At 46.3% G+C, this 72,089-nt stretch overlaps 1 protein-coding gene across 1 annotated transcript; it reads left to right on the forward strand.

Moving 5' to 3' along the window:
• Nucleotides 1–21,193: 21,193 nt before the first annotated feature.
• On the forward strand, nt 21,194–57,229 carry LOC145349446 (kelch-like protein 24). The gene is made up of 7 exons (XM_080197985.1): nt 21,194–21,261; nt 28,992–30,302; nt 33,036–33,220; nt 38,286–38,404; nt 51,791–51,979; nt 52,845–53,033; nt 56,816–57,229. Exons 2-7 carry the CDS (start codon nt 29,431–29,433, stop codon nt 57,002–57,004), a joined length of 1,743 nt encoding a protein of 580 aa, XP_080054111.1. The 5' UTR covers nt 21,194–21,261; nt 28,992–29,430; the 3' UTR covers nt 57,005–57,229.
• The last annotated feature ends 14,860 nt before the right edge of the window (nt 57,230–72,089 follow it).

Below are 72,089 nucleotides of genomic sequence, written 5' to 3' on the forward strand. Positions count from 1 at the left end.
CCCACGCAGACACGGGGAGAGTGTGCAGACTCCACACAGACAGTGACCCAAGCCAGGAATCGAACCCTAGTCCCTGGCGCTGTGCGGCAGTAGTGCTAACCCACTGCACGTTGTCTGTCTCCACTCACTTTGTGATAAGATGCATAACAATGCTCTGAACACACCTAGCAAGGCACTCAGTTCAAGGACAATCAGGGATGGGCCATTAACGCTGACCCAGCCAGCAACATCCACTTCCCATTTGACACAGAGGGTAGGGAATGTCTGGAACGCGGTGCCCAGGGAGGTGGTGGGAGCAGGTTCTATGGCGGAATTTAAGGATTAACTCGACGAATAGAATCATAGAATTCCTACAATACAGAAAGAGGCCTTTCGGCCCATCGAGTCTGCACCGACCACAATCCCACCCAGGCCCTACCTCCACATATTTACCCACTACTCCCTCTAACCTACATACCTCAGGACACTAGGGGCAATTTTAGCATGGCCAATCAACCTAACCCACACATCTTTGGTCTGTAGGAGGAAACCGGAGCACCCGGAGGAAACTCATGCAGACACGAGGAGAATGTGCAAACTCCACACAGACACTGACCCAAGCCAGGAATCGAACCCGGGTCCCTGGAACTGTGAGGCAGCAGTGCTAACCACTGTACCACCCTGAATACATGAATAGGATGGGAATGGAAGGATATGGACTCTGTAAGTGCATACAGTTTTAGTTCAGGCAGGCCTCATGATTGGTGCAGGTTTGGAGGGCCGAAGGGCCTGTTCCTGTGCTGTATTGTCGTTTCTATCTTGTGGCAGGTGAGGTACACCTGATTCTTTTGAAGATTGCAATTAGCAAAAACAAAACACTTCCTTGAACGCTTCCAGTGAATTTTGGAAACTGCGGGTAAGACATTTGATTGATGAATGACATTCACAATGTTTGACAATTTGTAACTGAAAAATTAAAATGTTAATCTGGAATTAAAGATCATTGCCTCTGTCAAAGTATGTGAAAACATGTATCAGCTTATCGGACTGGCATCAGTACAGTCGCAATAAAGAATTATTATGGCTTTCCACTGAATCTGGTGAAACCAAGGCAGTGGCAATAAAGTCTCCAGTCAAACTTTATCTGTCAGAACATCAAGTACAGGAGTGGGACATCTTATTGAAGTTGTACAAGACATTGGTAAGGCCACACTTGGAATACTGTGTACAGTTCCGGTTGCACTATTATGGAAAGGATATTATTAAACTAGAAAGAGTGCAGAAGAGATTTACTAGGATGTTACCGGGACTTGATGGTTTGGGTTATAAGGAGAGGCTGGATAGACCTGGACTTTTTTCCTCTGGAGCGTAGAAAACTAAGGGGTGATCTTATAGAGGTCTATAAAATAATGAGGGGCATAGATCAGCTAGATAGTCAATATCGTTTCCCAGAGTTTAAGGTTTAAAGGCGTAGGTTTAAGGTGAGAGGAGAGAGATACAGAAGTGTCTAGAGAGGCAATTTTTTCACACAGAAGATGGTGAGTGTCAGGAACAAGCTGCCAGATGTAGTAGTAAAGGTGGGTATGATTTTGTTTATTAAAAAACATTTAGATGGTTACACGGGTAAGTTGAGTATAGAGGAATAGGGGCCAATTGCAGGCAATTGAGATTAGCTTAGGGATTTTAAAAAAAGGGCAGCATTGGATAAGTTGGGTTGAAGGATCTGTTTCCATGCCATAAACCTTTATGACTCTATAGTTGGGGGTGAGAGTGGTAGGGAAATCACGTGGATATTTCCTCTAATATAAAATTAAAAAAACAAAAGGTGCTGGAAATACTCAATAGGTCTGATAGAATCTCTGGAGAGAAGTACCAAGTTAATATTTAGAGTGGGGTATCTCTCTTCTTCAGATACCTTCTCTGACTGTCATACTAGCCCAGCCTGACAGAGAGTCATAGAATCCCTACAGTGCAGAAGTAGGCCATTCAGCCCATCAAGTCTGCACAGGCTCTCCGACAACAACGCCCCCCCTCTCTGTGATGTGTAAGCACAACAACTTACATTTTGTTCGGAGCCAGTGCTAGGGTGTTTCTGCCACGTTGAAGAAACATGGCAGAAAGGTCCTAACACTGGCTTCAAACATATTTAATCCAGAGAGGAGAAGTGGTCAAGGGGATAAGTTTTAGGGAGCATCTTTAAAGGAAGAGAGAGAGGTGAAGAGGTTTAAGGAGGGAATTCCAGAGCCTGAAACCCACATTGCTGGAAGTATGCTTGTCATGTAGTCATCACATTGGGTTCCATTTAAGGTAGAGATAGGGTAAGAGGAGGTGCTGGGGAGGTTAGTGGTGTAGTGATTATACCACTGGACTGGAAGCCCAGAGGCCCAGGCTAATGCTTTGAGGATATGGGTTCATATCCACGACACCTGGTAAAATTTAAGTGAGTAAAATTTGGAATTGAGCGCTTGTCCCAGTAATGGTGACCATGAAACCATCTATCGATTGTTGTCAAAACCTACAAAAGCCCCGTGGGGGAGGAAATCTGCCAGCCCTACCCAACCTGTCCTACATGTGACTCCAGACTGCCGCAATGTGATTCACATTGCCCTCTGAAATGGCCAATTTAAGGGCAAGTAGGGATGGGCATCAAATGCTGGCTCAGCCAGCAATGCCCACATCCCATGAAAGAATAAGAAACAACCACCTGTCAATAATGGAATTGAGACCCCAACCACTTCAGCCACAATCTTATCCAATGGCAAAGCAGGATCTGGAGCCACGTGGTTTATACCTGAGTCTGTCATTCCGATATGAATGCAAGCCATGGAGCAGTAATTAGTCACCAGTCTTCCGCACATCATATGTTTAAACCAACATGAGTGACTCGCTCCTCATGCACAGAATTTATCACTTCCATTATTGCGGAAGTGGAAATGTCCAGAGAGGAAGTAATTCTATGTCTCGATTTCTATGTTTAAAATTCCCAAGTATAACCTTTCTTGGAAGGGATTGTTGTGTTTGTAAAATCCCGTGTACATGCCAGAAAAATACTGCAAAGATGGAAATACCAATGACTGTTCTGGGGTAATCCACACCTCCACAAGATGTGTATGGTTTCCCACCAACAGGGAATCAGCCGTCAAACCAAATGGAAATTTAGCTGACCCATTGATGGGTAATGTGGTATATGAATTTCAATGCTAGGTATATCAAAAAACATGTCCCATCAGCGCTCTGCTATAGGGGAGTACTGATTACCCTACCAAGCCTGCGCTTGCAAAACTCAGAGCGTAATGTGACATTAGATATGATTCTGTGGTTGAACTCGCTGAATCATCCTATAGATTTCACTCAAAAACAATTTAACTGGCATGGCAATTTGGCTCAGTTATCTTGCTGGAAGCTGCCTTTATCAATGTGCAGGAACTTGTCCTCTGCAAGTGAAGGGAAGAGACAAAGGGTGAGTCGAGGGGAGGTGTAAATGGCAAGAACAGAATTATTACCCAGCATTCCTGTCTGAAACATGAGGACGTACATGCTGATCTGAAATTGGTGAAATCTAATGTGAACCTGAGAAGCTTGAAATTTTCCAATCAAAAGATGAGGTGACTGTAATAAGATAGAGGCAGAAGCCCCTTCACCAGAATCCCTTAATTTACAACTCCAACAACAGTACACAGAGTGCTAGCTGTCAGCAATCTACCCTCAGAAGTGCCAGACGAACTGACACTCCCGGATAAATGCAAGGCAAAAACTCCCTGATTGGCCCATCAATTGACTCCTTAATCACGCAGTTCATATTCCAATAGGACAACCTCGAGGGCCTGATTGAAGTGATTAAAGTGATATTCCTCAAGTTTGTATTGAGATTGATAAGAACAGTGTAGGAGACCAAGTACAGAGTGAGAGGTGACATCATTTTAACTCTAATCTGTCCTACATTTTTATTATCTGCTTACAGGATTCTTGGAACCTCCTTTGTATCTAGTACTCTGATCTATTTTCCAATCATCCAAAGTTGATGGCCCACACATTTCCGTGTTGTTATCTCAATATATTTATTCCTCCTAATAACTTTCCTGAAGCAGTCGTCCAGCTTGTGAGAAGATGGTTTGCACTGTGCCTGTCAGCTTGATGTGTTGAGAGTCGCCCACTGTGGCTCCGGCGCCACTCTCTGGTAAGGTGGTCTCCGCTTCACTTGCTGCAGAGCAGGGCAGTGACCGGAGAAGGTGCCCAGTTCGCTGGCTCCTGCCTTCTCCAGGCCTCCTGCAACCAGCTGCACTTCTCTCTTCTGCTTGCCCCCTCTGTGCCCTTCCAAACATTCAGCCTCCAGAGGTCAGAGCCCTCAGCGACTGTCTCCCAGTTGCCAGTGTCATTGTCCGTCATCATCATATATCACTAGCAGGTGTCCTTGTAGCGGGAGTATGGACGGCAGACGGTTGAGACCTAGTGGCCAGTTCATCGAACAGAAGAACTTTGGGTATGTAGTCATCATCCATTCAATAAATGTGGCCTAGCCAGTGCTACATTGTTGGTTCAGCAATGGGCGTATACTGATGGAATTAGCATGCTCCAGACTTTGATTTGGAGACTTTATCCTGCCAAGAGATATTGTGGATGTGTCTGAGACAGTGAAGGTGGAAACTGTTCTTTTCTCCTGCCTAGCATTTGTTGAGTGCCCTAAGGATGTCGGTTTGGTAGACACACAGTTTGATGTTTTCACTCAGGTTGCTGGTGTTTCTCACACATCTTACTCAGCTTGGACGTAATGCTTAAAGTTTATTTATTCGTGTCACAAGTAGGCTTACATTAACACTGCAATGAAGTTACTGTGAAAATCCCTCTAGTCGCCACACTCCGGCGCCTGTTTGGGTACACTGAGTGAGAATTTAGCATGGCCAATACACCTAACCAGCACGTCTTTGGACTGTGGGAGGAAATCGGAGCATCCGGAGGAAACCCATGCAGACACAGGGAGAATGTGCAGACTCCGCACCAGTGACCTAAGCCAGGAATCAAACCCGGATCCCTGGTGCTGTAAGGCTAACCACTGTGCCACCGTAATGGCTGTGGCTTTTCTGATGTGTGTGTTGATTTCCCCATCAAGTGACAGGTTGCTGGTTATTGTGAGTCTAGATGTACGAAACTTTCAAAAAACCTCCAGCGTCACGTTGTCCATGCTGGTAAGTTTTAAAATTTATTTCCTTGTAATTTTATTTCCTTTGTTTTCCTTGTAATTACTTCACTAAATTGTCAATTGTCGTTTCATTGGAACTTTTGGATGAATGACTCAGTATTCCTGTTTCAATAATTCTCAGAAAAATTTGCTCAGATTACCTTGTGTTTACAAATCCACATTGATGGATCTCATATTCAATCACTCAGTCTTTAATAATAAATTCCAGTAACGCCCCCACAACATAGGTTAGACTAACTGCTCCATAATTTTCCTGGTTTGTCTCCTTCACCTTCAATGTAAAGTTACTGAATACCACAAAACCACAGAATCCCTACAGTGCACAAAGAGGCCATTCAGACCATCGAGTCTGCCCTGACACTCCAAAAGGGCATCTCACCCAAACCCTCCCCTCTGCTCAATCCCCGACTTATTTCCCATGGCTAATCCACCTAACCTACATCACTTTGGACGCGAAAGGGCAATTTTAGCCTGTCCACCTAACCTGCACATCTTTGGACTGAACTTACATTGCATGGGCTACAGCTTGCTAACACCTTCTCAAGGGGCAATTAGGGATAGGCAATAAATGCTGGTTTAGCCAGCGATGTCCACACCCCACTCACGAATTTTAAAAAGTTTACAGTTACCAATTATTGTAGAAGTATTTAAAGATACATGAGGAAAACCAACCCATAGCTTTGGCCTCTCCCTTTCTCACGGTCTTTTATCTCCCAGCTCCGTTCTCATTCTCACAAATTACACTCACTCTCTCAACGAAATGTCTCACAGGCTGCAGTCAGAACGCTAGTGGACCGCAGGCAGCCCTTGGGTCTCAGATTGCCTGTCATTGCTTAACAATGACTCTTAACTCTGTCTCTGGAATCAGAGACTGGGGCATTGGACTGGGGTAGGCACAGTAAGGAGTCTCACAACACTGGTTAAAGTCCAACAGATTTATTTGGTGTAACAGGCTTTCAGAGTGCTGCTCCTTCATCAGGCGAGCGGAGAGGTAGGTTTCACAAACAGGGCATATATAGACAAAGTCACAATTGTAAGATAATGGTTGGAATGTGTCTGGAACAAGCTGCCAGAGGTAATAGTAGAAGCGGGTACAATTTTATCTTTTAAAAAGCATTTAGATAGTTACATGGGCATGATGGGTATAGAGGGATATGGGCCAAGTGCAGGCAATTGGGATTAGCTTGGGGGTTTTTAAAAAAAGGGTGCCATGGACAAGTTGGGCCGAAGGGCCTGTTTCCATGCTGTAAACCTCTATGATTCTAATGCGAGTCTTTACAGGTAATCAAGTCTTTACAGGTACAGACAGTGCAAGTGGAGAGAGGGATAATCACAGGTTAAAGAGATGTGAATTGTCTCAAACCCAGACAATTCGTAGGATTTTGCAAGCCCAGGCCAAATGGTAGGGGTTACATGTAGTGTGATACGAACTCAAGATCCCGGCTTAGTCTGTCTCCATGCATGTGGAACTTGGTTATCAGTTTCTGCTTGGCGATCCTCCAAATCTGGAATCAGCGTAATTTGCTATATACTTGTTCAACATCACCATTGATATGATTTCTGTATCAGAAGCTTTGGTTTTGAATGCAGAGAATAGATAAAAAAACCAACAACAAGGTTACTTTGTGTTCCTCAGAATGAGGGATGTTATTGCATGAAACTTACAACAGTCGATACCACCTTAACACTCATTGTTAGATGACCACTAAACTCACCCTCTACTCTGCTCCAACTGAGACTCGTAATCTAGAGGAGCATCCTCTACTGGACTAATCCAATGACCCCCATTACCCTCTGTACTCCTTGTCTGTCAGGATCTCACCTGAGCATTCAGAAGCTGTACATGGTTGCACAGACTAGGGCTATACAAGACTTGGAACATACAAGACTTGGAACTGACAAATCGCCATCTTCACCTCAGTACAATCCTGCCTTCTGAATTTACCACCATGAAGAAGGCTGGAATTAGGCTTTAAGCTCAGGGGGGTATCCTTCCCCTCTCTCCCTCTTCTGGCTGTCTTGTCTTTCAATGCTTTCTCTCTCCCTGGACCCCACCTACCTCCTTCCCCTCTTCCTCCCCACTCCTCTGCACTTCTTCCCATTCTCTCTAATATAACGGGGAAAATAGGAAGTTGAAGTGTGTTGCGCGTACCAGCTTGAGAAGATTACTACGTTTTGGGACAGCGGCTTTAACGTCAGGTGAAATGGCGAGATGAAGGGAGTCATGTGACTTGTTCTGAATCCTGGCCCACAACAAGGGTGGGTGGTTTGATTGATCAAGGTTAAATGTTGGTGGGGGGAGGGGTGGGGTTGAAGATTGTTTTATTTGGAAGAAAGTGTAAAATGTTCACATTTGTATACAATGGGAAGAACATCAGTGTTGACTTTGGCTGGACTGCCCATCTGCATATCCTACAGGGAATGTGAGCTTTTGTAAATCATTGTACTTTAACTTCAGCATCCATCCATCAAAGGAGATGACAGACTGCGCCTCGGCTGTACAAGAGTCCCGTCCGTAGAAACATAGAAACTAGAAGCAGGAGAGGCCATTCAGCCCTTCGAGCCTGCTCTGCCATTCATTTTGCTCATGGCTGATCATCAAACTCAATATCCTGATCCTGCCGTTGCCCCCATATGCCTTGACCCCTTTAGCCCCAAGAGATATATTTAATTTCTTCTTGAAATCAGACAATGTTTTCTCCTCAACTACTTTCTGTGGGAGTGAATTCCACACACTTATCACCCTCTGGGTGAAGAAATTTCTCCTTGGCTCAGTTCTAAAATATTTACTCCTTATCCTCAAACTATGACCCCCCACACCCCCACCCCAGTTCTGGACTCCCCCACCATCGGGGACATTTTTTTCTGAATCTACCCTGTCTAACCCTGTTAGAATTTTATAAGCGTCTTTGAGATCCCCTCTCACTCTTCTAAACTCCAGTGAATATAATCCTAACCGACTTAGTCTCTTCTCAAGTGACAGAGCTGCCATCCCAGGAATCAGCCTGGTAAATCTTCGCTGTACTCCCTCTACAGCAAGGAATCCTTTCTCAGATAAGGAGACCAAAACTGCATACAGTACTCCAACTGTGGCCTCACCAAGGATATATGGCAAGAGGATTTGGGTATAGGTATATGTTTTACTGCAGTTTTATAAGAACATAAGAAATAGGAGCAGGAGTAGGCCGTCTAGCCCTTCGAGCCTGCCCCGCCATTCAATAAGATCATGGATGATCTGTCGTGGCTCAGCTCCACATTCCCGCCCTCTCCCCATAACCCTTAATCCCCTCGCTTATCAAAAACCCATCAACCCGCGTCTTAAAAATATTTAGCGAGGCAGCCTCCACCACTTCAACGGGCAGAGAATTCCAGAGATTCACCACCCTTTGAGTGAAGAAGTTCCTCCTCAACTCCGTTCTAAACCGCCCCCCCTTTATCTTGAGGCTGTGCCCCCTAGTCCTACTGTCCTTTCTGAGCGGGAAGAGTCTCTCCACCTCTATCCTATCCATCCCATTCATCATCTTATATGTCTCAATGAGATCTCCCCTCATTCTTCTAAACTCTAACGAGTACAAGCCTAGTTTATTCAGCCTCTCCTCATAGCTCAACCCCCTCAACTCCGGCATCAGCCTAGTAAACCTCCTCTGCACTCCCTCCAAGGCCAAAATATCCTTGCGTAAGTACGGCGACCAAAACTGCACACAGTACTCCAGCTGCATTGGTTGGAGCTGAGCCACGACAGATCAGCCATGATCTTATTGAATGGCGGGGCAGGCTCAAAGGGCTAGACGGCCTACTCCTGCTCCTATTTCTTATGTTCTTATGTTCTTATAAAACTGCAGTAAAACATATACCTATACCCAAATCCTCTTGCCATATATCCTTCAACATACCCTTCTGCAGCTGATACAGATGAATAACATAATACTTTACAGTTAGACTTAAGATGACTTAATTTCAAGTTAGAAGGAGCTGAGGGTTTTGAAGGTAGACAATTATCATTTCTGCATGGTTACTAGGTCTGTTGCCATGGACTTGGACTTTGAAAAGTGAGGAGTCCATAGCAACCCATTGTAGGATTGGGTTGCAGGTTTCTTAAGATATCTCTAAACTTCTTGGGCACAGTCAGTCTGCAAGAATCTGAGAGCGTCAGGAAGGAGAGCAGAGAGATAGAGGCAGTCAGTCTCCATTGTATGCCAGGCAGAATGTGTGTGGGAACTTGCGCTCGATTGAAGAGACCAAATCTGTGAGGATTTGAAGGAGGCTGGAAGATTTACCTAGCTGTGATGAGAGGAGGGAATCTCTCGGGTAACCCTCATCATGAAAGTCCGTTTGGAATCAGACGTTATCTGGCGGGAAAAGGAAGTTGGTAGCAAACCAAACCAGGAGTACAGAGAAGGTTCACCAGGCTGATACCGGAGATGAGGGGGTTAGTTTATGAGGAGAGATTAAATAGACTGGGCTTGTACTCGTTAGAGTTTAGAAGGCTGAGGGGGGAGATCTTATAAAGACTTACAAGATAATGAAGGGGCTAGATAGGGTAGAGGTAGAGAGATTCTTTCCACTTAGAAAGGAAACCAGAACTAGAGGGCACAGCCTCAAAATAAGAGGGGGGAAGTTTAGAACAGAGTTGAGGAGGAACTTCTTCACTCAAAGGGTGGTGAATCTCTGGAATTCTCTGCCCATTGAAGTGGTGGAGGCTACCTCGTTGAATATGTTTAAGTCACGGGTAGATAGATTTCTGGTAGACAAGGGAATTAAGGGTTATGGGGAGAAAGCGGGAAAGTGGAACTGATCCACTTCAGATCAGCCATGATCTTATTGAATGGCGGGGCAGGCTCGAAGGGCTAGATGGCCTAACCCTGTTCATATTTCTTATGTTCTTATGTAACCATTGGGAACTGAGAATAGGTTTGGGAGTGAACCCTCGAGAACGAAGTATCTACTTAAGGGACGAAGTACAGTATTAACACGGAAGGGATTTTTGCACATGCTAAATGGGGTCTGTTTTTGTAGTTTTGAGCATACGTTGCCCACTAAATACTGTTTAGTTAATGTTGCATTTACTTTTATTTGTTACAGTAAAAGTTTTGAAACTTGAAATCTTGTGTGGTGTGTCCAGTCAGTCACTAGAAATCTATTTATTTTTTAAAAGTTATCTGTCATAGCAGGGATTGAAACAGGAATGGAAACAATGGGAGCTACTTTCTTGTCCCTGAAGAAAATGTTGAGTAGTAATCCAAAATCAGCTCGGGAAATGGGCTACCCAAACTAATTTGATTCATTAAATACATTGTAATTCATTTCACTGATACCTGTATACTCCACATACAAAGGTACACAGTGGCACAGTGGTCAGCACTGCTGCCTCGCAATGCCAGGGACTCAAGTTCAATTCTGGCCTCAGGTCACTGTCTGTACAGAGTTTGCACGTTCTCCCCATGTCTGTGTGGGTTTCTTCCAAGTGCTCCAGTTTCCTCCCACAGCCTAAAGCTGTGAAAGTTAGGTTGATTGGCCTCGCTAAGTTTACCCTTAGAATCAGGGAGACTAACTGGATAAATGCATGTGGTGATAGGGATGGGGCCTGGATGGGATTTTGCAGTCGGTGCAGGCTCAATGAGCCAAATTGCCTCCTTCTGTACTGTGTGGATTCTATGATCTGTATATTATACAATGCAAAGATACATGGTGGCACAGTGGTTAGTACTGCTGCCTCGCAGCACCAGGGACCTGGATTCGATTCCCAGTTTGGGTCACCATCTGTGTGGAGTCTGCATGTTCTCCCCATGTCTGCGTGGGTTTCCTCTGGGTGCTCTGATTTCCTTCCACAAGTCGAAAGACATGCTGGTTAGGGGGCATTGGCCGTGATAAGTTCTCCCCCGAACAGGTGCCTGAGTGTGGCAACTAGGGGATTTTCACAGTAACTATTGATTTGATTTGATTTATTATTGTCAGATGTATTAACATACAGTGAAAAGTGTTGTTTCTTGTGTTCTATACAGACAAAACATACTGTTCATAAAGAAAGAAATGAGAGGGTGCAGAATATAGTGTTACAGTCATAGCTAGGATGTAGAGAAAGGTCAACTTAATGCGGGGTAGATCCATTCAAAGGCCTGACGGCAACAGAGAAGAAGCTGTTCTTGAGTTGGTTGATACGTGGCAGAGTTCACATTGATGTTAATGTAAGCTACTTTGACACTAATAAATACATTTTAAACTTTAAGAATTATTGTCCTGGACCCGCAGGTGATTTACAGAGAAACTCTAATCACAGATAAATGCGATAAACTGTACAAACACTGGAGTAATGTTTAGCAATCAAACCGGACATGACAACCCACGTGACAGCGCGGAAAAGGATTTAGTGGAATGTGATCCATCAGGTTTACGCAGTGTCAATGATTAAAGTTTCAATCGACTGACAGTGGAAAATTTCACAAGAATGTTATTATGATTCGCACTTGTGGTTGCATATCTCACACATGTCAAATAATTTGGGTGCTGTACATTTCTTCATAAACGGTTTTCTGCCTGGCTCATCAGAGTGCTGCTAAACAATGTCAGGGTAGGGGGTAAGTGGGGGGGGGGGGGGGGGGGGGGGGGGAGGGGTCAGGCTGTGGGCAGGTAAAGTTGTAGCTTTCTAACACCTTGATAGGGAGTGGGATAGCTTCATTTTGCGACCAGAGTGGTAAGGAGTGGGATAGCTTGATCTTGGGTTCAGACATAGCTCGGCACAACATTGAGGGCCGAAGGGCCTGTACTGTGCTGTACTGTTCTATGTTTCTATCTTAACCCATGCTACATGCCAGTCAGCTGTGATTCAATGGGTGAGACTCTTGCTTCTGAGTTCAAAAGTTATGGGTTCAAGTCTCAACCGGGATCTTGGGTCCATGTCGCACTATCTGTAACTCCCGTGACTTGCCTGGGTTTGCTAAACCTCGCTTACTGTACTGTCTGGAGACAATACACATCTCTTTAAACATGGCTTAATGATCCTTCCACTCACGTTGTTGGCCACTTTAAGACTTGAATAGCAGATTAGGTGTAAAGATTCGCATTCTAATCAGTATTCTGTAAACTGTCTGTGCTGTTATATGCTCTGTCTGAGGCCAGAACTTTCCATTCGCCTGACAAAGGGGCAAACCCCAAAAGCTTGTGAGTTTACTATCAAATAAATCGGTTGGACTTAAACCTGGTGTTGTCAGACTTCTTACTGTGTTTACCCCAGTCCAACGCGGCATCTCCACATCACCACTTCAAGTCATGCGCCAGAGACTTAAGCACAAGATCGAGCCCAGTGTGATTCTAGGGGAGTGCTGTCTTTACATTTAAGTTAAAGTCCCATCTGCCCTTTTAGCTCAATGGAAAGTATGGTGTGCCTGTGCATTGAAGAGCAGGGGAGTTCTCACCGGTGCCTGGCCAATGATTATCCCTCGACCAACATCGCTGCAACAGATCACCTGCTCATAGTCACATTGCTGCTTGTGGGATCTTGCTGTGTGAAAGTTAGCTGCAGCATTTCCTGCAATACTGCGTTTTCCTTTAGTTCTGGAGAGGTTGTGTTGAGGAATGTTTATAACTGGGGTGCCGGTTAAGCGGACTGCTTTGTCCTGGACGGTGTTGAGCTTCTTGAGTGTTGTTGGAGTTGTATCCATTTTCTAGTTCTGCTATCCTTTCTAAGCGGGAATTTAATTGCGGTGTTAATGTAAGCCTGCTTGTGACACTAATAAATAAACTTTAGTTTGCATTAATGGAACTATTCAATATAAATTAATACAGACCAACTTTTCCTTGTATGACATCTTGGCCAGATAGCATTTAGAAACTACCTAACCACATCCAGATTTGGTAAGAGGAGCAAGCTGAGACCCAGGTAGTGATTTATGAATATATAGCGTAATGTCTCTGCTTTGGTTAAGAATTATTGTACTAAACCCACGACATTTGTGCAGCGTGATTATTTATTTCCCACCCCAAGCCTGGATATTGCCCGGGTCTTCCTGCATTTGGACATGGACTTCTTCAATATCTGAGCAGTTGTGAGTGGTGCTGAACATTGTGCAATCATCGGCGAACATCCCCACTTCCGACTTTATGGTGGAAGGAAGATCATTGATGAAGTGGCTGAAGGTGGTTGGGGTCTAGGACACTGCCCTGAGGAACTCCTGCTTGACATCCTGGACCTGAGACAACTGACCTCCAACCACCACAACTATCTTCCTTTGTGCCAGGTATGACTCCAACCAGCAGAGAGTTTCCCCTGATACCCATTGACTCCAATTTTGCAAGGGCTCCTTCTTGTCACACTCGGTCAAATGCAGTCTCGATGTCAAGAACCGTCACTCTCACCTCACCTCTGGAATTCAGCTCTTTTAGCTCTTTTGTCCATGCTTGAGGCTGTAATAAGGTTAGTAACCCCGGCAGAACCCCAACTGAGCATTGCTAAGTAAGTGCTGCTTGATATCAGTATCGATGACCCCTCCTATCACTTTACTGACAATCGAGAATAGGCTGATGGGGAGGAAATTAGCCAGGTTGGATTTGTTCTGCTTTTTGTGTAGGGCAATGGACCATATTACTGTGTAAATGCCAGTGTGTGACAGGAAGACAGGAGAATACTAACTTGTAAAGGGAACAACATTAGGTTAAATTAATATAAGTTATAAAGTATGAATTGTTGTTCCCTTTACTGTTTGGCATCCGTCTGAATTATCCTGATGAGTTCAAGACGAAAATCTTTGACAGTATATTTCTTTTGCATTCAATGCACAGTACGGCATAGAGAGTGTTAGCCTACATTTTGCGCTGCAGTATCCGGACTGGGATTTGAATGAGTAACCTTCTGACTCAGCGCTGAAAGTGCTATCCACAGGAGTGCCTCATGATTGAGATGAGCAAACAAGGCATGGGCTTGAAATCGAACTTGGATCCTTCTGGCTGAGTGGGAAGAACTCAGGCCGGTGCATTCGCCGTTGAAAACACCAACTGGGATTCAGTTTTATTTGCATGTGAGACACCACCAGTGAAGGAAGAAAATAGGAGGTAGAGGCATAGTTGTGAGATGACACCAAGCTTGTACATTCCACAAGGACAAAGAATCTTGTAGGTAATGTGTTCCACAATTTTGAGGTGAGGGAAGGAATGCATCTGACTGAGAGATGATGGAATGATGGAGGGAATTCTCCTCTCCCACTAGCCATGGGAATCATAGCGGGCGGGAGCGAACCACGCAAATGTCTATTGATCTCAGGTGGGATTCTCCGGTTCTGGGGTGAACGCAACCGGAGAATCCCACCCGATATCTTAATGAGCACACTGTGGATGAGCTGCAAGGCTTAAGAGGAACAAGGCAGCAAAGTTTAACAGAAAACTGGCAACGGTAACATTGGAACATAGGAATTGGGATTGGGTGTAGGTAATTCAGCTCTTTGAGCCCACTCTACCAATTAACATGGTCATGGCTAATCTTACCCTGGTCTCAACTCCACTTTCCTGCCTGCTCCCCATTACACTTTTCCCCATTTTCATTGGAAACATATCCATCTCTTTCTTGAATCTGTTGGTTGATTCTGCCTCCAGTGCACCCTGGGGCAGTGAGTTCCACAGATCCACAACCCGCTGAAAGAAAGTTGCTCTTCATCTCAGTTTTGAACCTACGCCCTCTCACTCTATATCTCTGACGTCTTGTTCTAGACTGTCCCACAAGGAGAAATGTCTGTTCAACGTCCACCTTATCAATCCCCTTTAGCATTTTATATACCTCGACCAGATTCCCCCCCTCATTCTTCTGAACTCCAGTCAGTCCAAGCCCAAGACATCAAACCGTTCCTCATAGGACAGCCCCTTCATCCCAGGAATCAATCTGGTGGACTTCCTTTGAACTGCCTCAAATGCCACCACATCCTTCCTCAAGTAAGGACACCAAAACTAAAAACATGTGGATAAGATGTGAACGGGAGGGGTTGGGTCTGGGAGGTTAGCAGTGACACAGTGGTCAATATTGCAGCAGATGGAGGTCAATGTGGGGACGTTTAAGGCCATTCAATTTTGCATCTCAGGAATGTAAAATCCAGATCTTTTCTAAATGTTGAGGGATGTGGCGGGCTAGAGGAGAAAAGAGATTTTTTTTATTCATTCACAGGATGTGGGCATCACTGGCGAGAACAGCATTTGTTTCCCATCCCCAATTCCCCTTGAGCTGGTGGTGAGCTACCATCTTGAGCCACCGCAGTCCAGTGGTGTAGGTACATCCATAGCGCTGTTAGATTGGGGGAGTGGGGTGGGTTCCAGCATTTTTGCTCAGTGACGGTGAAGGAACGATGGTGACAAATCTCCAGATCAGGGTGGTGAGTGGGTTGGACTTAGGGTTAGGGTTATGGTACACAAACCTGTAAATGTTTGAGGCTATCGAGGAAAAGTGATCAGAAGGGGGAAATGGGACTTTTACCTCAAGGAGATTGGAATAAGAAAGTGATATTCAGATCTGAAGAAACATGGTTAGAATCACAGAATCATACAGTGCAGAAGGAGGCCATTAGGTGGTGGAGACTTGAAGGGCCTACAATCCTACCCACACCCTGTCCCCATAACCCCATGCATTTACTTTAGCTAGTCCCCCTGACACTTAGGGCAATTTAGCACGGACAATCAACTTAATTTGCACATCTTTGGACTGTGGGAGGAAACTGGAGCACCTGGAGGAAACCCACGCAGACACAGGGAGAACGTGCAGACTCCACACAGACAGTAACCCAAGCCAGGATTTGAACCCGGGTCCCTGATGATGTGAGGCAGCAGTGCCAACCACTGTGTGGCCCATGTTTGGAATCCATCTGGAGAACTGTGTTCAGCATTTTTGTTACTGAATCTTAGGCAAGGTATACATTCAACAGCATGACAACAGGGCTTCCTAAGAGATTTTGAGCATAGACTAGGTTTGTATTGCTTTGGGTTTAGAAAGTCCAAGGACGATCTAATTAGTGATGTATTCAATTGGGTGGATAACCAAAAACTATTGCTTCAACGAGAGAATCCACATTGCGGGAGCAGAGTGCGGGAGTTTGGGGGGGTGGGTGGTGATGGGGAGCGGGAGGAGAGGGTTGGTGGATGGGTCACAATCTTAAAAATTGAATCCAGGTCATTCAGGTGTAAAATCAGGAAACATTTCTGCTCCCAAGAAGTCATGGAAACTGAAACTACCAAAGGATGGAGTTGAGGCATAGAACAGACACGGTCTAACTGAATGGTGCTTGCACGACTGGTGAATGGTCCACTTCTGCTTTGAGACGAAATGAAGATTTCACAAAAGTAGCTTTTCTTTGGATAATAACATTTTAGTAATTTGTGAGTGCCCAGTGATAATTGTAGCACGCTCCTATGGCGCTCAAAATTCTTCACCATGAGAGGTTTTAGAACATAGAGACATAGAACACTACAGCACAAACAGGCCCTTCGGCCCACAAGTTGTGCCGATCATATCCATACCTACCAGGCCATAGATCTATCTGTAACTCCCAATCCCATTAAATCCCACGTACTCATCCAGAAGTCTTTTAAAAGACCCCAGCGAGTTCGCCTCCATCACCACCACCTCTCCTCCTGTTGGCAGCCCATGGATAGAGATGGATTGCCATGGTTAGTCGACATTACCCAGACCTTACAACCATCCCTGGATCCATCAATCACAGCCCTATGAACTTTCCACCTCGCAGTGCTGCACCTTAAATGACTGACGTGCCGTCGCTGTTGAAATGAGGCAGCCATGCTGTGCACAGCAAGCTCCCACAAACACTGTGACCAGATGATCTCTTTTTGGTGAGGTTGGTTAAAGATGAACATTGGCCAGGACAATGAAAGAGCCCCCCAGTTCCCCTTTGGACTGTTCGAGGGGGCCCGATAGGGTCTGTGTTTAACATTTCAGTCAAAAGACAATACCTTGTAGAGGGCAGTGATCCCTCAGTGCCACACAGGGTAATACACACATGTTACTAAATTCAGGATTTGAAACCATGATCTTTTCACCTAGGGTGCTACATGTTGAGTCAAAGCTAACACAAGGAAGAGTTAAAGGCTGTGCAAGTGACTGCCATTGTAGAAGTAAATGCGCCAACTCCCTTTCCTAGCATGTTTATCTCTTAATGTCACTAGCTTAGGCATAGTCATGATTTCCTTAGAATTGGTCCACAAGAATAACAAGAAAAAGCATATGATCACACCACTGGGTAGGGGGATGGGAGGAGAGGGATATGGATAAATCTATAGGCCTTCAAAGAGTGAAAGAGAAAGATTAGAGGAACAAATCCGTCAGAGAGATATGCAGGAGTTGGTAATATTGAGGAAGTTTCATTACCTAAATGTCAATTGGGATAATGTAAGAATAATGTTAGAATAGAATCATAGAAATCCTACAGTGCAGAAGGAGGCCATTCAGCCCATCGATTCTGCAATAACAACGATCCCACCCAGGCCCTATGCCCAGAATAACATGCATTTACCCTGCTAATCCTCCTGACTTTAAAGGTCAATTTAGTAGGGCCAGTCAACCTAACCAACTCATCATTCAGACTGTGGGAGGACACAAAAACACTCGGAGGTAACCCATGCAGACATGGGGAGAACGTGCAAACTCTGCACAGACAGTCACCTAATACCGGAATTGAGCTGGGTCCCTGGCAATGTGAGGCAGCAGTGCTAACCAATGCGCCACTGTGCCACCCACAAATAAAGGGTGAAAAGGGGCTACGTTTCTGAAATGTGTTTAGGGCACACTTATACATTGGAGATATTCTATAATTCACACATACTGAACCAGTATGCTCTTGGTCCATTTGGGAAATACTCATTGCTGGATCTGATGATGGGTAGTGAGGTGGCTCAAGAGACTAAGGCTAGAATTTTCCAGTCATCCATGCCATGGAATCTTCCGGTCTTACTGATGGTGCAACCCCACTCCAGGTTTCTTGGCAGCGAGTGGTTCATTCAATGGGAAACCCCATTGACAGCGGCAGGACAAAAAGATGCTGCCACATAGTGGAAAATCCTGCCCTAGTGTCTGTCTGTGGGGGTGCATTTGGGTAAGAGTGATCATGATAAAATAATGTTTAGTTTAGTAATGGAGAAGAGTAGAGAACAATCTAAAGTCGAACTTCTAAATTGGACTGTGATGAGAATCCAGAAATAGAAGTAAGGTTCAACAGGAAAAACTGTAATGGAACAATAGGCGACCTTTAAGGAGGAGATGCTTCAGTACAGGCTGGATTCATTTCAACAAGGGTGAAAGCTGGGGGAACCAATATCAGGGCTGTTTGGATGGAAAGGGGCATAGGAAAATATCATGAAACAGGAAAGAAGAGGGTGTATAATGCATGTCAGATGAACTTTCCAGGTGAGAACATGATCAAAAATAAACTGAGAAGGAAGGTGAAGAGGAAAACTAAACAGACAAGGCGAGAGTATGAGAATTGAGAATAAAATGGCAATTAACGACTTTGTTCATTCATTTGTTGGACATGGGCATCGCTGGCTGGCCAGTATTTATTGTCCATCCCTAGTTGCCCTTGAGAAGGTGGTGGTGAGCTGCCTTCTTTAATCACTCTCTACTTTCTATGGGTTGACCCACAATGCCATTAGGGATTGAATTCCAGGATTTTGACCCAGCCACTGTGAAGGAACGGCGATACGTTTCCAAGTCAGGCTGGCGCATGGCTTGCAGGTGGTGATGTTCCCATGTACCTGCTGCCCTTGTTCTTCTGGATATCATAAAAGCCACCTGCATTGTACAAACATACGAAACGGGAGAAGGGGGTCGGACATTCGACCCCTCGAACCTGCTCCACCATTCAATAAGATCATGGTTGATCATTTAGTGTTTTGATTTCCACATTCCCATCTACCCCCAATAACCTTTGATTCCCTTCCTAACAAGAAACTATTTACCTCCGCCTTAAAATATTCAATGACTCCACCGCTTTCTAAAGCAGAGAGTTCCAAAGTCGCAAACCTCAGAGAAAAAAGTTCTCCCTATCTCTAAAAGGGTGACCCCACATTTTAAAATGGTGTATGTGGATAGTCAGAGTGGAATGGGTCCCATTAGGGACAAAGAGGGCCTGTGGGTGGCACGGTGGTACAGTGGTTAGCCCTGCTGCTTCACAGCACTGGCGACCTGGGTTCAATTCCGGCCTCAGGTTGCTGCCTGTGTGGAGTTTGCACATTCTCCCCATGTCTGCATGGGTTTCCTCCAGGCACTTTGGTTTTCTCCTAGAGACCAAAGGTGTGGGGGTTAGGTTGATTGGCCATGCTAAATTGCCCCTTAGTGTTAGGATGATTAGAAGGGTAGCAGGGATAGCGCCTGGTGGGATTGTTATCAGTGCAAGCTTAATGGGCTGAAAGGCCTACTATACTGCAGGGATTTTATGATTCTGTACGCTTAACGATGCAGGACAAGCAATTAGAACACTTAATGTGCACTTTATATCTGTGTTTATTGAGGACGAGAAATCTGACAAAAATCTGTACAATTGGAGAAAGTAGAGGTAATGGATAGGGTGAAAGTTGATGATGTGGAGATGCCGGCGTTGGACTGGGAGAAAACAGAAAGAAATCTCACGACACCAGCTTAAAGTCCAACAAGTTTATTTGTAGCCAATGCCCCAAGCTTTCGGAACACTTTGTTCCTTCATCAGGTGGGTGGGAGTTCTGAATATTCCAATCTGTTCCAGATACGATAGAAGCCTGAAGATTGGTGAAAGGGTAAGGGTTCTAGAAAGGGTGAAAGGACATTGTTTGTAACTGCGGACTGGTCAGAAATGATATTCAAGGAAAATGTAACTGGCCTAATACTTGGCACAGGTCAAGTTAATTTGGGAGATGCAGTATGGTACAGATACAATCGGACACTGCTTCCAGATGATGCTGCTGAGAGGTAGAGGAATAGGAGACTGCCCAAGGATAAATCCTTGAGGGACACTGGAGGTAAGGATGCCGGAGCAGGAAGACAAGCCATTGCAAGTGATTGTCTGGCTATGATTTGTCCCCATTTGCACTGGGCTCAGCAGATGAGTAGAATGGTGAGATTGGGGTTGCTGCTAAAAAGGAGGCAAGAGAGGGGTGGCACAGTGGCACATTGGTTAGCACTGCTGCCTCACAGCACGAGGGACCCGGGTTCAATTCCGGCCTCAGGTCTGTGTGTATCTTGCACGTTCTCCTCATGTCTTTGTGGGTTTCCTCTGGGTGCTCTGATTTCCATCCACACTCCAAAGATATGTGTGGTAAGTTAGGTGGATTGGCCTTGCTAATTGCCCTTTAGTGTCCCTAGATGTATAGGTTAGATGGAGTGGCCATGGTAAATACACAAAATTATGGAGTGGGGGTAAAATGCTGTTTTGAATAGACTCGATTGCCTGGATGGCCTCCTTCTTCACTGTAGGGACTCTCTGAAGGGTGGATTTGATTTATTATTGTCACATGTATTAACATACAGTGAAAAGTATTGTTTCTTGCAGGCTATACAGACAAAACATAGGAACATAAGAAATGGGAGCAGGAGTAGGCCATCTAGCCCCTGGAGCCTGCCCCACCATTCAGTAAGATCATAGCTGATCTGAAGTAAATCAGTTCCGCTTTCCCACTTCCTCCCCATAACCCTCAATTCCCTTGTTTATCAGAACATACCGTTCATAGAGAAGGAAAAAGCGTTAGGAGAAGGATTTGGATGGGCAGAGGTAAGCAATGAAAGAGAAAGGAAGTTTTAAAAACAATACACCCCGTTCCCTGAGTGAGGGAAAAATGCCAAATCACATTTTTTCAGCTCTCAATTATTTCCCCTTCCTCTTTTTAACCAGCAACTGAGCCAGTACTAACTCCATCCAGTTATGCACCCAGTTATTCACGCCCCCAGGGAGGTATTTTTAGCAGTTGCTAGGAGGCGGAGTGACTGGTTGGTGTCTGATGCCATCAGCTTCTGGTCGTGTTTATAAACAGCATAATCAGTGCACACACACACACACACACACAGACAGAATATATAGGAGCTGAGAGCTTGATTTATATACTGCATTTGGGAAGACTCAAGTCAGTCACAGAAGGTAAGTCACAGGGAAAAGCGGATTAACAGACAAAGCTCCTGCCATCTGCCAAGAATATTTGCACCTAAAAGTGACAATTTTCGCTATCGTTCTTTCTCCTTGCTAATGAATGGAGAAGGTTTATTGTTGTTACACGTTGCCCTTTTTAAAGAAGGCGATCGGATCAGAGCGAAACTTTATTTGAGTAATGTTTCTCCATCTCCTTCACCCTATATTTTTTTAAATGATTTTTGTTTCATTTAAACTGATTTTGGGGAGTGGAGATGGTTGTGTTATGTGTGTAAGGTGGTGGTGGGGGGCGGGGAATGTTGGAGGATGGAAAGAAAAGCGTTAGTTACAAAAAAAATTAACTAGAATATGGTTTGCCAAGCTGTGAGTCCGTCAGTGTCTGTTGTATTTACATATCCGCATTCAATAGCGCCTGCGTTAAGGTAATTAATTATAGGATTTGTCTACTGATGAAATCTGTCCCCAGTGTTTGTCGGAGTGAAACGTTTGTGTTGGGGTTGGAAGAGGTGTCTGTGTGTATTTATGTGTGTGTGTGTGTGTATCTGTGTGCGGGTGTGTGAGATAGTGTGCGTGTGTATGTGTTTGAGTAAGTGTGTTTGTGTGCATGAGAAAGAGTGTGTGTCTGTCAATGTGTGTGTTAGTTTGTGCCTATCTGTGTGTGTGTGTGAGTGAGAGTGTGTTACTGTGTTTGTCTGTGTGTGTGTGTGCGAATGTGTGCGTGTTTCTGTGTCTGTGTGTGTATGTTTTGAGGGTGTCTGTGTACATATGTGTTTGTATGTGTGTATGAGTTTGTGTGTGTCAGTCTGTGTGTGAGTGGGAGTGTTTATGTGAGTCTGTTGTGTGTGTGTGTTTATGTGTTTGTGTGTGTGTCGTGTGAGAGTGTTTCTGTGTTTGTATGTGTGTGTGTGTTTGTCTGTGTGTCTGTTGTGTGTGTGAGTGTTTCTGTGTTTGTCTGTATGTGTGTGTGTGTCTGTGTGTGTCTGTTGTGTGTGTGAGTGTTTCTGTGTTTGTGTGTGTGTGTTTGTCTGTGTGTGTCTGTTGTATGTGTGTTTTTCTGTGTTTGTATGTGTGTGTATGTTTGTGTGTGTCTGAGTGTGAGAGAGAGAGTGTTTCTATGTGTGTCTGTGTGTGTGTGTGTTCCGCTCAGCAATAAGAATGTGTACCAGCCTCGGAGCGAGCAAACAAAAGGACAGTGTGGAAGAGATGAAGAAGCTCTTTCCCAAATGTCATTCTGTCATCGAACTCACCACCACCCCCCACCCACCAACCCCCCCCCCCCCACCCCGCCTCACCAACCCCAACCAGCCCAGCAGCCCAGTCCAAACTCATTGTTCAGGCTGGCAGGATTGAGTAGGAGGACAGAGCTATTGAATCCTAACGCCAGCATCTCGAAATCTAAACCAATCCTGTTATAGTCTGGACTCCAGGCTGATGATAAAATAATTTCTCTGTTCTCCCCAAATCTGACATCAATTCATGGAGCCTGACAGCTGCAAACGAACAATAGTATCACTCGCTCCTTTCTTATTTGACCCAAGTGTGTGTGTGTGTGTGTGTGTGTGTGCATATGTGTGCGTGCATATGTATGTGTATGTTAGTGAATGTGTGTGTCTGTGTGTGTGTGTGTGTGTGCATGCGTGTATGTGTGCGTGTCCCTATCAAATCAGGTGGGTGAGGGGACAGGGAGAGACATCTGAACCCTCTCTGCAGCAGGTTTGTTTTTCATCACGGATGAGTGGGTGGTCAGCAGGTTGTGGGTCCCCACACCCCATTCCTTCCTCAATTTCCCCCATTCGCCCCCCCCATCCCCATTCACCCCCCCCACCCCCATTCTATCCAATTCCCCCCATTCCCTCCCCTCCATTCCCCCCTCCATTATCTCGCCCTCCATTCCCTCACCCTCCATTCCCTCATCCTCCATTCCCCCCTCTCCATTCCCCCCCTCCATTCTCCCCCTCTCCATTCCCGCTCCCTGATTTCCCTCTCCATTCGGCCCCTCGAGCCTGCTCCGCCATTCAATAAGATCATGGCTGATCTTTTTGTGGACTCAGCTCCACTTACCCGCCCACTCACCATAACCCTTAATTCCTTTACTGTTCAAAAAATTATCTATCCTTGCCTTAAAAACATTCGATGAGGTAGCCTCAACTGCTTCACTGGGCAGGGAATTCCACAGATAAAGAATAACGACTTGTACTTATCTTTTTCCATAGTAAAAGGTCGCAAGGTAATTCTCAGGAACAGGCATTAACACATTAAAGTTTATTTATTAGTCACAAGTAAGCTTACATTCTCACTGCAATAAAGATACTGTGAAAATCCCCTGCTTGTCACAGTCCGGCACCTGTTCGGGTCAATGCACCTGACCAGCACGTCTTTCAAAATGTGGGAGAGAACTGGACCACCCGGAGAAAACCCACGCAGACACGGGGAGAATGTGCAGACTCCACACAGACCTGACCCAAGCCGGGAATCAAACCCGGATCTCTGGTGCTGTCAAGCAGCTGTGCTGACCACTGTGCTGCCCGTGTTAGTCACATAAGGAGATATTAGGACTAGGGATCAAAAAACTTGGTCAAAGGGGTCGGTGTTAAGGAGCATCTTTAAGAAGGAGGGATATCGGGAGGTGGGTGGCCTAGTGGGGGAATTGCAAAGCTGAGGGCCCCAGCACCTTAAGGTTCACTGCAGCTGGAGATGAGAATTGGAGGAGTGTAAACATATTAGAGGGTTGTAGGGTTGGAGGAGAGTACGCAGGTACACGGGGTGGCTTCCACGGAGTGGGTTGAAAGCAAGGAGGAGAATTGTCAGATTGAGACGTTGTCTGTCAGTGACCCAATGCACAAAATACCTGAAATAAAAGCAGGGAGAGCTGGAAATACTCAGCAGTAACAAGTCTGACAACACCAGGTTTAAGTCCAACCGATTTATTTGGTAGTAAACTCACAAGCTTTCGGGGTTTGTCCCTTTGTCAGGTGAATGGAGAGTTCTGGCCTCAGACAGAGCGTATAACAGCACGATGCAAAAGCTTATGAGTTTACTATCAAATAAATCAGTTGGACTTAAACCTGGTGTTGTCAGACTTCTTACTGTGTTTACCCCAGTCCAATGCCGGCATCTCCACATCATGAATACTCAGCAGGCCAGGCAATGTCTGTGGGGAGAGTTAATGGGTGGAATTTACTGATTTAATGCCCTCCCCATAATGATTTTGATGGCGGGGGGGTTGTTGGTGGTGGGGAGGAAGGGAGCACCTTATTCAGTCCAGAAGTGTCGCTGTCGTTGGCTGGGTCATTGTCCATCTCTAATTGCCCTTGAACTGAATCCTGAATGCCATTTCAGTGGGAGTTTAAGAGTCAACCACATTGCTGTGTCTCTGGAATCACTTGAAGGCCAGACCAGGTAAAGGTGGCAGATTTCCTTCCCTAAAGAACATCAGTGAACCAGATGGGTTTTTACCACATTCAACAATGGTTTCATAATTAGACTTTTAATTCCAGATTTTTATTGAATTTGAATTTTGCCATCTGCCATGGTGGGATTCAAACCCGGGTCCCCAGAGTGTTACCCAGGGTCGCTGGATTAGTAGTCCAGAGACAATGCCACTCTGCCACTGCCCCCACCCCCTTTAATTAGGCAGGTGGGCTGCAGGTCCATGGCTGGAAGGTCTCTGGATAATCTTCCTGCCTCACTGCAAACTGAACCCCTTAGGTAGCCATAGAGTCATGGAAGTTTACAGCATCAGGCCCTTCGGCCCAATTTATAAATGCTGCCCTTTATTTTTAAATTGGGACTGTCCCAATTGCCGGCGTTTGGCTCATATCCCTCTATACCCATCTTACCCATGTAATCGTCTAAATGCTTTTTAGAAGACAAACTTTTTAGAAGACAAACTTGTGCCCACCTCTACTACTGCCTCTGGCAGTTCGTTCCAGGCACTCACCACCTGTGTTTGGCTCATATCTCTCTGTACCCATCTTACCCACGTAATTGTCTAAATGCTTTTTAGAAGACAAACTTTTAGAAGACAAACTTTTAGAAGACAAACTTGTACCTGCCTCTACTACTGCCTCTGGCAGCTCGTTCTAGACACTCACCACCCTCTGTGTGAAAAAATTGCCTCCCTGAACCCTTTTGTATCCTGCCACAACTGGTATTCAACCAATGGCTGGCAGGGTGAGCGGCAGGTGGGGGGAGGGTGTGGGGGGTGGGGGGGGGGGGGTGCGGTGGGGGTGGGGGGTGTTCTTACTATTGGAGCATGACAAGGAGACCCATGTGGGATTGCTTACGGGCACCCAAGATTTGGGGGGGAGCGGGTGGGGGGTGGTTGCTGGGGGGGACAGATTCAAAGGGAGGGGGGCAGGATTGCTCTGAATGCCTGCTGCTGAGCACCCCTCCCCACTCCCAACTCCTGACATCACATTACAGTGACGAGGGGTGCAGTGATGGTAATTGGTCTCAGGTGGGCATTACACCAGCAGCAGGCAGCCCCTCCCCGCAGGCACTGCCATTAAATAGAGCTGACGTGGAGATGCCGGTGTTGGACTGGAGTAAAAAAGAAAGAAGCCTCACAACACCAGCTTAAAGTCCAACAGGTTTATTTGTAGCAAACGCCCCAAGCTTTCGGAACACAACAACGCAGGGTCGCTGAGCAGAGACTGATAGCCAAGTTCCGCACACATGAGGACGGCCTCAACCGGGATCTTGGGTTCATGTCGCACTACCTGTAACCCCCACGACTTGCTTGGATTTGCAAAATCTCACCAACTTTCCTGTCTGGAAACAATACACGTCCTTTTAACCTGTGCTTAAAGCTCTCTCCACTCACATTGTCTGTACCTTTAAGAATTGATTCGCTGTAAAGGCTCACATTCCAATTATTATGCATGTAAATTGAGTTTGTGTCTTTGTGTCCTGTTTGTGATCGGAACTCCCACCCACCTGATGAAGGAACAACCTGTTCCGAAAACTTGGGGTGTTTGCTACAAATAAACCTGTTGGACTTTAAGCTGGTGTTGTGGGATTTCTTTCTATTAAATAGAGCTGCCAGCCTCCGATTGGGGGGTCTCCCTCAGGTCCTTGATCCGGGAGAAGGCCCTTTTGGCATTTTAACACACCTGGTGTTTCCAAAAAAGGGTGACACAAAAGTGACCCCATATGCCTTCTTAACTACCCTATTCACCTGCCCTGTCACCCTCAGGGATCTGTGAATTAGTATCCTGGGTCCAATCTATTGATGGCAAGGGTTAGGTTAGAAGGAGCCTGAATTTGTTGTGTGGGTACTGGTGGGTGTATGTTCCAGCTGCAAGTGTTTTACAAACTGGTGGGTCACGACTCCCCATCGATGGGGTGGCAGAGGTCACATTTGCGGTCATGATCTCCCCCTCCTCTGATGACTGTGGAGAGGAGGTCACCCAGTCTGGGGATTCTGGTCGGTGAGACTACAATACCATAAGATATAGGAGCAGAATTAGGCCATTTGGCCCATCGAGTCTGCTCTGTCATTCAATCATGGCTGATATGATTCTCATCCCCATTCTCCCCGTAGCCCTCGATCCCCTTATTGATCAAGAACCTATCTATTTCTGTCTTAAAGACACTCAATGACCTGGCCTCCACAGCCCTCTGTGGCAATGAGTTCCACAGATTCACCACCATCAGGCTGAAGAAATTCGTCCTCATCTCAGTTTTAAAGGAACAGCCCCTCACTGAGATTGCGTTGCATTCTAGTCTCTCCCACGAGTGGAAACGTCCTCTCCATGTCCACTCTATCCGGGCCTCTCAGTACTCTGTAAGTTTCAATTAGATCCCACCCCCTCATCCTCCTAAACAATACAGACCCAGACTCCTCAACTGCTTCTCATATCACAAACCCTTCATTCTTGGGATCATTCTTGTGAACCTCCCCTGGAGACCCTTGAAGGCCAGTACATCCTTCCTTAGAACGGGGGCCCAGAACTGCTCACAATACTCCAAATGGGGTCTGACCAGAGCTTTATACAGCTTCGGCAATACATCCCTGCTCTTATATACCAACATTGTCAAACAGCAAGGGCCAGACTTCAGAGTGTGCATTTGAGTGGGTCTGGGATGTTTGTGCCCTGTGTGGCACAGGCAATGGCTATCAGTGATTGTTGTGTTAGCACAGCAGGAAGAGAACAGAAGGTTACATGGGCGAGGCAGCAAGGTGAGAGGCAGCGTCGATCTTTACTGTGTTTCTGCTCCTGTCTCGCCATTGTACAGTCTCCTTAAGATAGCGACTCTCCTTCTGAGAAATCTTGCACCTTTTTTTGATATACCCAGGAGCTCTGGGGGCTATAATTCCCTGATGTTCTCTCAAGATAATTCTCTCATGTTAATGTCTCAGCCAATCAGAGTTGACCTGCTGACCAATCAGCATCCTTCTGTGAGTGTTTGAACATTAAACATTGAACATTACAGTGCAGTACAGGCCCTTCGGCCCTCGATGTTGCGCCGACCAGTGGAACCAATCTAATGACCCTCTAACCTAAACGATTCCAATGTTATCCATATGCCTATCCACTGACCATTTGAACGCCCTTAAAGTTGGCAAGTCCACAACTGCTGCAGGCAGGGCATTCCACGCCCTTACTACCCTCTGAGTAAAGAACCTACCTCTAACATCCGTCCTATAATTACCACCCCTCAATTTAAAGCTATATCCCCTCGTGTTAGCCATCACCATCCGAGGAAAAAGGCTCTCACTGTCCACCCGATCTAACCCTCTGATCATCTTGTATGCCTCAATGAGGTCACCTCGTAACCTTCTTCTCTCTAACGAAAATAACCTCAAGTCCCTCAGCCTTTCCTGATAAGACCTTCCCACCATACCAGGCAACATCCTGGTAAACCTCCTCTGCACCCTTTCCAATGCCTCCACATCTTTCTTATAATGCGGCGACCAGAACTGTACGCAATACTCCAAGTGCGGCCGCACCAGAGTTTTGTACAGCTGCAACATGACCTCACGGCTCCGAAATTTGAAATTTGGTATTCTTGTAATTGTCTTGGCGAGTGCGAGATTTTTTACCCAGAGGGTGGTGATGGTCTGGAATGCGCTGCCTGGGGGAGTGGTGGAGGCAGAATGCCTCACGTTCTTTAAAAAGTACTTGGATGACCACTGGGCACGTCATAACATTGAAGGCTGTGGGTCAAGCGCTAGCAAATGAGATTAGGGCGGCAGGCCAGGGCAGTTAACACATAAAATATGGTTCGGCACAGACAAGGAAGGCCAAAAGGCCTGTTTCTGAGCTGTAATTTTCTATGGTTCAATGGTTCATGCATCGGTGCAGTCTCAGTGGACCGAAGGGCCTCTTCTCCATTGTGGTAATCTGTGATTCTGTGATCTGTGGAATTCGCTACCCCAAAGTGCGGTGGATGCTGGGACAGTGAGTAAATTTAAGGAGGAGTTAGGCAGATTTTTAATTGGCGATGGGTTGAAGAGTTATGGGGAGAAGGCAGGAAAATGGGGATGAGGAGCCTATCAGCCATGATCGAATGGCAGAGCGGACTTGATGGGCTGAATGGCTTAATTTTGCTCCTATATCTTATGAACTTATAAGATGAAAGTTGTTGGTGTCACGTCTCTCTTTGCAGCGAATCTGTTTTGTCAAACAACTGATTAATGGTAAAAGCAAAATACTGTGGAAGCGGTTGTGTAGAAGGTTGGTCTCGAAACGTTAACTCTGTTTCTCTCTCCACAGATACTGCCGGACCCCCTGGATTTATCCAGCACTTTCTGGTCTTAAAATTGACTGAAAATCACTAGAGCCACAAGGAAAATGATGAGACTTTTTTTGTAACGGCGCGATCTCGAAGGCACTCTTTAAAAAACTGGTGGGAGCAGATTCAGTCGGAACTTTCAAAACAAGAGTTGGATAAACATTGGATAAGATAGAAAAAAGAGGCAGAACTGTTGGGAGAGAGAAGGGAATCAAGCTGTTTGGATAGGTCTTTCAAAGGGCCAGCACAGCTAGGATAGGCTGAATGTCCTCCTTAGGTTCCTAGTGAAAGATATAAGGTGGATCTCAGAGGGATTTAGGAGATTTCTGTGAGTGGCACTATCCCAAGCAGTCGGAGGAATTTTATTCATTACGTATATTTTGAATGTCTGGATAAAAGGGGAGATCATTGCAGCCAGTCATGGGATTTGGGAACACAGTTACAGAACACACAGCGAGAGAGATGCAAACAACCACCAAGACTCCCACCGCAGACCTGAACCTAAAGGCATGTCACGCTGAAGATGTCTTAAGCAACCTGAACGCTTTCCGTAAGAGCAGACTCTTCACCGATATCGTGCTTTGTATCGATGGCCATGAGTTCCACTGCCATCGTGCCACACTCTCTGCTAACAGCATCTACTTCAGGAAAATGTTCAGCACTGATCTCCTGGAAAGGCAGCAGGACACTGTGGACATCAAAGGGATCTCTGCAGACACCATGGACTGTATGATTGACTATATGTACGGAGGGGGGGTGGACATCAGAGAGGACAACGTTCAGAATCTCTTGGAGGCGTCTGACCTCTTCCAGATCCTGGTGCTCCGACAAGCTTGCGTGGAATTCTTGGAGAACCAACTGGACTCTTGTAACTGCCTCGGCTTCTTGAGTTTTGCCAACCACTTCTCCATCCAGGCCTTGTCGGAGAAAAGCAGGAGATTTCTCCTGGAACATTTTTCAGATGTGATCCAGCACGAGGAATTTTTGCAGTTGTCTAAGGATGACTTGTGCGACCTGCTGTCCAGTGACCTTTTGGCTGTTACGAAGGAGGAGACCGTCTTTGAAGCTGTGATGCATTGGGTCCGCCATGAGGTGTCCAATCGGAGCCACGCGCTGAAAGAGCTGTTGGAGCGGGTTCGAATTCCCTTATTAAATCCGATATATTTTGTTGAGAGGGTTGAAACAGACGAGCTTATTCTCAGCTCGAAGGAGTGCTTGCCCTTGCTTCAGGAAGCAAGGATGTATCACATCTTTGGCAATGAGATAGTGTCTCCAAGGACAAGACCGAGGAAGTAAGTTGAAGCTTTTCGTTAAACTCCTCCACCGCGGCTCACTGCACTCTTACCTCCCTGCCAGAGGGCGGCACGGTGGCACAGTGGTTAGACTGATGCCTCACAGCACCAGGGACCTGGGTTGGATTCCTGGCTTGGGTCACTGTCTGTGCGGAGTCTGCACATTCTCCCCGTGTCTGCGTGGGTTTTCTCCAGATGCTCCGGTTTCCTCTCACAGTTTGAAAGACGTGCTGGTTAAGGTGCACTGGCTGTGCTAAATTCCCCTTCAGTGTACCCGAACAGGTGCTGGAGTGTGGCAACTCAGGGATTTTCGCAGTAACTTCATTGCAGTGTTAATATAAGCCTATTTGTGACTAATAAATAAACTTTACATGCTCAAGTCACCCTCCCTATCAGTCCCTTGACCGTTTAATCCCAACTGATGCTCGTTTGGAGATCTGATGCAGACACAACCAGCAGTGGTTGGCGCTGCTGCCTCTCAGCGCCAGGGACCCGGGTTCAATTCCGGCCTTGGGTCGCTGTCTGTGTGGAGTTTGCACATCCTCCTCGTGTCTGCGTGGGTTTCCTCCGGGTGCTCCGGTTTCCTCCCACAGTCCAAAGATGTGTGGATTAGGTGGATCGGCCGTACTAAGTTGCCCCTTGGTGTCAGGTGGATTAGCAGGGTAAATACATGGGGTTGAGGGAATAGGGCCGGAGTGGGATTGTTGTTGGTGCAGACTTGAAGGGTTGAATGGCCTCCTTCTATGATTCTGTTCTACAATTATGGGCCAAATGGCCTCCTGCTGTGCCGTAACAATTCTGGAACGTTCTACTGACACGCTGACTGAGTGCTACACTGTCAGAAATGCTGCCAGTACAGAATAGGGTTAATTCTAATCACTTTAAATTTACTGAGCGTGTGTGTTAAGGGGTTGTGTCATAGTGATGTCACTTACTGAGAGAGGGTGAGTTATAAGGGGTTAAGAGAGGAGGCGTAGCTTGTCCTGGTGTTCTGTAACCCAGTCTATAGTAATGTTAAATCTAATCAATTTGCAGGAACGTCATTGCCCCAGCAAAATGTTTTGTAGAGCAAGGAAGCAAAGCTCTCTGGTGGTAACAGACCATCTTTTGAACGAGACAATAAACTGAGATCCCATCCACTCTCACAGGCAAACACTAACGATTCTTTTAATTATTTTGAAAATAAAGAGGAGCCAATTTAAGACTGAGCTGAGGAGGAACTTCTTCTCTCTGAGGGTTTGTGAGTCCTTGAAACTCCTTGTCGCAGGGAGCTGTGGGGGGGGCAGAGCCCGACTGTATATTTAAGGGCGAGATGGATAGAGTTTTGATCAGTAAGGGAATCAAGGGTTACGGGGGAGAGGACAGGAAAGTGCACGTGAGGAATGTTGGAGCAGCCATGGTCGAGGGGCCGAATGGCCTATTTCTTTAGGTTTTATTGAAAAGGAGCAGAAACATTCCTCTCAGTGCCCTGAACAACATCACACACAAACTGGGTTTCTGGTTATTGCACCCGGGTTCTGTTTGTAGGAAGTGGCTATGCACAAAGTTAAAGAACAAAGAAAATTACAGCACGGGAACAGGTCTTTCGGCACCGCCAAGCCTGCCCTGACCATGCTGCCCGACTGAACTAAAACCCACTACCCTTCCAGGCAACATATTCCTCCATTTTCATCCTATTCATGTAATTGTCCAGATGCCCTTTAAAAGTCACTATCATATCTGCTTCCACTACCTCCCCCGGCAGCGAGTTCCAGGCACCCACTAACCTCTGTGTAAAAACTTGCCTCGTACATCTCCTTTAAACCTTTCCCCTCGCACCTTAAGCCTTTGCCCCCTCATAATTGACTCTTCCACTCTGGAAGAAAGCTCCTGACTATCCACTCTGTCCATGCCCCTCATAACCTTGGAGCCTCCTGTTAAATGCTGCGATTTCTGCATTACAACAGTGAGTACAATGCAAAACTACTTTGTCAGCTGTAAAGTGCCACGTCCCTGAGACATAGCAATCCCTAATAGAGTCAAACCTGTAGGCATGTGAGAATGCAGGTACACCTTATGGACAGAGGAGACGGTGAAACTACTTCCACTGGTGAAATGGGATCAAGAATGAAACAGCACAAATTTAAATTTAATGGCAAAAGAGGTAAAAGTGACACGAGGAGAAACTTATTCACGCAGTGAGCGGTTAGGATCTGGAATATCGCGCCTGAGATTGTGATGGATGAAGGGACAGTCAAAGCATTCAAAAGAGAACTAGATTGAAAAGGAAGAGTGTGTAAAGTTACGGGGAGAAAATGGGCACTGCCGCCTCACAGCGCCAGGGACCTGGGCGCAATTCCTGGCGTGGGTCGCTATGCGGAGTCTGCACGTTCTCCTCGTGTCTGGTTGGGTTTCCTCCGGGTGCTCCGGTTTCCTCCCACAGTACAAAGACGTGCTGATTAGTTGCATTGGCCATGTTAAATTCTCCCTCAGTGTACCTGAACATGTGGCGGCTAGGGGATTTTCGCCGTAACTTCATTGCAGCGTTAATGTAAGCCTACTTGTGACACTAATAAATAAATAAAACTTTGGAAGAATGGCCCTAGGCGGCTTGCTTACTTGGAGAGCTGGTGCAGACACAATGGGTCAAATGGCCTGTTCCCGCACGGGAACAAATCTGCGACGCTGTTGTTCCTATTTCGTGGATCCAGCTGGAAACCCAGTCTTAATCACTGAGACTTTTCTTTTGCTCAGATTCATGAATGTGGCGGAAGTTATCGTCATGGTGGGAGGCTGCGACAGGAAAGGTTACACAATGCTGCCATACACCCAGCAATACAACCCAAGCACTGGAGAATGGGCACAACTGTCCAAAATACCAGACTATTCCAAATCTGAGTTCGCTGTGTGTGCCTTACGGAATGATATCTACCTCTCAGGTTAGAAATGGTTGCCTAGGGTTGCGGTGCCTGCATCGGAGAATCTGTGCAGGCAATGTGAATGAGTGGGAACACACATATGTTTGCATGTGAATGTGTGGGAACACGTGTGTTTATATGTGAATGAGTGGGAACACACATATGTTTGTATGTGAATGTGTGGGAACACGTGTGTTTATATGTGAATGAGTGGGAACACACATATGTTTGTATGTGAATGTGTGGGAACACGTGTGTTTATATGTGAATGAGTGGGAACACACATATGTTTGCATGTGAATGTGTGGGAACACATGTGTTTATATGTGAATGAGTGGGAACACACATATGTTTGTATGTGAATGTGTGGGAACACGTGTGTTTATATGTGAATGAGTGGGAACACACATATGTTTGCATGTGAATATGTGGGAACACGTGTTTATATGTGAATGAGTGGGAACACACATATGTTTGTATGTGAATGTGTGGGAACACGTGTGTTTATATGTGAATGAGTGGAAACACACATATGTTTGCATGTGAATGTGTGGGAACACGTGTGTTTATATGTGAATGAGTGGGAACACACATATGTTTGTATGTGAATGTGTGGGAACACGGGTGTTTGTATGTGAATGAGTGGGAACACACATATGTTTGTATGTGAATGAGTGGGAACACACGTGTCTGTGAATGAGTGGGAACACGTGTTTGTATGTGAATGAGTGGAAACGTGTGGTTGTATGTGAATGTGTGAGAACATGGGACAGTGTTTCTACATGAATATGTTATCACGGTATAACTGGTTTAGATTGTTGTTGGTCAGCATTGTCTCAATTGATACAGGTCTTGCCTCTGTGCCTCAGGGCTCAGGGTGAGGGTACCACTCCTGCACCTGAGCACAAACCCCTGTGCGGACACTCCAATGCAGTCCTGTGAGAGTGCTGCACTCTCTGCAGTGCTGTCTTTTACTTGACATTACAGTGAGGCTGTGTCTGCTGTCTTATGAGAAGGTGAAATAACCTTTGCCACTGTTTGGAAGGAGAACGGTGGGGTGTCCCTGGGGTCCTGGCCAACATTTAGTCCTCAACCAACATCGCAAGGAGAAAGTGATTATTCACTCGGTATCACATCGATGTTTGTGGGAGCTTGCTGTGCATAATTTGACCTCCAAAACGATTTCATTGGCTGCAAAATGTTTGGACACATTGGTTGGGTGTGAAAGGTGCTATATGGGCAGCACGGTAGCACAGTGGTTAGCACTGCTGCTTCACAGCTCCAGGGATCTGGATTCGATTCCCGGCTCGGGCCACTGTCTGTGTGGAGTTTGCACATTCTCCTCATGACTGTGTAGGTTTCCTCCGGGTGCCCCGGTTTCATAGAACATAGAACATAGAACATAGAACACTACAGCACAAACAGGCCCTTCGGCCCACAAGTTGCGCCGATCACATCATCACCTACCAACCTACAGACCTATCTATAACCCTCAATCTCATTAAACCCCATATACTCATCCAGAAGTCTTTTAAAAGACCCCAGCGAGTTCGCCTCCACCACCACTGACGGCAGCCGATTCCATTCACTCACCACCCTTTGAGTGAAAAACTTACCCCTAACATCACTTCTGAACCTCCCTCCCCGCACCTTAAATCTGTGTCCTCTCGTAGCGACCATTTCAAACCGGGGAAATAGCCTCTGAGAATCCACCCTATCTATTCCTCTCAACATTTTGTAAACTTCTATCAGGTCGCCTCTCAACCTTCGTCTCTCCAGGGAAAAGAGTCCCAGCTCCCTCAACCTAACTTCATAAGGCATGCCTCCCAGTCCAGGCAACATCCTTGTAAATCTCCTCTGCACCCTTTCAATAGCTTCTACATCCTTCCTATAGTGAGGCGACCAGAACTGCGCACAATACTCCAAATGAGGCCTGACAAGGGTCTTATAAAGTTCCAGCATTACCTCCCGACTCCTAAACTCAATCCCTCGATTAGTGAAGGCCAGTACACCATACGCCTTCTTGACCACCTCCTCCACCTGCGAGGCCGATTTAAGAGTCCTGTGGACCCGGACCCCAAGATCCTTCTGCTCCTCAACACTACTAAGGCTCCTGCCCTTGATAGTGTACTCGTTCATCCCGTTGGTTCTGCCAAAATGGACGACTACACATTTATCCGCGTTGAAGTCCATCTGCCACTTCTCCGCCCAGTCCTGCATCCTATCTATGTCCTGCTGCAACTTTTGCCATCCTTCCAGATCATCCACAACACCACCGACCTTCGTGTCATCAGCGAACTTACTTACCCATCCCTCCACTTCCTCATCCAGGTCATTTATGAAAATGACAAACAACAAGGGTCCCAGAACAGATCCTTGAGGCACTCCGCTGGTGACTGACCTCCATTCAGAAAAAGCCCCATCCACAACCACTCTCTGCCTTCTGCAGGCAAGCCAGTTCTGGATCCACAAGGCCAAAGGCCCTTGGATCCCATGCCCTCTCACCTTCTCAAGAAGTCTTGCATGGGGGACCTTATCAAACGCCTTGCTGAAGTCCATGTACACTACGTCCACGGCACTTCCTTCGTCAATGTGTTCAGTCACATTATCGAAGAACTCAACTAGGCTTGTAAGGCACGACCTGCCCTTGACAAATCCATGCTGACTATTCCTGATCATGTCAAACCTCTCCAAATGTTCGTAAATCTTGTCCCTCAGAAGCCTCTCCATCAGCTTACCAACCACTGAGGTCAGTGGGCTTTCCCGGGCTATCTCTGTTCCCTTTCTTAAAAATAGGAACTACATCCGCAATCCTCCAATCCTCTGGAACCTCTCCCGTCTCCATTGACGACGCAAAGATCATCGCCAGGGGCTCTGCAATCTCTTCCCTCGCCTCCCACAGTATCCTGGGGTACATCCCATCTGGTCCAGGCGACTTATCTACCTTGATAGAATTCAAAAGTTCCAACACATCCTCCTCCTTAATATTCATGTACTCAATCCTTTCCATTTGCTGCAAATCCATAACAAAATCTCCCAGATCGGCTTCCACCGTGAATACTGAGGCGAAGTACTCGTTAAGCACCTCCGCCATTTCTTCTGGTTCCACACAAACCTTTCCCCCCTCACCTTTTATAGGTCCTATCCCTTCTCTTCTTATCCTTTTACCTTTCACATATTTACAGAAGGCCTTGGGATTCTCCTTAATCTTACCCGCCAAGGTCTTCTCATGACCCCTTCTGGCTCTCCTAATTTCCCTTTTAAGTTCCCTCCTACAGTCCTTATACTCCTCAAGATCTTTAACATCTCCTAATTCCCTGAACCTCTTGTACACCTTCCTTTTCTTCCTGACTAGGTTCAACACATCCTTTGTGCACCACGGTTCCCTCGACCCACCAAAACCCCCTCGTCTCATCGGAACGTTGTCATTCAGAGCTCCAGACACACATTCCTTGAATATCTGCCACCTTCCTTCGGTACTTTTCCCTAAGAACGCCTCCTTCCAGTTTATTTGTCCAAGTAACTTCCTGACTTCTTCGTATCACCCCTTACCCCAGACAAACACCTTCCTAGCCTGCCTGATCCTATCTCGTTCCAACGCAATTGTGAAGGAGATAGAATTATGGTCACCATATCCAAGATGCTCTCCTACCGAAAGATCCATCACCTGCCCTGGTTCATTCGCCAGTACCAGGTCAAGTACAGCCTCTCCCCTCGTAGGCTTGTCCACATACTGCGTCAGGAAACCTTCCTGAACACACCTAACAAACTCCTCCCCATCTATACCCCTTACCCTAGGGATATTCCAGTCGATGTTTGGGAAATTGAAGTCTCCCATCACGACAACTCTGTTATTAAAACATCTCTCCAGAATCTGTTTCCCTATTTGCGCTTCAACTTCCCTGTCACTATTGGGCGGCCTATAGATTACACCCAGCAAAGTTTTTGACCCTTTGCTGTTCCTAACTTCCACCCACAGAGATTCTGTAGACAATCCCTCCACGACATCCTCTTTCTCTGTAGCCATGACACTATCCCTGATCAACAGTGCCACGCCACCACCCCTTCTGCCACCCTCCCTGTCCTTCCTGAAGCACCTGAAGCCTGGCACCTGAAGTACCCAGTCCTGTCCCTGAGACATCCAAGTCTCCGTAATGGCCACCACATCACAATCCCAAACAGCTATCCACGCCCTAAGCTCATCTACCTTATTCACTATACTCCTTGCATTAAAATATATACACTTCAGCCCCTCAGTCTGGGCATTTCCCATCTCCACCACCTGTCTAACCTCCCTCCCATACTGCCTGCGGTCCTCCCCTACCTGGGAGCGAACCTCCTCCGTCCCAGTTTCCCCATCACAGTTCCCTCCCCCCATCCTTTCTAGTTTAAAGTCCCCCCGGTAGCCTTAGCCAGTCTTCCCGCCAAGATACTAGTCCCCCTGGTATTTAAGTGCCACCCGTCCCTACTATAGAGGTCCCACCTACCCCTAAAGAGGTCCCAGTGATCTAGGAACCGAAATCCCTGCCCTCTACACCAGTCCCTCAGCCACGCATTCACCCTCCACCTCATTTCATTTCTTCCCTCATTCTCCCTTGGCACAGGCAGCAATCCTGAGATTACTACCTTTGCTTTTCTCTTCCTCAGCTGCCTACCCAGTTCCCTATAGTCCCTTTTCACGAGTGCCTCCCTCTTCTTACCTACATCAGTAGTACCTATATCAGTAGTTCCTCCCACAGTCCAAAGATGTGCGGATTAGGTTGATTGGCCGTGCTAAAATTGACCCTTAGTGTACTAGGATGCTTAGGTTAGAGGGATTAGTGAATAAAATATGTAGGGATATGGGGGTAGGGCCTGGGTGGGATTGTATTCGGTGCAGATGTGATAGGCTGAAGGGCCTCTTTCTGCACTGTAGGGTTCTATGGTTTTATAAAAGCAAGTATTTCTTTTCTGTTCTGTTTGTCTGGGTATATTCAGAAATAAATCATGTAAAGCGCTACTTCAGACAAACAAATTAGACGCAATGATATTCTTAAATACACGCTGCCAACATGGAATAAAGTATCATGTGGATTTTCCTTTGCAGGTGGGAATCTGTACTGTAATGATGTGTGGATGTACAGCTCAAAGCTCAGTATCTGGGTCCGAGTGGCTTCTTTAAACAAAGGAAGATGGCGCCACAGAATGGTAACACTGAAAGGCCAGGTAGGAACCAGGCCTGACTAGATATCGTCCTTCACAAATGGCCGGGATAACCTGGTAGCAGCAACACTCAGCCCTTGGAACCTACCTCATCAGTCAATTACATCACTTATCACACTGTATGTGAATAAGACAGAACAAATATTCCCTCTCATTTTTGAACAATAAAGAAATTAAGAGTTATGGTGAGCGGGCGGGTAAGTGGACCTGAGTCCACGGAAAGATCAGCCATGATCTTATTGAATAACAGAGCAGGCTCGAGGGGCCTGATGGTCTACTCCTGCTCCTAGTTCTTATGTTTTTATATGTGGGTTTTTGTTTCTGTGAATGTGTTAGCTGGTTTAGATTGTTGTTGGTCAGCGCTGTCTCAGTTGGTACAAGTCTTGCCTCTGTGTCTCAAGGATGATCCCTGGTAGGAGGGGGGGCCCTGATTCTGAGGGGGCTTCACAGAGTGGATGCTGAGAGGGTGTTTCCCCTTCATGGGGAATCTAGAACTAGGGGGCATATCTTCAAATCAAAGGGCTTCCTCAGAGATGAGGTGGAATTTCATCATTGAATATGTTCGAGGCTGGGTTAGATGGATCTTTGATCATCAAGGGAGTTAAGAGAGTGGAGTTAAAGCCAAAATCAGTTCAGCCAAATGGCCGATTCCTGCTTCTTATGTACCATAGACAGATTATTTTTTTATTCATTCATGCGACATGGGTGTCGCTGGCTGGGCCAGCATTTATTGCCCATCCCGAGTTGCCCTTAGAGGGCAGTCGAGAGTCAACCACATTGCTGTGCCTCTGGAGTCATATGTAGGCCAGACCGGGTAAGGACGGCAGATTTCCTTCCCAAAGGGGCATTAGTGAACCAGATGGGTTTTTCCGGCAATCGACAATGGTTTCATGGTCATCAGTAGATTCTTAATTCCAGGTTCCTTTTTTGAATTCAAGTTCCACCACCTGCTGTGGTGGGATTCGAACCTGGGCCCCAGAACATTAGTTGAGTTTCTGGATTATTAATTTAGTGATAATACCACTCAGCCATCGCCTCCCCTCCGTTAAATTGGTGACGAGCATGGAGCAGCTCGTCCCTTTGTTTTAATTTGTTCATGGGATGTGGGCCAGCATTTATTGCCTATCCCAAAGAGCATTTAAGATTCAGCCACATTGCTGTGGCTCTGGAGTAGTCCAGGCTGGATAAGGACGGCAGATTTCCTTTCCTAAACGGTTTTTATGTTACATGCTCATCATTAGATTTTTAATTTCAGATTTTCATTGATTTTAAATTTCACCATTTGCCATGGTGGGATTCGAACGCGGGTCCCCAGCGAATTACCCTGGCTCTCTGGGTTACTCATCCAGTGACTAAACCACTACACATCCACCTCCTCTTATAGGAGGATGAGAGATAATACAATTGAGGTGTTTAAGGTGATTAAAGGAGTTAGCCAGATCTCGGCCATTCAGGGGGATATCAGAGAGCACGTTGTCAGGCAAAGCTATCTTAGATCTGGTGTTCTGTAACGAGGCAGGTAGAATTAGGGATCTTCTTGTGAGGGATCCCCTTGGGGCGAGTGATCATAGCATGGTTGAATTTTTGATGCAGATGGAGGATGAGAAAGTAGGGTCCCGGACCTGTGTCCTCTGTTTGAACAGAGGGGAGTATGATAGGATGAGAGCGGAAGTGGGGAATGTGGATTGGGGGCACAGATTGGTTGGTAGGACGGCTGAGGAACAGTGGAGGATTTTTAAGGAGATCTTTTTCGGTGCTCAGCAAAAATATATTCCAATGGTAAAGAAGGAATGTAGGAGAAGGGGTAACCAGTCATGGTTATCGAAGGAAATAAAGGAGAGTACTAAATTAAATGCTGATGCGTTCAGAGTGGCTAAAAGTAGTGGGTGATTAGAAGATTGGGAGAGGTTTAAAAATCAACAAAGAATGACTAAGAAGGTGATAAAGAAAGGAAGGATAGACTATGAAGCTAAACTAGCACTAAATATAAAAAAGGACAGTAAGACTTTTTACAAATACATAAGGAGGAGGAGGCTGGCTAGGGTGAATGTTGGACCCATAGAGGATGAGAGGGGGGATTTAGTGGTGGGAGATGAGGAAATGGCTGAGGCTTTAAATAAGTTTTTTGCCTCGGTCTTCTCGGAGGAGGACATGAATAGTTTGCCGGATCTTAAAGATAGAAGGATGGTAGGAGTTGAGGGCCTGAATGTGATTACTGTCACTAGAGAGGTAGTGCTTGATAGACTAATGGGACTGAAGGTGGACAAGTCCCCAGGACCGGATGGAATGCATTCCAGGGCTCTGAAAGAAATGGCAGAGGTGATAGTGGATGCCTTAGTAATTATTTATCAAAATTCGCTGGATTCCGGGGAAGTGCTGGAAGATTGGAAAATGGCTAATCTTACGCCGCTGTTTAAAAAAGGTAGCAAACAAAAGGCAGGGAATTATAGGCCGGTTAGTTTAACGTCTGTAGTTGGAAAAATGCTAGAATCCGTCATCAAAGAAGAAATAGCGAGGCACCTAGAAAAGAATGGTTTGATTGAGCAGACGCAGCGCGGATTCATTAAAGGGAAGTCGTGTTTGACGAATTTATTGGAGTTCTATGAGGAAGTGGGTAGTGCAGCAGACAGAGGGGAACCGGTGGATGTAGTGTTTTTAGACTTCCAAAAGTTTGATAAGGTGCCTCATAAAAGGTTGCTGCAGAAGGTTAGGGTGCACGGAGTGGGGGGTAAGATGTTAGCATGGATAGAGGATTGGCTGTCTAATAGAAGGCAGAGAGTTGGTATCAATGGGTGCTATTCTGGTTGAACATAACATAAGAACATAAGAGATAGGAGCAGGAGTAGGCCATCTAGCCCTTCGAGCCTGCCCCGCCATTCAGTAAGATCATGGCTGATCTGAAGTGGATCAGTTCCACTTTCCCGCTTTCTCCCCATAACCCTTAATTCCCTTGTCTATCCAAAACCTATCTACCCGTGACTTAAATATATTTAGCGAGGCAGCCTCCACCACTTCAACGGGCAGAGAATTCCAGAGATTCACCACCCTTTGAGTGAAGAAGTTGGCAGTTGGTGACTAGTGGAGTGCCGCAGGGATCGGTGCTGGGGCCTCAACTATTTACCATTTTTATAGATGGTCTGGAGGAGGGGGCAGAGTGTAGGTTGATGAAATTTGCTGATGACACGAAGATGAGTGGAAAAGCAAATTGCGTGGAGGGTGTGGAAAGTCTGCAGAGGGATCTGGATAGGCTGTACAAGTGGGCAAGGACCTGGCAGATGGAGTACAATGTTAGCAAGTGTGAGATTATCCACTTTGGCAGAAATAATAGTAGGAGGGATTATTATTTAAAAGGCGAAAAGCTGCAGCATGCTACGGTGCAGAGGGACCTGGGGGTCCTTGTGCACAAGTCGCACAAATCCAGTCTGCAGGTGCAGCAGGTGATCAAGAAGGCGAATGGAATGTTGGCCTTTATAGCGAGGGGGATAGAATATAAAAGTAGGGAGTTCTTGCTGCAACTGTACAGGGCACTGGTGAGGCTGCAGCTGGAGTACTGTGTGCAGTTTTGGTTGCCGCACTCGCGCAAGGATATTTTGGCCTTGGAGGGAGTGCAGAGGAGGTTCACTAGGCTGATACCGGAGATGAGGGGGTTGGACTATGAAGAGAGACTAAATAGACTGGGTCTGTATTCATTGGAGTTTAGAAGGATGAGGGGGGATCTTATAGAGACGTATAAGATAAAGAAGGGGATGGATAGGGTAGAGGTAGAGAGATTCTTCCCGCTTAGAAAGGATAGCAGGACTAGAGGGCACAGCCTCAAGATAATGGGGGGATGCGGTTTAGATCAGAGTTGAGGAGGAATTTCTTCACTCAAAGCGTGGTGAATCTCCGGAATTCTCTGCCGGTTGAAGTGGTGGAGGCTACCTCACTAAATATATTTAAGTCACGGGTAGGTGGGTTTTTGATAGACAAGGGAATTAAGGGTTATGGGTAGAAAGCGGGAAAGTGGAACTGATCCACTTCAGATCAGCCATGATCTTATTGAATGGCGGGGCAGGCTCGAAGGGCTGGATGGCCTACTCCTGCTCCTATTTCTTATGTTCAAAGGCCATCTGTAACATTCTCCCTCAGAAAGCTATGGTGCTGGAGGGGCTGATAATTAAAGAAACCAAAACTGAGATTATTAGGTATCCTATGAAAGAAAAATACTGAAATGACACAGTGGTTAGCACTGCTACCTCACAGCGCCAGGGACATGGTTCAGTTCTGGCCCTCAGATGACTGTGTGGAGTCTGCACGTTCTCCCCGTGTCTGAGTGGGTTTTCATAGAATCATAGAACCCTACAGTGCAGAAAGAGGCCCTTTGGCCCATCGAGTCTGCACAGAGCACAGTCCCACCCAGGCCCTACCCCCATATCCCTACATATTATACCCACTAAACCCTCTAACCTACAATCCCTAGACTAAGGGGCAATTTCTTATCATGACCAATCAACCTAACCCACACATCTTTGGACTGTGGGAGGAAACTGGGGTATCCATGCAGACATGAGGAGAATGTGCAAACTCCACACAGACAGTGACCCGAGCCGGGAATCAAAGCCAGGACCCTGGAGCTGTGAAGCAGCAGTGCTAACCACTGTGCTACCGTGCTGCCGGTTTCCTCCCCCAGTCCAAAAAACGTGCAGATTAGGTGGATTATCCATGGTGAATGTGCAGAGTTACAGGGATAGAGTGAACGGGTGGGCCTTAGATAGACTGCTGCTTTGGAGAGTCGGTACAGACTCAATGGGCCAAATGGCCTCTTCCTGCACTGTATTGACTCCATGGAGAGCAGTGATTAGTATTGTTCGGTAAGTGTATGGAAGGTAATGGAATCAAAGATGGTAATGGGATTCAGAAAATAATTTTGATTTGATTTGATTTATTGTTGTCACATGTATTAGTATACAGTAAAAAAATATTGTTTCTTACGCGCTCCGCAGACAAAGCATACCGTTCATTGGAAAGTAAAGGAGAGTGTGCAGAATGTTTAAGAGTTAAAGTTTTAAAAGCATGGAATGAGAATATAAGATAGAATTAGAGACTATGCTGGGCACAGCTTGCAAAAAGCTCCTGTGCCATCCTGGATCATCAATACCATTTACCCATGATCCAATTGAATGAGGGGCTGAACGGCCTTCTCATGTTCCTATTTGCCGGATTAACTGTAAGAAGACTGGAGTACAGGAGTTAGAGATTCTTGCTGAAATTGTAAACAGCCTTGGTGGTGAGTCTGCACCTTGGGTATTGCTTACAGTTTTGGTTTTCATACCCTTACTCCACAGAAGGAGTGCACTGAAGGTTTAATAAGAGCATAAGAACATAAGAACTAGGAGCAGGAATAGGCCATCTGGCTCCTTGACCCTGCTCCGGCATTCAATAAGATCATGGCTGATCTTTTTGTCGACTCGACTCCACTTACCTCCCTGCTGACTATAACCCTTAATTCCTTTACTGTTCAAAAATTTATCTCTCCTTGCCTTAAAAACATTCAATGAGGGAGCCTCAACTGCTTCACTGGGCAGGGAATTCCACAGATTCACAACCCTTTGGGTGAAGAAATTCCTGCTCAACTTGGTCCTAAATCTGCTCCCCCTTATTTTGAGACTATGCTCCCTAGTTCTAATTTCATCCACCAGTGGAAACACTTTTCCTGCTTTTATCTTATCTATTCACTTCATGATCTTACATGTTTCTATAAGATCTCCCCTCATTCCAATGAGTATAGCCCCAGTCTACTCAGTCTCTCCTCATAAGCCAACCCTCTCAACTTCGGAATCAACCTAGTGAATCTCCTCTGCACCCCCTCCAGTGCCAGTATATCCTTTCCCAAGTAAGGAGACCAAAACTGTACACAGTCCTCCAGGTGTGGCCTCACCAGCACCTTATACAGCTGCAACATAACCTCACTGTTTTTAAACTCCATCCATCTAGCAATAAAGGACAAAATTCCATTTGCCTTCTTCATTACCTGCTGCACCTGCAAACCAACTCCTTGAGGTTCATGCACAAGGACACCCAGGTCCCTCTGCACAGCAGCATGCTGCAATTTTTTTACCATTTAAATAATAGTCCATTTTGCTGTTATTCCTACCAAAATGGATGACCTCACATTTACCAACATTGTACTCTGTCTGCCAGACCCTTGCCCATTCAGTTAGATTATCTATATCCCTTTGCAGACTTTCAGCGTCCTCTGCACACTTTGCTCTGCCACTCATCTTAGTGTCATCTGCAAATTTTGACAAACTACACCTGGTCCCCAACTCCAAATCATCTATGTAAATCGTAAACAATTGCGGTCCCAACACTGATCCCTGAGGCACATCACTAGTCACTGATCGCCAAGCAGAAAAACACCCATTTACCCCCACTCTTTGCTTTCTGTTAGTTAACCAATCCTCTATCCATGCTAATACATTAACTTTATCTTATGTAGCAATCTTTGGTATGGCACCTTGTCAAATGCCTTCTGGAAACCCAGATACACCACATCCACAGGTTCCCCATTGTCCACTGCACATGTAATGTTCTCAAAGAATTCCACCAAATTAGTCAAACATGACCTGCCCTTCATGAACCCATGCTGCGTCTTTCCAATGGGACAGTTTATATCCAGATGTCTCGCTATTTGTTCTTTGATGATAGATTTAAGCATTTTCCCTACTAAAGTTAAGCTAACCCGCGTCTAGTTACCCACCTCCTTTTTTAAACAGTGGTGTTGCATTTGCTAAACAGTGGCGTCACATTTGCCAGACTGATTCTTGGGATGGCAGGATTATCCTCTGAGGAGAGATTGAGGAGATAAGGCCTGTCTTCTCCAGGCTTCAGAAGAATGAAAGGTGATCTGATTGAAGTGTTCAAAATTCTTATACGGATCGACAGAGTAGTTGCAGTTTGGATGTTTCCTGTGGCTGGTGGGAGCTCTAGAACCAGGATAAGAAGGGGTAGTTGCATTTTTGATAAGGGAAAACATCACAGTGTTACTGAGAGGAATATATTTGAGGGTTCGCCCACTGAGTCTATATGGGTAGAACTGAAAAATAAGAAGGGGGAGATCACTTCAATAGGATTGTACTACAGGCCCCCAAATAGTCAACAGGAAATTGAGGGGAAAATATGTAAGGAGATTACAGGTAGCTCCAAGAAAAATCGGGTGGTAATAATAGGGGACTTTAACTTTCCCAACATTGACTGCGACAGCCATAGTATTAGAGGCGTGGATGGGGAGAAATCTGTTGAATGTATTTAGATGGAATTTCTCATTCAGTATGTGAATGACCCAACTAGAGAAGGGGCAAAACTTGACCTCCTCTTGGGAAACAAGGAAGAGCAGGTGACAGAAGTGTTAGTGAGGGATCACTTTGGGACCAGTGACCACACTTCCATTAGTTTTAAGTTGGCTATGGAGAATGATAGGTCTGGCCCAAAAGTTAAAATTCTAAATTGGGGCAAGGCCAATTTTGTGATACTGGACAGGAATTTTCAAAAGTTGATTGGTGGTGTCTATTGGCAGGCAAAAGGATGGCTAGGAAATGGGAGGTTTTCAAAAGTATGTGAACCAGGGTTCAGAGTAAGAACATTCTTTTTAGAGTGAAGGGCAAGGCAGGTAGAAGTAGGGAACCTGGGATGACTCGGGACATTGAGGGCCTGGTCAAGAAGAAGAAGGAGGCAAATGACATGCATAAGCAGTTGGGGTCAAGTGGATCCTTTGAAGAGTATAGAAGGTGTTTAGTAGAGTTAAGAGAGAAATCAGGAGGGCAAAAAGAGGACATGAGATTGTTTTGGCAGATAAGGCAAAGGAGAATCCAAAGAGCTTATGCAAAAACATAAAGGACAAAAGAGTAAGGAGATAGTAGGGCATCTTAAGGATCAACAAGGTCCTCTATGTGCAGGTCCACAAGAGATGGGTGAGATCCTAAATGAGTATTCTCATCAGTATTTACTGTTAAGAGAGACATGGATGTTAGGGAACTTGGGGAAACAAATAGTGATGTTTTGAGGAATGTACATATTACAGAGAAGGAAGTGCTGTAAGTCTTAAAGTGCATCAAGGTAAATAAATTCCTAAGACCTGATGAGGTCTATCCCAGGACATTGTGGGAAGATAGGAAGGAAATCGCTCGTCCCCTAAAAGAGATACATGAATCATCGGCAAAGTGCCTGAAGATTGGAGGGTGGCAAATGTTGTGCCTTTGTTTAAGAAGAGAAACAGGGAAAAACCTGGGAACTACAGACTGGTGAACCTAACGTTTGTAGTGGATAAATTGTTAGAAGGTATTCTAAGAGATAGGATCTACAGGCGTTTAGAGAGACAAGGACTGATTAGTGACAGTCAGCATGTTTTGTGAGTGGAAAATAATTTCTCACAAATTTGATTAAGTTTGTTGAAGGGGTAATCAAGAAGGTAGATGAGGGCAGTGCAGGCGTGACGACAATAATCTCTCCCTCAATGTCAACAAAATGATTGTCACTGACTTCAGGAAGCGTAGAGGAGAACGTGCCCCTGTCCACATCAATGGAGACGAAGTAGAAATAGTTTTTCAGTGTCCAGATCACCAACAACCTGACCTGGTCCCCCCATGCCGACACTATAGTTAAGAAAGCTCACAATACCTCTACTTCTTCAGAAGACAAAGGAAATTTGGCATGTCAGCTATGACTGTCACCAACTTTTACAGATGGACCATAGAAAGCATTCTTTCGGGTTGTATCACAGCTTGGTATGGTTCCTGCTCTGCCCAAGACTGCAAGGAACTACAAAAGATTGTGAATGTAGCCGGATCTATCACGCAAACCAGCCTCCCATCCGTTGACACTGTCAACACTTGCTGCTCCCTCGGCAAATCAGCCAGCGTAATCAAGCACCCTTGACATACTCTCTTCCATTTTCTACCGTCGGGAAAAAGATACAAAAGTCTGAGGTCACATACCAACTGACTCAAGAACAGCTTCTTCCTTGCTGCCAGCAGACTTTTGAATGGACCTACCTTGCATTATGTTGATCTTTCTCTACATCCTAGCTGTGACTGGAACACATTCTCTTTTCTTTCTCCAAGAATAGAACATAGAACATAGAACATAGAACAGTACAGCGCAGAACAGGCCCTTCGGCCCACGATGTTGCACCGACCAGTTAAAAAACAATGACCCACTAACCTAAACCAATCCCTTTTCGTCCATAAACCTATCCACGGATCTCTTAAACGCCCCCAAACTAGGCGCATTTACAACTGCAGCAGGCAGGGCATTCCAATCCCTCACCACCCTCTGGGTAAAGAACCTACCCCTGACATCGGTCCTATAACTACCCCCCCTTAATTTAAAGCCATGCCCCCTCGTGCTAGCTTTCTCCATCCGAGGAAAAAGGCTATCACTATCCACCCTATCTAAACCTCTAATCATCTTATATGTTTCAATAAGATCCCCTCTTAGCCGCCTTCTTTCTAGCGAAAACAACCCCAAATCCCTCAGTCTCTCCTCATAGGACCTCCCCTCCATACCAGGCAACATCCTGGTAAGCCTCCTCTGCACCCTCTCCAAAGCCTCCACATCCTTCCTGTAATGTGGGGACCAGAACTGCACACAGTACTCCAAGTGTGGCCGCACCAGAGTTGTGTACAGTTGCAACATGACGCTGCAACTCCTAAATTCAATCCCCCTACCAATAAACGCCAAGACACCGTATGCCTTCTTAACAACCTTATCTACTTGATTCCCAACTTTCGGGGATCTATGTACACATACACCTAGATCCCTCTGTTCATCCACACTATTCAAAGTCCTCCCGTTAGCCCTATACTCGACACATCTGTTATTCCTACCAAAGTGAATTCCCTCACACTTCTCCGCGTTAAACTCCATCCGCCACCTCTCGGCCCAGCTCTGCAACCTGTCTAAGTCTCCCTGCAAACTATGACACCCTTCCTCACAATCTACCACACCTCCGACTTTGGTGTCATCAGCAAATTTACTAATCCACCCAACTATACCCTCATCCAGATCATTAATAAAAATTACAAACAGCAGTGGCCCCAAAACATATCCCTGAGGCACACCACTCGTAACCGAACTCCATGACAAATATTTACCATCAACCACCACCCTCTGTCTCCTATCTGCTAGCCAATTCCTGATCCAATTTCCTAGATTACCCTCAATCCCATACATCTGCATTTTCTGCAGAAGCCTACCATGGTGAACCTTATCAAACGCCTTACTAAAATCTATATATCACGTCAACTGCCTTACCCCCATCCACCTCTTTGGTCACTTTCTCAAAAAACTCAATAAGGTTAGTAAGGCACGACCTACCCGCTACAAAACCATGCTGACTATCTCCAATCAATTCATTACTCTCCAAATAACTATAAATCCTTTCCCTAATAATTTTTTCTAAAACCTTGCCCACAACAGAAGTAAGACTCACCGGTCTATAATTCCCGGGAAAGTCTCTGTTCCCCTTCTTAAACAATGGGACAACATTCGCTATCCTCCAATCTTCCGGTACTATACCAGAGACTAATGACGACCTGAAGATCAGAGCCAGAGGCTCTGCAATCACCTCTCTTGCCTCCCAGAGAAATGATATGCTTTGTTTGTATAGCATGCAAGAAACAATACTTTTCTCTGTATACTAATGCATGTGACAATGGTAAATCAAATCCAATCAAGTTGATATTGTGTACGTGGACCTTAGCAAGGTCTTTGAAAAGATAGCGCATAGTAGGTTGTTGCATAAGGTTAAATTTCACGAGATCTAGGGTGAGGTAGCCAATTGGATACAAAATTGGCTTGATGACAGAAGATAGAACCTTATACAACAGAAAACAGAACTGGCATAAATGGGCTTTTTTCCAGCTAACAGGATGTGGTGAATGCTGTGTCACAGAGATCAGTGCTGGGATCTCAAATACTCACAATTTAGACAGAGGTGAGGAGAAATTTTTTCAACCAGAGTGTGGTGAATGTGTGGAATTCACTACCACAGAATAATTGAGGCAAAATGTTACCTGATTTCAAGAAGAAATTAGATATAGCTGTTGGGGCCAAAGGGATCAAGGGATGTGGCAGGAAGGGAAACCAGGATATTGAATTTGATGATCAGTCATGATCAAAATGAATGGCAGAGCAGGCTCAAAGGGCGGAATGGCCTACTCCTGCTTCTAGCATCTATGTTTCTATGACCCCGAGGGGCAGTATTTTTTGTTGTAGGTAAAATAATACCTGTGAGACAGTGAGTCAAAATACAGTGGTTTTTATTTCAAAACTCTGGGGTACATACCAGAATTTTGGAAGAAACTGGTTCATTACAATGGACTACCAAACTTCTCATAGAACACAAATACAAATGGGCATTTATACATCGTGAGTCTTAGTATCAATCACGACGCAAGTTTCCCATTCCGGCCAGAACTCCGGGTCTTCCTTCCTTGGTCGTGTTACAGCCCCAGATTTAATCACAATTTACTGTCCAGCTGGCAGCTGCAGTCATGACACAGGCTTAATCCGGTCACAATTCAAAACCCTTCTGCAGCAGTACCAGCATCCCTGTCTTTGAAGTTACTTGTGCGATCGCAGATGTCCCAGCAGGACTCTTCCTGTTAAAAGCCGGTATCATAAACTACCATCTGTGTAACGATGTCCAACTAGCACAAATAGGTAAGATTTGCAAAGTCTACAAAATAACAGCCACATTAAACTACCTCTCTTTATAAAAATGAGAGTTAAAGAATGTAACACATGAACAAATAACTTATATTAATGCCAGGAGCAGTATAAGCTAAAGGAGATCAGCCATGAGGAAGGGTTATGTTTGTGACATATTCGAGGTACAAAATCCATTAACCTTTCCCTTCAGGTACAAAATGCATTCAACTTTTCCCTACTTCATTTCACACTGAGGGTGGTGAGTGTCTGGATTGAGCTGCCAGAGGTAGTAGTAGGGGGCAGGTACAATTTTGTCTTTTAAAAAGCATTTAGATAATTACATGGGTAAGATGGGTGAAGAGGGATATGGGCCAAATTGAGATTAGCACAATGATAAAAATTGGGTGGCATGGACAATTTGGGTTGAAGGGCCTGTTTCCATGCTAGAAACCTCTATGACTCTATGACTTAGAGGTTGGCCGTTTGGGACTGAGATGAGGAGGAATTTCTTCACCCAGTGAATGGTGAATCTTCGGAGTTCTCTATCCCTGAAGGCTGTGGAATCACAATCATTGAGCATGTTCCAGATTGATATCAATAAGTATCAAGGGGGAATGGAGTGGTGCAGGATAATAGCATTGGGGCCCAAGTTCAGCCATGGTCTAATTAAATGGTGGGACAGACTTGAGGGGCCGAATGGTCCACTTCTGCTCCTGTTTCCTATGAGTGGCTGAGTGGAGGACGATGCCAAATGAGTTGGGGCTATATCAAAAATGCCTTCAGGAGAAAAGCTTGGAATAAGAGGAGAAAAACAGAGGTTTCACCACCTGGGACCCTGTTCACCAAAGGATTAAGGGTCATCACCATTCTTTGTACCAGTTCTTTGTTACTGTGCATAGTAATGCATGACCATTAGAATCTATGGTGGCACAGTGGTTAGCACTGCTGCCTCAGAGTGCCAGGGACCCAGGTTCAATTCCGGCCTCGGGTCACTGTCTGTGTAGAGTTTGCCACGGTCTGTGTGGGTTTCCTCTGGGTGTTCCCATTGTCTGAAAGACTTGCTGGTTAGGTGCATTGGCAAAGCTAAAATCTCCCTCAGTGTACGTGAACAGGCCCCAGAGTGCGGTGACTAGTAACTTCTTGGTAGTGTTAATGTAAGCCTACTTGTGATTAATAAATAAACTTTAAAACAAAAATTGACACAAGTGTATCAGCTGCCTCCTCAAACTTTTTTTAAATTCATTCATGGGTTATGGGTGTCACTGGCTGGGCCAGCATTTATTGCCCATCCCTAGTTGCCCCTTGGAGGGCAAGTGAGACTCAACCACATTGCTGTGGGTCTGGAGTCACATGTAGGCCAGACCGGGTAAGGGCAGTAGATTCCCTAAAGGATATTAGTGACCCAGATGGGGTTTTCCAACAATTGACAATGGTTTCATGGTCATCAGTAGATTCTTAATTGCAGATATATTTTACTGAGTTCAAATTCCACCATCTGCTGTAGCTGGATTCGAACCCGGGCGTGAGCTGAGGTTCTGGATTGATAGTCTAGTGGGAATACCACTAGGCCATCGCCTCCCCTGATGATCTGTACCAGTTTTGCTCAAATTCGATAATAATGTTCGATGATGGAGAATGAAGTTGTGGCAGTTTGATCCTGTGTAAGCATTAACTGATTGCACATCTCCTTGCTTTTTGTAGCTGTATGCAGTGGGTGGTTTTAACGGATTCAGCAGGATGTTAAGTGTGGAGTGCTACAATCCTTACCTGAACTGCTGGTCTTACACTGCATCTTTACTGGAAGCTGTGAGTTCAGCAGCTGTGGTTGCCTGCTTGAACAAGCTCTACGTGATAGGAGGAGCACTCAGCAACCAAATCAACTCCAACAAGGTAAGCAAGAGGCTCCCTCCTTTCTCTCCAGGATGCTCAAAGGTTCCGGCCACCTAATTCATGTGCCTACAACCTTGAATGGTCCGTTTACTGTTAAACTATCCCAGGTGAATCTAAAAGATCTCGCTACACCTTTTGTGACCAGAACAGAAGTGTTCACCCCAGTGTACTGGCCAAAATTAATCTCCCAGCTCATCCAATTAAAAAAAAATCATCTAGTTATTACATGGATGGCATGATGGGTTCGCACTGCTTCCTCACAGCACCAGGGACCTGGGTTCGATTCCTGGCTTGAGCCACTGTCATAGAAACAAAGAAGATAGGAGCAAGAGGAGGCCATTCAGCCCTTCGATCCAGCTCTGCCATTCATCATGATCATGACTGATCATCCAACTCAATAGCCTAATCCTGCTTTCTCCCCATAACCTTTGATCCCATTTGCCCCAAGTGCTATATCCAGCTGCCTCTTGAATACATTCAATGTTTTGGCAGCAACTACTTCCTGTGGTAATGAATTCCACAGGCTCACCATGCTTTGGGTCAAGAAATGTCTGTGCGGGATTTGTATGTTCTCCCCATGTCTGCGTGGGTTTCCTCTGGGTGCTCTGGTTTCCTCCCACAGTCCGAAAGATGTGAGGGTTAGATGGATTGGCTATGCTAAGTTGCCCCTTACTGTCAGGGGGACTAGCTAGGGTAAATACTTGGGGATAGGGCCTGGGGGTGGGATTGTGGTTGGTGCAAAGGAGATGGGCCAAACAGCCTCCTCCTACACTGTAGGTTTCAATGATTCTATAATCCAGGCCTTGTCTACTTCTGCTAGCTAGTCTTGCATGTTTGCATATAAGAGTGACTGTCTTCTTTGCAGGTCCAATGTTATGATCCAGTGGAAAATGATTGGACCCTTGTAGCGTCAACTCCTTTCTCTCAACGTTGCATCAATGCGGTGGCCCTGAATGACATGATTTACATTATGGGAGGCCTCATGGAAAATATCTACAGATATGAGCCAACAAAAGACTACTGGACAGTGATGTGCAATACTCCAGGACCTCTGGTAAGATCACAGGACCTGATCTAAATCAACAGAAAGCCATTTCCTTTCACAGAAGCCTTTGTCCTATGCAATTGAAATTTCCGAATCTCTTCAGATCTTTTAGCTGTAAACATTGTGAGTGAATTTGCTGGAAAAACAAGACTTCAAAATGGCTTGTCATTATCAGTGTGGAATTACTCAGGAATGTTTAGATAGGAAGAGAGAGGTTATGAGAGAGGTTATCACGGGGATGCGATGGCCCAATAGCTAGATATGAATCCAGAAACTCAGCTGATGTTCTAGGGCCCTGGGTTCAAATCCCGCCACAGCAGATGGTGGAATTTGAAATCAATAAAAATATCTGGAATTAAGAATCTACTGATGACTGTGAAACCATTGTCGATTGTTGGAAAAACCCGTCTGGTTCACTAATGTCCTTTAGAGAAGGAAATCTGCCATCCTTACCCGGTCTGACCTACATGTGACTCCAGAGCCACAACAATGTGGTTGACTCTCAACTGCCCTCGGGCAACTAGAGATGGACAATAAATGCTGGCCCAGCCTGCAACGCCCGTGTCCCATGAATGAATTCTTTAAAAAGTTGCAAATTGTCACAAATTTCTGGACAATTTGAACATTTTTGTCTTTAGTCACTTGGAAAGACCAACTTGCCCTCAACCTCCCTGTGGCTTTCCTGAGGTTGCTGCATTTTCACTTTAAATGCCAATTAAAAGTTAGGGCTGATGGTTTAAGGACCCTTCAGTTGGCGAGGTTTATCTTCCTGCAGTACCACTGGAGGCCCAGAAAGGGAATAGTTGAAAACGTGAAGTCTCGGAAATGGCCGAGCAAGCACTTAGTCATGGGTAGCTCATTGCCACCTATTCAAAAACTGTTAGGGATGGGCACTAATTGCTGGCCTTGCCAGTGATGCCCACAAATCATGCTGGAATGAAAAGAAGATAGGTTATTTGGTGCAGGCTTGGAGGGCCGAAGGGCCTGTCCCTGTGCTGTAATTTTCTTTTTTTTGTTCTATTCAGCCCAATCAGTCCATTCTGGCATCTATGCAACATTAAACTTCCTTCAATCCTTCCTCATCTAACTCTATCAGCCCTTCCTTTCTCCCTTATGTGGGTATTTATCCTCCTCTTGACCATATCGATCCTACTCACCTCAGTCACTCTTTATGGTAACGAGTTCCTCTCTGGGTATTTTTTTTCCCTGAATTCCCTGATTGGACCATCCTACACTCCAGTTTTGTTCTTTCCCACTGGATTTTACTCAGAGGGTGGGAATTTCCAGCCTCGCTCGTCTCAAAACCGTAAAATCCCGGCCGGAGTTAACGGACCTTTCCATGGCCTGCCCCTTGCCCACTCCGATTCGTGCGCCAGGCAGGATGGTCAGACTCCAGCATCTGTGCCTATTCTATCAGAGATAGAAAACATAGAAAATAGAAGCGGGGGAGGCCACTCAGCCCTTCAAGTCTGCTTGTCCATTCACCTCGATCATGGCTGATTGTCAAATACCCTGATTGCCCTTTCCCCCCTTTCATTGTTCTTAGAAACTTGGAAAGATTCACATTTTACATTTTTAAACATATGTTTTCCATCCTAATCCCATCTTTCTTCCCCCTTTTATTTCTCTTTTTTGATTTAATTTGACGATCAATCATCCTCATGCTTTCTCTGTCATTCCTCCATTCCTTCCTCCATCCTTCAATCTCCTTTAGCCTGGTCTTTCGCCAGGTCATTATCACCTCAGTTACGATGTAAAATTGTTTTGATCTGAAGGCTGAGAGTACTAGTCTAGCGAAGGGAGCAGAAACTGCCCGCCCCCAGCAAGACCGAGGCAAATTGCGTAGATGTGATGAATCGTACGGAGCAGAAGAGGTCCTTTGGCCCATTAAGTCTGCACCAACACTTTAGAAACACCTGACCTCCCACCTAATACCATTTACCAGCGCTTGGCCCATAGCCCTGAGTGTTATGAGGCGCCAAGTGCTGACCCAGGTACTGGATCAACCCACCTCCACCACCCTCCCAGGCAGTGCATCCCAGACCATCGCCACCCTCTGCATAGGAAATGTTTTTCCTCACATCTCCCCTAAGCCTCTGCCCTTCACGTTGAACCTATGTCCCCTTGTGACTGACTCTTCAACAAAGGAGAATAGTTGCTCCTTACCCACTCTGTCCATGTCCCTCATAATCTTGTACACTTGAGTTCACTCTGCCTGGCGTGGCATGGGTCATGAAGATGCCAGTGTCAATTCTTCTCTGGAAGTGGTCAGGCAACATCAGCAATGATCACCAAGTGAACCAAAAATGTGTAGGTTGGGGGATTGGCCATGCTAACTTGCAACGTCTCAAGATGTGTAGGTTAGGGGGATTAGACATGGGAAATGCACGGGGTTATGGGGATAGGGTGGGTGGAACAGGGCCTGGGTGAGATGCTCTGCCAGAGAGTTGGTGCAGACTTGACGGGCCAAATGGCCCCTTCTGCACTGTAGGGATTCTATGATTCTGTTCTTTGATTCTGTGCACGTCAAGGTTTATTGCAAGCTCCAAAATTTGGAAGTGCTCAATTTTGCGAAGGGCCTAACGCCTTTTATATTTCATTGCTGTTTGCGGGATCTTGCTGTATTCTGGTTGGTCACCATATGTCCAAATTTTCAAAAAAGTGCTTTCTGGGCTGCAAAGCACCTTGGGATGCAGTTTTGGGCGCCGCACTTACACAAGGATATTTTGGCCTTGGAGGGAGTGCAGAGGAGGTTTACTAGGCTGATACCGGAGTTGAGGGGGTTGAGCTATGAGGAGAGGCTGAATAAACTAGGCTTGTACTCGTTAGAGTTTAGAAGAATGAGGGGAGATCTCATTGAGACGTATAGGATGATGAATGGGATGGATAGGATAGAGGTGGAGAGACTCTTCCCGCTCAGAAAGGACAGTAGGACTAGGGGGCACAGCCTCAAGATAAAGGGGAGGCGGTTTAGAACGGAGTTGAGGAGGAACTTCTTCACTCAAAGGGTGGTGAATCTTTGGAATTCTCTGCCCGTTGAAGTGGTGGAGGCTACCTCGCTAAATATTTTTAAGACGCGGGTTGATGGGTTTTTGATAAGAGAGGGGATTAAGGGTTATGGGGAGAGGGCAGGAATGTGGAACTGAGCCACGACAGATCAGCCATGATCTTATTGAATGGCGGGGCAGGCTCGAAGGGCTAGTTGGCCTACTCCTGCTCCTATTTCTTATGTTCTTATGTTCTTATGTCCTGAGGTTATGGAAGGCACTATCTAAACACAGGTCTTTCTTGTCATCCTGCTATGGTTACATCCCATGGCTGCAAACCCTGAATGTCAAGGGTCCACAAGCTGGGCTCTGTCCAATGCATTGAGCCCCGTAGAGTCCAGGATGGTCCATGTTCAGTCATGGCTCTGCAGTGAGTAAGATTGTCTTGTCCAGGGTGCTGTCAAGAGGGTGGGGTAAAGTCACAATTGACTTTAGTGCTCCACCTGTTAAGAGCTGTAAAGGAATCAAATCAGTCAGGCGCCCCAGTCCTGATTACTGTGTGTGTATCTGTGGACCTTGGGTGAGGACAGTACGATGCCCCCCACAGTCAAACAGCCTGGCGTTTGCTTACACAAGACAAATCACAGCTTGGGTAAGGTACTGGAGAGTAACTGGCACCACGCCAGAGCAACAGTTTTAGAAATGGGAGGTGGGGAGATATTGAGAGCATGGAGACAGAACGATGAGGGAAGTGTCACAGGCAGTGAATAAATAGTAATCTCTACTTTTATTCCTGCGATACAGGAGAACTGCGGGCTGACGGTTTGCAACGGGATGATTTACATCCTCGGTGGGAAGGACAACACGGCGGAGGGCACAGACAAAGTGTTCTGCCTCGACCCTACCTCGCACAATCTAACCCAGATTTCTACAATGCCGTACTGTACCAGTTACCACGGCTGTGTCACCATCCACCAGCCTGTCAGGAAATAACGGATGGGCAGAACAATGACTTTCCTTTGATACCGTGGACACTTGAAGCTGGGTATAACATTCTTTCACTTAATATTTTCAACCTCCTGTTCCATATACAAGTGCCATGGGTATGGCAGCATGGCAAGACATGGTAAATCTAATGCGAATGAGTAATCAACTGTTGCCAAATTCCCGTCTCATCTCTGTCCAATCCTGACCCAAACGTCATCCCCTGGCCCATCACAGATGATGTGGGTATGCCGGCATTGGACTGGCGTAAACACAGTAAAAAGTCTGACAACACCAGGTTTTAATCCAACCGATTTATTTGATAGTAAACACACAAGCTTTCGGGGTTAGTCCCTTCGTCAGGTGAATGGAGAGTTCTGGCCAGAACTCTCCATTCACCTGACGAAGGGACTAACCCCGAAAGCTTGTGCGTTTACTATCAAATAAACCGGTTGGATTAAAACCTGGTGTTGTCAGACTTTTTACTGCCATCACGGATGGACACTGACCCACAGAGAGCCCCCCACCATCTCAACCAAACTGTTATTAGTGTCACAAGTAGACTTACATTAACACTGCAATGAAGTTACGTGAAAATCCCCTATTGCCACACTCCGGTGTTCGGGTACACTGAGGGAGAATTTAGCATGGCCAATGCACCGAACCAGCACATCTTTCGGACTGTGGGAGTAAACTGGACCACCAGGGGAGAACCTGCAGACTCCACACAGACAGTGACCCAAGCAGGGAATCGAACCCCGGTTCCTAGCGCTGTAAGGCAGCTGTGCTAACCACTGTGCCACCGTGCTGCATATAATGTATGATTGGCACAAGCTGTGGTGAGTATTCTCGGCAAGAGATGACGTGGGGCTTTTACCGGCTCTCTAACCCATGGATAAGACTCCAGTTGCACCATAAGGTCCTGGCCACAGTGTTCTTGATGGTTCATGGATTAGGCTTGAAGCAGCCAGTAACCCATTCTGGACAAAATTCCAGTCCCTATTATCACATTCCCAACTGTATGGAATAAACCGGGCTGCCCAGATCCATGGGAAGGCACAGTGGTTAGCACTGCTGCCTCACAGCGCCAGGGACCCTGGTTCGGGTCACTGTCTGTGTGGCATTTGCATTTTCTCCCGTGTCTGCGTGGGTTTCTTCCCGGTGTTCCAGTTTCCTCCCACAATCCAAAGATGTGCAGAATAGGTTGATTAGCCATCCTAGTGTTAGGAGGATTATGTAAATGTGTAGGGTTACGGGAATAGGGCCTGGGTGGGATTGTTGTCGGTATGGAACATAAAGAACTAGGCCATCTGGCCCCTCAAGCCTGCTCCGCCATTCAATAAAATCATGGCTGATCTTTTTGTGGACTCAGTTCCACTTACCCGCCCGCTCACCATAACCCTTAATTCCTTTAGTGTTCAAAAATTTATCCATACCTTATCCATACCTTAGAAACATTCAATGAGGTAGCCTCAACTGCTTCACTGGGCAGGGAATTCCACAGATTCACAACCCTTTGTGTGAAGAAGTTCCTCCTCAGCTCAGTTCTAAATCTGTTCCCCCTTATTTTGAGGCCATGGCCCCTCGTTCCAGTTTCACCCGCCGGTGGAAACAACTTCCCTGCTTCTATCTTACCTATTTCCCTCATTTTTCTGAATTCCAATGAGTATAGCCCCAGTCTACTCAGTCTCTCCTCATAAGCCAACCCTCTCAACTCCGGAATCAACCTAGTGAATCTCCTCTGCACCCCCTCCAGTGCCAGTATATCCTTTCTCAAGTAAAGGCTCAATGGGCCTCTATGATCCTGTAGGGACTCTATGATTCTATGTGTAGGACAGAAGTCTGTCATCCTCTCATTTCTGCTGATGACTAACTTACTCTAAATTTAATTTCAGCCCGATTACTCATGCTGCTACTTCTAATTGCTTCAGTTCCCATTTCGCCATCCTTCTCCACTTCCTGATCATCTGTTGCAGCCAAAGGTGACACAGAGGACAAACTATGTCATTGTGGTGAGAACCAGCACCCTCGATACCCATGTTCCAACTCAACATTTATTCTAACTAAGCAATTAATAAAAGAAAGAAGTACAAAGAAAATTACAGCACAGGAACAGGCCCTTCGGCCCTCCAAACCTGCACCAACCATGCTGCCCCACTGATCTAAAGCCTCCTACCCTTCTGGGGACCCTCTATTCCCATCTTATTCATCTATTTGTCCAGATGCCCCTTAAAAGTCACTATCGTATCCGCTTCCACTACATCCCCCGGCAGCAAGCTCCAGGCACCCACCACCCTCTGTGTAAAAAAACCTGCCTCGTACATCTCCTTTAAACCTTACCCCTTGCACCTTCAACCTATGCCCCCTAGTAACTGACTCTTCCACCCTGGGGAAAAAACCTCTCACTATCCACTCTGTCCATTCCCCTCATAATCTTGTAGACTTCTATCAGGTCGCCCCTGAACCCCCATCGTTCCAGTGAGAAAAAATCAAGTTTCTCCAACCTCTCCTCATACACTGGAGGATTCCCAGATGTTCCCACTGATACACTATGTAAGCCAATCCAAGAGGGTAGCATTTAATGCCTTCTTCCGTCGCCATCTTGGTGGGGAACTAAGTGGGTGGGGATGGTACGCGGAGGTGGGCGGGGGGGCAGCATTTAGCTAAGCAAGAGTTTGGTGGGGGGATCCCTGTTGCCTTCTTGCCTCTGTCTCCATTAATTCTGTGGCAGGCAGGCTAATGGACGTCTCACTGCCAATTGAGACCCTTCATCTGCTGAGGCCCCAAGTCCTAGAATTGCTCTCCTAAATGTCTTTGCCTCACTTTTCTTCTCTAAGATATTCCTTAAACCCTAACTCTTTGACTGAGCTTGTCCTGTTTATTTATTTTTTATTCATTTATGGGATGTGGGTGTCGCTGGCTGGGCCAGCATTTATTGCCCATCCCTAATTGCCCTTGAGAATGTGGTGATGAGCTGCCTTTTTGAACTGCTGCTGTCCATGTAGGCACCATGTAGGGTGTAGGTACATCCACAGTGCTCTTAGTGGGGGAGCTCCTGGGATTTTGACTCAGCGACAGTGAAAGAATGGCGATATATTTCTAAATCTCCAAAGTGGGCAGCCTGATGATACAGTGGTTGGAACTGCTGCCTCACAGCGCCAAGTTTGATTCCTGGCTCGGGTCACTGTTTGTGTGGTCTTTGCACATTCTCCCTGTGTCTGTGTGGGTTTCCTCCAGGTGCTCCAGTTTCCTCCCACAGTCTGAAAGACGTGCTGGTTAAACACATTGACCCGAACAGATGCTGGATTATGGCAACTAGGGGAATTTCACAGTAACTTCACTGTAGTGTTAATGTGACTAATAAATAAACTATAAATAGCTTTATTCAGGATTATGTGTGGCTTAGAGGGGAACTTGCAGATGGTGGTGTTCCCAGATATCCTGGAGTGTAATGGAATACTCTCCACTTGCCTGGCTGAGTGCAGCTCCAACCACACTCAAGAAGCTCAATACCCTCCACTACAAAGCAGCCCACTTAATTGGCACCCTTTTCACCAACATTCACTTCCCCCCAACACCAGCGCACAGTGTCAGCCGTGTGTACCATCTACAGGAAGCGCTGCAGAAGCTCAACAAGGTTCCTTAGGCAGCCAATGTCGTTCCAAACACACAACCACTACCACCTTGAAGGACAATGACAGCAGACACATGGGAATGCCACCACCTTCAAGTCCCCCTTCAAACCACTCACCATCCTGACCTGGAAATATACCACCGTTCCTTCACTGTCACTGGGTCAAAATCCTGGGACTCCCTTTCTAACAGCACTGTGGGTGTACCTACACCACATGGGCTGCAGCGGTTCAAGAACATAGCTCATCATCACTCTCTAAAGAGCAATTGAGGATGGGCAATAAACGCTCGCCTAACTAGTGACATCCACAACCCATAAATGAATTTTTAAAAAACTGTTATTTTTGTCCTTCTAGGTGTCCTTGGGTGGCAGAGTAGCACAGTGGGTTAGCACTGCTGCTTCACAGCTCCAGGGGCCTGGGTTCGATTCCCGGCTCGGGTCACTGTCTGTGTGGAGTTTGCACTTTCTCCCCGTGTCTGCGTGGGTTTTCTCCGGGTGCTCCGGTTTCCTCCCACAGTCCAAAGACGTGCGGGTTAGGTTGATTGGCCATGCTAAAATTGCCCCTTAGTGCCACGAGATGTGTAAATTAGAGGGATTAGTGGGTAAATATGTATGGATATGGGGATAGGGCCTGGGCGGGATTGTGGTCAGTGCAGACTCGATGGGCCAAATGGCCTCTTTCTGCACTGTAGGGTTTCTATGATTCTAGGTGGTAGAGGCTGTTGATTTGGAAGGTGTTGTTGAAGGAGCCTTGGGGAGTTGTTGCAGTGCATCTTGTATGCACTGCTACCACTGTGGGCAGTAACCGTAAGACCATAAGAAATAGGATCAGGAGTAGGCCGTTCAGTCCTTCGAGCCTAGTTCTGCCATTCAATAGGATCATGGCTGATTCAGCATTCCTCACGCCCACTTTCCTGCCTGTTCCTCGATTCCCTCGCTGATGGTGGTGGAGGGAGTGAATGTTTCAGGAGGTGGATTGGGTGCCAGTGAATCGGGTGCTTTGTCCTGGCTGATGTCAAGATTCTTAAGCAAGAGCAGAAATTCTCTCCTTCTCCCGTCTCTGCATTGAGTGTGGGTGAGGTGGGTCGAACGGCTGATTGTTGGGGTCAGAGTTCGCCAACAAATCCCCTCCTCCATGTATTGCGACGCTTCCTCCAGAGGAGGTGCAAAGTGAAGCCCCAGGCAGTTCAACAGCCCCTACACCGACTCTAGATGCCCAATCTGTAAAACCCTAATGCCAGCAATTGGATCCTGATCAGCCTACCCTCTACCCCTCACCTGTGGTTAACACTGCTGCTTCACAGTGCCAGGGACCTGGGTGCGATTCCCAGCTTAGGTCACTGTCTGTGCAGAATCTGCACATTCTCCCCGTGTCTGCGTGGGTTCCCCCCCCCCCCCCGGGTGCTGTGGTTTCTTCCCACATTCTGAAAGACGTGCTGGTTAGGTGCATCGGCCGTGCTAAATTCTCCCTCAGTGTACCCAAACAGGCACCAGGAGTGTGGCGACTAGGAAATTTTCACCGTAACTTCATTGCAGTGTTAATGTAGGTCTACTTGTGACACTAATAAATAAACTTTAAACACTTTATCCTCCCACACCCCTCCCCAAGTAAGACTAAGTAAGAAGTCTCACAACACCAGGTTAAAGTCCAACAGGTTTATTTGGAATCACGAGCTTTCGGAGCGCTGCTCCTTCATCAGGTGAGTGGAGAGTTGGGTTCACAGACACGGCACATATCGACAGAGACAAATTACAAGATAATGGTGTTGTGAGACATCTTACTGTGCCCATCCCAGTCCATCACCGGCATCTCCACATTGAGTAAGAATAAGGAAAGATTTTGGGGATTACTCGTCACAATTAACTAATTAGACTATGAAGAGAGATTAAATAGACTGGGCCTGTACTCGTTGGAGTTTAGAAGGATGAGGGGGGATCTTATAGAGACGTATAAGATAATGAAAGGGATGGATAGGGTAGAGGTAGAGAGATTCTTCCTGCTTAGAAAGGACAGCAGGACTAGAGGGCACAGCCTCAAGATAAGCCGGGGGGGGGGTGGGGCAGCAGTTTAGAACGGAGTTGAGGAGGAACTTCTTCACTCAAAGGAATTCTCTGCCCGTTGAAGTGGTGGAGGCTACCTCGCTGAATATATTTAAGTCACGGGTAGATAGGTTTTTGACAGACAAGGGAATGAAGGGTTATGGGGAGAAAGTGGGAAAGTGGAACTGATCCACTTCAGATCAGCCACGATCTTATTGAATGGCGGGGCAGGCTCGAGGGGCTAGATGGCCGACTCCTGCTCCTATTTCTTATGTTCTTAACGCGCAGACAATGTCAATGGTTGTGAAAGGAACGAGCTCTTGCCACTCTAATACATTATGATGCAGAGATTCTTAGCAGAATTACCTGAGTGTTAGGCTATATTGTTACTTTTATATTCTCTACGCCTGGGTGCCTCGCTCCACTTCACCCGATGAAGGAGCAGCGCTCCAAAAGATTGTGTTGGACTATAATTTGGTGTTGTGTGACCTCTCATCTAATATACTCTGTGTACTTCTCAAAGCTGTGAATGGTGTTGCTGAATTGAACACTGGATGTGAATGTTACTGTGATATGTCTTTTCTTACTAATCCTGGAATGTGAAACCTGTATATATTTTTTAGGATATTTCTGGCTCAGAATTCTAGCTCTCATTGTGCGATACAATGGCACAGTTGTTAGCACTGATGCCTCACAGCGCCAGGGACCTGGGTTCAATTCCAGCCTTGGGTGACCGTGTGGAGTCTGCATATTCTCCCCGTATCTCTGCGGGTTTCTTCCGGGTGCTCCGGTTTCCTCTCACAGTCTAAAAGATGTACTGGTGAGATGGATTAGCCATGGTGAATGTTTTGGGTCATGTGGCTAGGCTGTGGAAGAGAGCCTGGGAAAGATGCTCTGTCAGAGAGTCGGCGCAAGCTCAAGGGGCTGAAGAGCCTCTTCTGCACTGTAGGGATTATATGGCCCAGCCCTCTCAGTTAGTCTTGCATCCCCTTGTTGAGTCTGCACTGCTCATGATTTGCTGTCAAAGGGTTCAGGAGTGGGCGCCAGAAGAACAGGAGAAGGCCATTCAGCCCCTCGAGTCTGTCCTATTCTTCAGTTAGGTCATGGCAATGTCACTCCTGTCTTGGGTTTCCGAATCCATTGCCAACCAAATAATAAAATAAAGTTGAGTGAATGGGTGTAAATGGTTAGTTGACACGAGGGACAGGATTAAGTCTCCAGGAAGAAGTGGGATAGAATTGAAGAGAGTACGGTGAGTTTTGAGCTCAGTGCCAGAGCTGATCAGATACTAGGGAGTCTTGACTAGAAAGGGTGAGCTGGGCAGCACAAGCCCCCAGATTGCTCAGAGAACCCAGGGAGACGGAGGACCCTCCCTCAATTCTCTTAAATGTCCTGAAATGGCTAACTTGCCATCCCGCCCAACTCCTGCCAGATTACCTCTGACAGTGCGGCACTCCCTCAGTACCGACCCTCTGACAGTGCGGCACTCCCTCAGTACCGACCCTCTGACAGTGCGGCACTCCCTCAGTACCGACCCTCTGACAGTGCGGCACTCCCTCAGTACCGACCCTCTGACAGTGCGGCACTCCCTCAGTACCGATCCTCTGACAGTGCGGCACTCCCTCAGTACCGATCCTCTGACAGTGCGGCACTCCCTCAGTACCGATCCTCTGACAGTGCGGCACTCCCTCAGTACCGATCCTCTGACAGTGCGGCACTCCCTCAGTACCGATCCTCTGACAGTGCAGCACTCCCTCAGCACTGACCCCCTGACAGTGTGGCACTCCCTCAGTACCGACCCTTTGACAGTGCAGCACTTGCTCGGTATTGACCCTTCGACAGTCCGGCACTCCCTCAGCACTGACCCTCTGACAGTGCGACGCTCCCTCAGCACTGATCCTTTGACAGTGCGGCACTCCCTCGGCACTGACCCTCTGACAGTGCGGCACTCCCTCAGCACTGACCCTCTGACAGTGCGGCGCTCTGAGTATTGCAGTGGGAGTGTCACCCCTTGCTATGTGCTCTGGAATGGAACTTGAACCCAGACTCAGGAGCGGGCAGGTTATTGTTTGAGCCATTAATCATTTGAGCAATTAAGCAAGTTACTACTTTGATCAGAGCCGTTTAAGAATATTGTTTAGTAGATTAAGATTAAACCTGGTGTAAAGGCTACTGACTGTCTTGTTACTGAAGCTGTGAATTGTCTGGTGTGGTGTGATTTAAACACTTTTTTTTAAAAATAGAAATGAAAGCACAAGAAGCTAATAAAGTTCTTGTTATTTAAACCTAGTACTGTGGCTTTGTCTGTGTTTAAAGCCTGTTTTTAAATAAACATTTGCATTTCTACAGCTCATTACATGACCCCAGGATGTTGCAGTGAAGTTGCTATTGAAATACAGTCACTGGTGTCATGTCGGAATCACAGCTCTCCGCACACAATGAGCTCCCACAGTCACAGGATTGACTATTTCTTAGTGATGCGATATTGTCAGAAGTCTTAGAACACAAAAGGGGCTGCAAGGTGGCACAGTGGTTAGCACTGTTGCCTCACAGCGCCAGGGACCCAGGTTCGATTCCTGGCTTGGGTCATTGTCTGTGTGGGTTTCCTCCGGGTGCTCAGGTTTCCTCCCACAGTCCAAAGATGTGCGAGTTACATTGATTGGCCATGCTAATATGCCCCTTCGTGTCAGGGGCTTAGCAGGACGAGTATGTGGGGTTTAAGGGAATCGGGTCTGGGTGAGATTGTGGTCGGTGCAGACTCAATGGGCCAAATGGCCTCGTTCTGCACTATAGGGATTGTATGATTCTATGCTCTGTCCCCTGCATAACACGACTCCCTTGCCGATGAAAAATCTGTAACTCAGCCTTGAATATGTTCAATGTTCAATGAATATGTTCTTGCAACTCGGCCAACATTGTCTACCTGATACGTTGCAAGAAAGGATGTCCCGAAGCATGGTACATTGGGGAGACCTTGCAGACGCTATGACAACGGATGAATGAACATCGCTCGACAATCACCAGGCAAGACTGTTCCCTTCCTGTTGGCGAACACTTCAGTGGTCATGGGCATTCGGCCTCTGACCTTCGGGTAAGCATTCTCCAAGGCGGCCTTCACAACACACGACAGCGCAGAGTCGCTGAGCCGAGACTGATAGCCAAGTTCCGCACACATGAGGATGGTCTCAACAGGGATCTTGGGTTCATGTCGCACTATCTGTAACCCCCGTGACTTGCCTGGGTTTGCAAAACCTCACTTCCTGTACTGTCTGGAGACAATACACATCTCTGTAACCTGTGATCAGTGCTCCTTCCACTCACATTGTCGGCCACTTTAGGACTTGAACAGCAGGTTAGGTGCAAAGATTTGCATTCTAATCAGTAATCTGTAAACTGCCTGTGCTGTTATACGCTCTGTCTGAGGCCAGAACTCTCCATTCACCTGACAGAGGTTAACCTCGAAAGCTTGTGAGTTTACTGTTTAATAAATTGGTTGGACTTAAACCTGGTGTTGTCAGACTTCTTACTGTGTTTACCCCAGTCCAATGCCGGCATCTCCACATTATGTTCAATGACCCACAGCTATCTGGGGGAGAGAATTCCACATAGTATGACGCTGAGAGAAAAAAAGATTGTCCCCATTGCCATCTTAAAATGCAGTCCTCTGATTCTTAAACTGTGTCCTGTGGTTCTAGTCTCTCTTACAAGAAGAAACATCCTCCCACTATCCCAGGGCTGAAATGGTCGCTACGAGAGGACACAGGCTTAAGGTGCTGGGGAGTAGGTACAGAGGAGATGTCAGGGGTAAGTTTTTCACACAGAGGGTGGTGGGTGAGTGGAATCGGCTGCCGTCGGTGGTGATGGAGGTGAATTCAATGGGGTCTTTTAAGAGGCTTCTGGATGAGTACATGGGACTTAATAGGATTGAGGGTTATAGATAAGCCTAGAAGGTAGAGGTAAGATCGGCGCAACTTGTGGGCCAAAGGGCCTGTTTGTGCTGTAGTTTTTCTATATTCTATGTTCTATCCATTCTGTTGTGTCCCCTCAGGATGTTTCCATAGAATCACCTCTCGCTCTTCTAAACTCCAATGGGTTTAGGCCCTGCCTAGTCAACCTTTTTATTTAAAGTTTTTATTTATTTGCCACAAGTAAGGCTTACATTAACACTGCAATGAAGTTACTGTGAAATTCCCCTAGCCATCACTGGCACCTGTTTGGGTCAATGCACCTAACCAGCACGTCTTTCAGACTGTGGGAGGAAACTGGAGCACCCAGAAGAAACCCATATGGACACAGGGAGAACGTGCAGACTCCACACAGACGGTGACCCAAGCTGGGAATCGAACTGGGTCCCTGGTGCTGTGAGGCAGCAGTGCTAACCTGTGCCACCCAAGGGCTTAGAAAAAGTCCTTCATCCCGGGAATGAGACCAGGGAACCATCTCTGAACTGCTTCTAATATTATTATAGATACATTTCAAAGAAGGTGACCAAAGTTGGAACAGTATTCCACAGGCAGTCTCACCAAGGCCCAGTCCAGCTGCAGTGACATTTCCCCGCATTCCTGTCCCATTCTCCCATTCCCTTTGAAATAATCATCAACATTCAATTTCCCTTCCCAATCACTTGCTGTACCTGTGGACTAACTTTAACATCTCATCCAAACTATGGCACCATTGATAGTGCAGCAACGTGCTTGTATTGCTATTAAACATGCCAGCATACAGATTGTGACTCGGAGTGGAGCTTGAATCCACAAGGGGAGGCGATGGCCTAGTGGTATCATCCCTAGACTATCAATCCAGAAACTCAGCTCGTGTTCTGGGGACCCAGGTTCGAATCCCGCCACTGCAGATAGTGGAATTTGAATTCAATAAAAAAATCTGGAAATAAAAACCTTTCGATGACCAGGAAACCCTTGTCGATTGTCAGAAAACCCCCATCTGGTTCAGTAATGCCCTTTAGGGAAGGAAATCTGCTGTCTTAACTTGGTCCGGCCATTGCCGATTGTTGGAAAAACCATTTGGTTCACCAATGTCCTTCTGGGAAGGAAATCTGCCATCCTAACTTGGTCTGGCCTACATGTCACTCCAGAGCCACAGCTCTGGTTGACTTTCAGCTGCCCTCCGAGGGCAACTAGGGATGGGCAATAAATGCTGCCTGTGTCCCAGGAATGAATAAAAAAATCCTACCAACTCAGAGTGAAAATGTCATTGATTAAGTCAGGCAGCAAATTAGGCCAACCAATTGCTGATAAATCATAGAACCCTACAGTACAGAAAGAGGCCCATCGAATCTACACCAAACACAATCCCACCCAGGCCCTACCCCCATATCCCTACATATTATACCCACTAATCCCTCTAACCTCTGCTACCCTGGACACTAAGGGGCAATTTCTTAGCATGGCCAATCAACCTAACCTGCACATCTTTAGACTGTGGGAGGAAACTGGAGCACCCGGAGGAAACCCACGCAGACACAAGGAGAACGTGCAAACTCCACACAGACAGTGACCCGAGCCAAGAATCGAACACAGGACCCTGGAGCTGTGAAGCAGCAGTGCTAACCACTGTGCTACCATGCCACCCTTGTTGGTGTTTATCCTCTGTCAAAAATACTATACTCGCAGGAAATATTTCCTCTTCAAGGACTAAAGGGCATTCTGAAAGAATTTGTCTGTGTGCTTTTCTAGAGACACTGTCCCCTAAAGGGTTAATGAAATGACTCTGATCGCTGCTGTCCCCAGAAAGAGCAGCTTTTAACAAGAAAAGGTAATTAAATAGTTTTAGTTTTAAAGAAGCTGGAAAACTTTTAACCCTGGAACACCCGGAGCAAACCCACGGGGAAGACATGCAAACTCCACACAGTCACCCAACACCGGAATCAAATCCGGGTCCCTGGCGCTGTGAGGCAGCAGTGCTTTTAGGGCGACTCAGGTGACACAGTGGTTAGCACTGCTGCCTTACAGTGCCAGGGACCCAGGTTCAATTCCAGCCTCGGGTCACTGTCTGTGTGGAGTTTGCACCGTCTCCCTGCATCTGCGTGGGTTTCCTCCGGGGTGCTCCAGTTTCCTCCCATAGTCCAAAGATGTGCAGCTTAGGTGGGTTAGAACATAGAACATAGAACATAGAACATTACAGCGCAGAACAGGCCCTTCGGCCCACGATGTTGCGCCGACCAGTTACAAAAACAATGACCCACTAGCCTATACCAATCCCTTTTCGTCCATAAACCTATCCAGAGATCTCTTAAACGCCCCCAAACTAGACGCATTTACAACCGCAGCAGGCAGGGCATTCCAATCCCTCACCACCCGCTGGGTAAAGAACCTACCCCTGACATCCGTCCTGTAGCTACCCCCCCTTAATTTAAAGCCATGCCCCCTCGTGCTAGCTTTCTCCATCCGAGGAAAAAGGCTATCACTATCCACCCTATCTAAACCTCTAATCATCTTATATGTTTCAATAAGATCCCCTCTTAGCCGCCTTCTTTCCAACGAAAACAACCCTAAATCCCTCAGTCTCTCCTCATAGGACCTCCCCACCATACCAGGCAACATCCTAGTAAACCTCCTCTGCACCCTCTCCAACGCCTCCACATCCTTCTTGTAATGCGGGGACCAGAACTGCACACAGTACTCCAAGTGCGGCCGCACTAGAGTAGTGTACAGTTGCAACATTACACTGCGACTCCTAAATTCAATCCCCCTACCAATAAACGCCAAGACACCGTACGCCTTCTTAACAACCTTATCTACTTGATTCCCAACTTTCAGGGATCTATGTACACACACACCTAGATCCCTCTGTTCATCCACACTATTCAAAGTCCTCCCGTTAGCCCTATACTCGACACATCTGTTGCTCCTACCAAAGTGAATTACCTCACACTTCTCCGCATTAAATTCCATCCGCCACCTCTCGGCCCAGCTCTGCAACCTATCTAAGTCTCCCTGCAGACTATGACACCCTTCCTCACAATCTACCACACCTCCAATTTTGGTGTCATCAGCAAATTTACTAATCCACCCAACTATACCCTCATCCAGATCATTAATAAAAATTACAAACAACAGTGGCCCCAAAACAGATCCCTGAGGCACACCACTCGTAACTGTACTCCATGATGAATATTTACCATCCACCACCACCCTCTGTCTCCTATCTGATAGCCAATTCCTGATCCAACTTCCTAGATTACCCACAATCCCATACATCTGCATTTTCTGCAGAAGCCTACCATGGTGAACCTTATCGGGTTGGCTATGCTAAACTGGTCCTAGTGTCAGGGGGATTAACAGGGCAAATACATGGGGTTATGGGGAAAGGGCCTGGGTGGTATTGAACAAACAAAGAACAACACAGCACGGGAAACAGGTCCTTTGGCCCACCGAGCCGCCATTTTTACATTATGAGTCCCCTCTCCTCCTATGACCCTTGTCTATGCTAATGGCATTCCACATTGAGGGAAGACTAACTTAGGGACAATTTGTTACACCAGTCAGCCTAAGAGCACATCTTTGGGGTGTGGGAGGAAACCGGAGCACCTGGAGAAAACCCACGCAAGCACGGGGAGAATGCGCAAACTCCCACAGACACTGGCCCAAATCCATGTATCTGCACATTGTGGTTGGTATAGACTCAATGGGCTGAATGGCCTCCTTCTGCGCTGTAGGGATTTTATGAACAATGCCACTGTGCCGTCCTTGTTATTGCGAGAAGATTGTGGGTGTCACTTCCAACGGCAACATGAGCCCCTACCCGTAACCCTGCATTGTGAAACTGGAGTCGTTGGTTGTCCAAAACTGACAGTGTTATCGGGTAACCACGAGAGTTGCTTGTGTTCAGTAGGTTGCACTCTGTTTCTGAGCTGGAAAGTTGAATTAAGTCCCATTCCAGATATTTAATGCACAAATGTACGTTGTCCTTCCAGTGCAACCCCAAGGGAACGTGAGGGGTGTCGTGCTTTGGATGTGATGTTGAACTGATTTATCATTTATCTGCGTAGGACATAGAAAATCCCAGCACATTTTCCACAGGGGAGCAGGGAGCTTGTCCCTGGAGCCTTGTAACTAACATCACAAAAACAGATCGCCTGACCACTATTCCAGTGCTGTTTGTGGGAGCTTGTTGTATTTGCAATTTGACTGTCCACATTCCCTGTATTACAACAATGATCACACTTCAAGAGTGCTGAAAAGCACATTGAGACAACTGGAGGACAAAAAAAAACAAAGAACAAAGAAAATTACAGCACAGGAACAGGGACTTCTGCCCTCTAAGCCTGCTCCGACCATGCTGCCTGACTGAACTAAAACCCCCTACCCTTCCGGAGACCATATCCCTCTATTCCCATCCAACTCACGTTTGTCCAGATGCCCCTTAAAAATCACTATCGTGCCTGCTTCCACGACCTCCCCCAGCAGCGAGTTCCAAGCACCCACCACCCTCCGTGTAAAAAGCCTGCCACATACATCTCCTTTAAACCTTGCCCCTCGCACCATAAACCTACGCCCCCTAGTAATCGACTCTTCCACCCTGGGAAAAAGATTCTGTCAACTCTGTCCATGTCTCTCATAATCTTGTCGACTTCTATAAGGTTGTCCCTCAACTTCCATCGTTCCAGTGAGAACAAACCAAGTTTCTCCAACCTCTCCTCATAGCTAATGCCCTCCATGCCAGGCAACATCCTGGTAAATCTTTTCTGTACCCTCTCCAAAGCCTCCACATCCTTCTGGTAGTGTGGCGATCAGAATTGGAGATTGTGAAACTTGCCAGCAATGAAGAACCATGGTGGACCAGTTGGCTTATTACGGCAATCTGACCTGCTTTCCGATCCACAGACTGACTGCAGATGTATAGGAAGGAGAAATTTTTAACCTGTGGATTAAAAATAAAATTTATGGGATGTGGGTGTTGCTGGCAAGGCCAGAATTTATTGTCCATCCCTAATTGCCTTTGAGGAAGTGATGGTGAGCTGCCTCCTTGAACCACTGCAGTCCATGCAGTGTAGGTACACCCACTGTGCTGTTAGAGAGGGAGTTCTAGGATTTTGATCCAGTGACTTAGTGAAGCGAGGCCGTCTGGGAGTTAAGAACATAAGAAATAGGAGCAGGAGTCAGCCATCTAGCCCTTCGAGCCTGCCCCGCCATTCAATAAGATCATGGCTGATCTGAAATGGATCAGTTCCACTTTCCCGCTTTCTGCCCATAACCCTTAATCCCCTTGTCTGTCAAAAATCTATCTACCTGTGACTTAATTATATTTAGCGAGGCAGCCTCCACCACTTCAATGGGCAGAGAATTCCAGAGATTCACCACCCTTTGAGGGAAGAAATTCCTCCTCAACTCTGATCTAAACTGCACCCCCCCCCCACTTATTTTGAGGCTGTGCCCTCTAGTCCTGCTATCCTTTCTAAGC

Source organism: Carcharhinus amblyrhynchos, chromosome 10 (genome assembly GCF_965287045.1).
Source record: "Carcharhinus amblyrhynchos chromosome 10, sCarAmb.v2.hapA, whole genome shotgun sequence".
In the NCBI taxonomy this organism is placed as follows: domain Eukaryota; kingdom Metazoa; phylum Chordata; class Chondrichthyes; order Carcharhiniformes; family Carcharhinidae; genus Carcharhinus; species Carcharhinus amblyrhynchos.

Coding starts and splice junctions, on each gene's coding strand:
- LOC145349446 (XM_080197985.1), top strand. CDS start 29,431: ATGGGATTTGGGAACACAGTTACAGAACACACAGCGAGAGAGATGCAA. Junction 30,303..33,035: donor CCAAGGACAAGACCGAGGAA/GTAAGTTGAAGC, acceptor TCTTTTGCTCAG/ATTCATGAATGTGGCGGAAG. Junction 51,980..52,844: donor ACCAAATCAACTCCAACAAG/GTAAGCAAGAGG, acceptor TCTTCTTTGCAG/GTCCAATGTTATGATCCAGT.